This window comes from Solea solea, chromosome 15 (genome assembly GCF_958295425.1).
Source record: "Solea solea chromosome 15, fSolSol10.1, whole genome shotgun sequence".
NCBI classification, from domain to species: Eukaryota; Metazoa; Chordata; class Actinopteri; order Pleuronectiformes; family Soleidae; genus Solea; species Solea solea.
In genome coordinates, this window is record NC_081148.1 from 12669941 (window position 1) to 12727650 (window position 57710).

Genomic DNA, 57710 nt, shown 5'->3' on the forward strand with positions numbered 1-57710 from the left:
GCAGAAAGTCTGCAGGTCATCTCCTGTTCTGTTTTTCATGGCTCAAAATGATGAATGCACAGGTGCACTGTTCATGACCGGATGACTTGGTCTGACCAAACACAAGGTGTTTCCAAACTAGCAACAGACTTTTGCAAACACATGGTGAAAATGCATTATCTCTATCTATGCATTAGTAAATAATCTAATAACTGTGTAAATAAATAAATAAAACAGTTTTCGCTGCCCAGTTATGATTGTGTTCATCTCACAAAACTATAACACATAGCTACAAAGTAAGATCTCATAAAAGTAATTGTAAACTTTTTGTAACACAAGGGTTGTGGGTGTAGAATAATATTCACTATGAAGTCATTTTTGATAAAGGCAAACGCTATCCAAGTTTTCCCGGTCAAAAAACAATATCACTATGTACAACATTAAAAAATCCTCTTACCTTTAGGAATTGCCCTCTTTCTCGGTATAGCAGTGTTTCCATCCTGTGTCACCAAGCGACATTGCGGCACTGCACACAGGAAGTGAGAAGTTGTATGTTAAGACAGACGGAGGCAACAGCAACACTGCAATAGTGAAGCAAACGGCTGCAAACAGGTTGGAATGCAACTGGAAACATAAATAACTGTCCGTGAAAAGTTCCAGAAATTAATTCTACTGCAATTCAGCAATTTGACTGGACAAATGTATCTTGCCATCACCCTCCCCTGCGCTGTTGCTGTATACCCACAAACACTCCCTCAGTTAGGTCTGATGGATTTACTAATGATCACAGATAAAAAAAATATATAAATATTAATGGCACGCTACTAAATTTTCAGTAGCATCTCTCTTTGTTAGGTGTTAAAGGGCCTTCTGGGCCATTGAGGCATATTTGCACCATCACTCCATTGTTTAAGACTCAAATCCACATTTAAATCCTCTCATCTTTGTCCTCTCCCAAGTCACATGGCTAACTCCCACTCTGAAAACTAGATAAATACGAAAAGACTGCAAGCATCTACATTTATTTCACATGTAAAACATCATAGCTGGCTATGTTCAATTATCCTAAATTTAGAAAAGCCTTTCATTGTTGACAACATTTGCTGGGAAAAAAGCTGAGAATAAAACTAGTGAGTGGTTAATTAAAACCCGCACATAAAACTTACGAGACAAAACAAACATTAAGGCGTAGTTGCAGGGTTTCTATTCACATCAATGAGTGTGCTCAATCCTCATGCTGCTAATAATGTCAGTCACATCTACTCACTTACATTTTATTGAGGCTTTTAAGTGCTTCTCTTTAATGCTCAATTTAACACAATCACTGTATAAATGAATCACCTTAGCCACCTTCCTCCAGGAGAACACCAGGATCAAACTATTGACCCTGGTAACACAAATTGTTTTGCCCACTTCCACATCAATCTGATTTGCATGCTTACTTAGCATATCACATTTCCTTGGTCATTTAATTGTTTCTGTAGCGCGCAGTTGACTTGCTACCAAAGCTAGTGCTCCCTCTGTCCTTGTACAAAAGCATGAATTCACATGTCTAAACAGTTTCTGACAGGAAAACATGAGAAAAGATCGAGGCATGACCAAAGAGAGTATGAAACATAAAATAAACTGTTTGGATAAATGTAATTGAACACAGCATCTGTAGTTCAGTAATCACAAAAGTATGTCATAGTTGCAGAAAGAAAAACCGAATGAACGAGGCCAAACATTATTGCCCCCAAGAGAAAGGAAAAATATTTCCCCTTTGGTATTTGTTTGTGTTTATATGCGTGACTGTTTTTCTCTCAGTTATGTCAACCCGGAACCAAAGCGCTTTCTAGAAAACAGACAATCTTCATGTTATCTATAAATCCCACATAATATGGAATGAGTTTGAAAAAAAAAAAAAAAAAAAGATGAAAAAGAGACACAGGGCTTAAAATCAAATAAATCACACCTGGATCCTTGGTAAAACTGGCAGAGTGCTCCTTATATTGCGCTCAAATTACTCCATTTGTTCCCTAAGATATTTTAATCCTAGCTGACCTCAAACTTCCCATGAACCAGAGCCTGAACAAAAGGCCGCCCACTGTCCATGCAGTAAATCTGTTGTCTCCCTTCTAGGCCCTCAACAGGGGATCATAGATCAGCACTGCTCTGCAGCTTGCTTCAATTTACTCAATTAACTCTGGTGAAGCACTTGTAAGTTCTGCAGATGTTGGTTTATTATTAGGGCCTAAAATGTACAAGTGGGTTCAGGAGCCCGGGGTTGTGGCAGGGTTCACACAAGGGTAGGGGGTGGGGAGCAAACTAATTTCAACCCGCGGTTTTAGCACAGAGCATAGATTATGATAAATAATGGTGTATGTGAATCTGGACAGCTTCTTCTGACTGTTACACCCTGTCGTCTTTTTTGTTCGGTGTGTCCGTCGCTTTAGTGAGAGACACTGTTACGGTGTTTTTAACTTAGATATAAAAACTATTAGGAGTAAAGTGTTGAACTGAGCAACTGCAATGATAGAGAAAGCCACTAAAGATGAGCACAAACAGTGTATATTACTTCCGCCGTTGCAGCTGTTTTTCTTTCAACCAACCTCTCTGAATAACTTAGCCACATGAAATGGCTTAGTCCTTCGGCCTGAATCATTTGCAGATGACAAATCTCAAGGGACTAGCCATAAGTTATGATCGCAGCATTATTGCAATGCCTACAGTTATCTCAGAAATGACCTCGCACCTAAATAATCAGTAAAAATGTTTTACATATTTATCACTCTTTAGTTATCGGAAAGATCTCTGATTTGCTTAAACAGAAAAGTGTATTTTTTATCTACTTCTAACCTCTCTTGGATAAATCAAACTGAAGCTGACAGGAGGAATGTAAAGTATACAGTAAGGAGGATGCTAATATTTAACAGGTGTGGTTACCATCACCATAAAACATCCTGCCAACACCCTCAATGTGTGACCATATATTTCCTTGCTTGGCCATCTACATTTCAATTAAGAGCGGCAACACAGGATGACATTCATGGTGCTTTAAAATAAGGTTTTGACAAATTAGGCTGCTCTGTCAAGCTAATGTGCTAACTGCAGGACTTGGCTCTATAGAGCAAGGGCTTATCTTTCTGCTTTAGGTGAGTCACGGTCCGAGTCAAAGGTGGGAGACTGCACCAGTTTAATAGCTTGCCAGCTGATTTTAATGTGAAAGGTATTGCTCGTACACAGGTACAGCAGCTTCAGGCACAGCACATACTTCTCATAACCTCACTCCTCATAAACACATCAAACCTAAACCTCAGCAATGACGTGCGCTCTCAGTAGTTCTGGCTGTTCTTTCAGGAGGAACCAACGTTCTCAGGTGATTAATGAATCTTTAGTGGATTTCTGATTTAGCTGAACATCATTTGTGAACAGACCTTTGACAGAATGGTCAAAGTTTTACATTACAAGATAAAACTGTGATGTAAGTTATGATGATGCGTACCTGGCTGAAAATCCAACTAATTTAACACGTTATGTTATGAAAACATGAGTAATGGACGTACTATTGTGAAATGTTTTGTCATGTGAATTTATGTGCAGTGAGGCCATTTTGGAAAAATAATTTCTATAAGTATGTGATTAAGTTTAATGTTGAACAGACACAGAGAATTCAGCAGAGCCTCTCAGTCACATACATATGCTACAATATCAGTGATACCTGTTATTAACAGTTTATCACTACATTTTAATGACATGTGTTAAAGGTCTAGTGTGTAAAGTTAAGGTGAATTAATTTTTATTTTAAAGAAATTGAAGATACAATAATTATATCTAAATTTATTTTAATGTGTACAAATGTGTACAAGAGCTACATATGCTGCCATTTTAGACCACCATATGTGTATAATAGCTGAACATCTTTTGAGTTTGGACGGTAACTGAAGGTGAGGTGAGTCAACATTTGTTTTCTGGTATAACTACATTATCATTATTATTTTCCTTATTTTTAAGTTATCAGCAAGTTGCATATAACAAACCCTTTAAACTATAAACTACAGATGTTATTATAGCTGTGAAAGATGGTTCAGTGACCTTTGTTATATTTTATTTGGATGTAGCTCCTGCAAACACAGGGTTATGGCTCCAGAACATTAACTGTTAAACAGATTAACACTACACAAACACAAACTATGCGGTGGAAGGCAGCATGAAAGAGATGACACATACTGCAGACGTTTGCCTCCATTTAAAAAGATGAAGAGTGAAACAAAGTCTTTTGGGAGGCTATAAAAAGGAATCCCCTGCTAATGATATTCCCTGTGGGAAGAATGTAATTTATTCAAGTTAATGCGACTTATTTTCTGTTCAAGGTGTATTCCATGGAATTATCAAACAAATTTAATTGTTAATCCATCTGCTGAAAAACAACCAAGATCTCGTTCAATAAGCTTGAGTCAGCTTGATCCAATTACGCTAGAACGGAGACATTTGTAATCATTTGCCATCACACCACCCCTGCAACCTACACGGATACATGCACAAAACCAGCTTATGCTGTTGGGGAGAATGCATGAAACTTGGTGCTCGGTGAGCACCAGAGTAACACAAACTGTTTGAAATGAAGTAGTGACCCCAGAGAGTCTGAGGTCAAGGGTCTCTGGGTAAGAATTGCAAATGACATGTTCACCCTAGGGCTTCTCCTAATAACTTTTTTGAGCAGAGGATGAAGCCTGCTCATTTCTCCACTGTCCTTATTGACAAGCCTCTGGGGAGTGATATGCAAGCATGGAATTGTAATGAACTTGTTTTCCTTCTATAAACCTCCTTGCTGTCTCTTAAATCACTGGTGCAGCACATGAGCCACCATCCTCTCTCCCACAGCTGCACTTGCTCTGAAGCCATGAACTACACTAAGTGGTGTTGATTATAAGCAGATACAGCCCTTCTGTCTGGTTCACAACTGATTTATTGACCTTTTTTCCACTTTTCTTTAATTGTGAGCTTTGCACATCTAAAATGATCTAAAGTATATGAAGACAGAGTTTGTCCAACCCTGTATCAGTACTGTCAAACAAATAACATGGACATTGTTATAGCTTGTCATACAAAATGTAATCTAAACCCTGATTATGTCTGACAAGTGAAAGTAGTCCCATCTTGTATTATAAATTCTTATATTTTTGTTGCTAAATACAACCTATTACATGATAGGAAACTAAGAATGGAACATTAATGTGTGCTTTCTTCTTAAACTATATGTTTTTCTTTGATTTTCTCTGCACTAAATCAACCACCTAAGAAAGTCTTATCTTGTTCCCTATTTTTACCAACTACTTTGGGGGGGGGGGGGGGGGTTGTTACTGACTCCACTGGTCCATGTGTACTTTCTGTAATCAATAATGCATTGACATTCAGTCACTTTTTTTTCCAAACAAGCCACTGTGTAACCACTTTCCACTTCTCTTCCAATACCAGTAGAAATATGAGTTCCTCTGATCAGGGTTTATTTTCTTTCTCAAAGTTCAAAACAAAAGGACAATATGGTAAAAGCTCTGGAACTGCTCTGACTTCATCATCTGTGGACTCTGATGACACCTTTACAAAGCTGCTCAAGACTCGTGTTTACACTGGCTTTCTTTAAAACTTTTTTTTGTGTATGACATCTGGTCTTGAAAGTGCGATAAAAATCAAATTAACTTGCCTCACAATTTATACTTTCAACACGCATATCCTAATATGAAAGCAATTTTTTTCTCTATTGTCTGCCATCAGGATTTTTTCCCTCCACTATAGGCATCAATAACTGTAAAACATATTAAAATGACTCATGATGATTAGCAAATTGGTATTAAATATAAATTAATAAAAAATGAAAATGCAGAATGGCATATACATAGTTATTCATCATTAGTGGTGGTTAGTTGGCTCATTTTGAAGCCTGTGGAAGATGTGATGTGTTACATCCTGCACAGGTCGCAGTGGTGGGTTAGATTCAGGTCTGCTCCTGGTTAACTCAACAGATCTTAATCTTCTGGGCAGACTGAGTCCAGCATCTGTGGTATTCAAAGAGGATTGATAGGCAGCATTCCTTGATTTTTACCCCTGCCCTTCCTCATGCCCCTCCCGTGATGTAATGCATTATCAATTAGCCCCCATTAATTTCACAAAAACAAATAAGCATTTCAGTACACCTCCCTTCCAGCATGTGTTTCTGATTTGCGGAGTGTTTGTCAGTGGCCGCTGTTTGGTTAATCCTTTGGCTAAGGTGGTGTGGCCAAGAGAGGTCATGCCTTCCTCCTCCCTTGAACTCGTTTCCTCCCTGTCCTCTGAAGGATCTCTTCAGCTCTGCATCACATTAATTATTAGCTTTCCTAAGCCCCCACTTGCTTGCTTTCTCTGCAGTTGTCTATACGATACAATTTTGTTCCACATTTAACTATTACTGTGATTTAACAATGTTTATCTTACAAACAGCAACAAAAAAAATCTAAAATGATTAATTAAAATGTTATAAAAATCTGAAAAGTGTTAATTCAAAACATATTTATGATTGAGAGAAATATTCTTTGCCACTGATGTGAAGTTCAGTAGCAATTGGCCACAAACAGAAATCCACTGAAACAATGACTTTGATTAGCGGTGTGGGGTTCAGTTAAAACTGATTATATTGTTTTCTATCCCTAAAAACTCAATAGCCCTTGGGCTTCTTTATGTAATATCCCCACCAATATGTGATGGGAAAATTTCTCCAGATGAGAAGAGTTGGATAGTTGATAAGTCAAATGTAAAGCAAAAAAAATATGAAGAACAACCAAACCTTGTGCGATGGAAAGTCCTTCTCATATTTTAAATAAGTGAGGAAGAGGAAAATTATGTCATGCATAGTTAAAAAATGCATTTTCAAGCTATTTTTCAAGCAACAAAATAATGTACACTCTTATTGTTGTAATTATATCATCTTGACATCACCATGAGGTCACAGTGAGAAGATTTTGTATCCAAGAAGGTTAGAGATATGAACTGCAGCTTATTTTGATTAACCAATCCTCCACCATCTTACAGTATAAAATAAACAACCTAGAGACGATACCATTGTTACAAAATGGTATTATTACTGTATAGAAAAGTTAGTTTTGCTTAATGTGCATGGTATGCATTGCCCCTCTGATGCTTTTAACTTACTGTTGAAACACCTTAACCCCTCTGATTGTATTCTTCTTTAAGCAACAGAGTGGCACCTCAAATAAACCCTTTTTATGTAACTTACTACTGTTGAGGTAGAAGTAGTAGAATAACGGAAACAGAAGCATTACTGTTATATAATGTAATCTATAATTAGTCACAGTAATCTGAGCCGAAACAAATAACACAGCCAACACAGTCACACTCTCTGCATAAACAATCCTGTAGCTTCTTTGTGATTTCTATTTAAACAGTGCACAATACAGTAGCTTACTGACAAACTTAAACAGCAAGGAAAGATAAACTTCTGTTACTGAAGTGTCCAGGATTTGGGGAAGTCAAATATGGCTCACCTACAGTAGATTTTTCAAAATCTAGTCCTTCCAGCTAACTTCAATATGACTTTATTTACATTTTTAGGCAATAGCAGCATGTGATTCTTTTAATTTGCCGATTGTGGTTTAGTACAAAGATTAATTCTATCCCCAGAAACCAATGTAGGCTACAAAAAAAAATCAGTTTTTCTTTTTCTGAATGAGCCAGTTACTAATGGTCTCTGTGAATAGTTTCACCCATTGTCAGGGCAATATACAAACAAACCACTAAGGAACATAAACCAACATCAAACATTATTAATACATACAATATACTGTAGATTTATGTTATGTACAAGGAATTAAAGAGAAAACACATCAAAATGATTCTAAGGAAAAGTAAACGACCTCTACTGTGATCCCCCGTTTCCCAGAGGAGCAGTTCATACATTAATACTCCACCCCTGCAGGAAATTGAGCCTCTCCCCCTGTATCTCTGTAAAACATATTGTATTGCAACAAAGGCTATGGAAAGTAGCCCACATTTTTTATATTAATAATGAGTTTAAAACTGACACTCACAGATTAGGCCACAATGTCTGGCTGTATGGCTGCACAAAGATGAGAAGTTCTGGCTGTGAAGAGGCAGAGAGGGAAAAAATAAAGTTATGGTTCATACAGTTAATACAGTTACAGCGGCTGCTAAAATAACTGCTCTCTTTGGAACATTTGACCATGGCTTAAAGTCTTTCACTGCCAAATAGAAGATTGTTAATCACAGTCACACAATCAACTGAAACACAAAAGACAGTAGTAATGAAGGGGTTTTAAGTGACTGTGATCACTGAGGACAGTTTACACAGGAATGTATTAATTTCTTTTTTATTTTCCAATCTATTCCACCAAATCAAAATTATAATGTTGATCATAGATTTTTGACTGACAGCTGGTCTACAATGGGACAAAAGTATATGTTTAACATTATAATCAGTAAATAAAAGTAGTAGTAGTAACAAGTAAAAGTAGTACAATAGTAAAAAGTAACTACTCATCTTAGCAATATGTTGTTAAAGCTGGACTTATTTTATACTAAAAACCAGTAGGTATACAAGAGTTTATTTTAAATACAGGTAAACGTGCTGAAAAAAATTGCCAGTAGTTTTTCTTTTCTTTTTTAAACAAAATCATAATAGATGTCATGGACATTGCAGAAACCAACACACTGGTTGCGAGAAATGCAAAGAAAAAAGCACCATGGAGATCAGTGGACCAGACTAGATTTGTATATCTTTCAAACTCAGTGGTGACTGAATTACTTTAGATCAATTCAGTCATAATGTCACCAGAAAAAAACTGGCACTTTCACCGTGATGTTTCCATTACCATCAGTCAAAGTCGATAAAAACTTGTTTCTCTTACAGTCATTTCAACCTGGGAGTGAATGCAGATTGTATCCATTCTCACTGTAGACAAAAGCCAGATGTTGGTGGGTTTGTAAAAAAAAAAAGGACTGATGTGTTATTTAAAAAAAAAAAAAAAAAAACAGTTAGTATTTGGCATTAAATACTAAACAACTTGCTCCTGGATCAGTGAATCTGTATTATACATACACAACTCTCCTTTCATTGAGTTAATGTTGTCACATTGGTGCTTCTCTGTGCCACACACACTCATGGCTCATTTACTAAAGATTGTATTGTTTCCGCAGACCACTTTTCAAAAGTGGTGAACGCTCAATTGGCCTTGATTGAACTGGAGCTTGAACCCATCATTCCAATCTATCAGTAAATGGAACTTGTTAGAGCTTATCTGTCCATAGAATTAAACAGTGATGAGTCAGGTTATGACACAATCTTCATTGGGACTACTGTGTTTTCTTGTGTGGTTATGCAATTGCTTTCCCCTGACTATCCTATTTACTACAAACTGAAGCAAGCACATCTACAGCTGGTCCTCCTGGTTGCTACAAAGAAATTCCTGAAGAGAAATCTTGGACCTTGAAGTGTGTTAATGCTCATCTATTTAAGTCTTACAGCACGGTTAAGATACAGTACCAATGAGGGGGCACAGATAAGCTGTGGACAGAGGCGTGAAGTTTCTTGCAGGACGTTTTTGTAATATTCCTTTAACACTTTAAAGATGATGTAACTCATCTGTGGAGTTTGTGCATGACTTGTGCTTAACCCTGTAAGAAATGTGAATACTTATCCCACAATCAACTCTTGATTAGGTGGTTTTCTAAAGAGCACTCTGGAGGGCATTTCTGCATCAGATTTGGACATTTTGGGAGGAAATTTCAGCTTGCAATGTTTTACAGGGCAGATTTTCATATAAAGTTAACTCTTTCTACCTCTACTTCCTGCTTAATCTTTACTTTCCGTGATAAAATCTTGATTACCACATTAATTTATGCAAGGAAAATGGTTACCATACACTTAAAAAGATGGACATTAACAAGAACTATAACAACTTACTAACTAGAGAAAGCACTCAGTGTCAATACACTTCCCTATCTTAGAAGGATAACTTCCTTGGAAGAGCGGATCTTTTAATTTCTTCCTTGGGCCATAATGTGCATCACCAGAAATGTTCATCACAATTGTGTTTACTTTTTAAGATATGCTGGTCCCAGACAGACAGACAAACAAACAAATCCAGCCAAAAACAAGTTTTTAAATGCATGATGTAGCCGCTTACAGTATCTACGAGCCATTTGCTGGGACTCAGCCGTTATTATTGTAATCTTGATGATAAAGGCATTTGACCTTTGGAGAAAATGTATTTTAGTCTAGATCATGATCGCAGTTATTGTGCCTATAAACTTCAGCAAACTGTTTCATAAGCGTAATCACATGTTTATTAATATAACCACTTTTTGTCTATGAGTATTAACACAATATATTTACTAGTAACATTAAGTACCATTTTACAGTTTCTGTGTATGGTGATGATTGAAGCACTCCAAAAGTCACTGTCATCATTTGACCCATGTCACAGGATCACTCTCTAAGGAATGCTGCAATAAAGCAACAGCTTCCTTTTTTGTTCCTCTCACATATCCACAGCTGCAGTTATGTATGACGCACTGGCTGGGGAACAAGAGGGAATGGAATTTATCCTTTGATTTATATGATGGACCTGGTTTTGACCCATTCCTACTGCTGGATGCTTGCCATTACCCCATTCAGATATCAGTACGCACTTGAAAGTGACCAGGCAACATTTTACACCACATTTGGGTCCTTTGGTGCAGGCTGGGCGTTTAAGGGGGTGTCTTGTCAGGTGCATGAGTTAATATGTCACCCATGTACTTGCAGCTTTGTTTTTTAAGACAGGGTGGCTGGGGAGCTAAATTCATGAAAGGCTCCACCTAGTGAAATAGTTATATTTGGCAGTCGTGACAAGTTTACAAACTATACAGTTATAGAAAGAAGTAAAAGTAAAAGTCATCCCCACTGTGTATATTTTTTTATACAGTATTTGATGCAATGGTTATCTTACCATTGGTAGCAAAGTTGATGGAGACTTAGAAGAAGTACAGTACTCTAGTTCATCCTGTGATTTATCTCCAGAGGAGCTATGTTAAAACCTTCCAATGAGCACTTGTAAAATGCCTGCTGGTAAGATGTGTAGTATATAAATACAGGGGATTATGTCCAGTGAAAGCTGCATCTTTGTCCTACAGCCGACTGGGTACCTCTCCTATCTGCATGATAATGCTTCTTCTGTCACCCAGTTGGTACAAAGTAGGAAATTACGTCATTTACAAATATGCTTTTATTCCATGATATTGTATAATTGTACAAATGAAATGAGATTATCTCTCTAGTCCTCCACCAACAGCAATGCAGCTTTATAGGGGGGATTGGAAAAGACTGATAATTTGCCAAAAAAAAAACCTGGCGTGGAAGCATGTACTCAACCTTGGACCCAGGTTATTTAAAGGAAAGCCAATCTTTGATCAGCCAAGCTGAAATGGCTAAGATAAGTGGGACCTACATCTCGCGGCAGGACCGCACACCAGTCTGATATTGCTATTTCCTCCCTGGTTTCTCAAGAGTGGTAAATAGCTGCCGCCTCCACCACTCCCCCCACTGCACCTCTATGCCTCCCCCTTATCTACTCCCCACTTTCTTCTGGAGATCTCTGTCACTTTAATCCAAAGAGTCTGCCGCTGGTTAACAAGGAAATCCTGTGTCAATTATCACCAACCACTTCCTGCTGGGACAGCAGCGGGGAATCAAAGGGGCCTGAGAGTCTTTCACACCAGAGAGGAGCAGTGGGCCTAATTAAATGGCCCTTGTGTCCCACTGGCTGCCGGTGTCCGGGTGACAAATAGCCCAGCCCAATGATAACTTCCTTCGGTTGATGATTGTTTTGATAGGGGGAGCTAGTAAGCACGCTGGGTACCTGGATGTTGGCAGATTGCGATCCAGGAGTCCAAATTAACTCATAACAGGATGGAAAGGTTTATGGTGAAAAATGAGGGATCAGAGCTTTCAAATGTATGTATCATAAGGTAAGGTGGGAATAACAGATATTCATATTGAAATGAGATCCAAGCTGTTACAGCTTTTTAGTACAACATGTATTTTTAAGAAGGCACAATAAGCTTTTTAAAAAAGTAGGAAAAAATTCAGTCATTAAAATTCAGCTTTCATAAATCTGCTACTGTGAACCTGCGATGCATCATTTGCACACTAGTGGGTAAAGCGTGCATATTAAGATTTGATATGCCATATTTTATCTCGATTCTCAAAACCCAGCGTATGGGGGAAAAGGGAGGTTATTGAAGCCCAAATATGCAACGCTCAAAATTACAATTCCCCGACCACTTTCAGGTGGAGGTCTGTGAAGGCACAACTTCAGGTTCAAACTGCTTTATATCAAGTTTATGCATCATATGAGGTCAGCAAATCACTAGCCCGCCTGCCTTGTAGTTGTCATTTCACTCTTAACTGTCACTTACAGGTATCTTGTGTCGCCTGCATAATGTCAGATTAAGCTATCATCCACAGTCACTGGCAAAGTAGCTTTTCCTCTTCATTAAAAAAGTTAGCTTCTAAAAACTCACACAAAAATTATCATTTCAAATAGTGTTTGTATGAAATATGTTTCCCAGGGATTGGCTATGGATTGTGCAAGACTGATAGAACAGACAATTTAAGGGTAGGGATGAAGTGAATATGAATGAATGTGTGCTCAACCTGCACACAGTCAAACTTCACAGAACATTTAACATTTAAATAGGCTAAATATAGTGCTCAAGTTTTACATAGTAGCCAACCATTAGGAACAAAAACCTGCATCTGAATATGGTTCATCACAATGTCCTCCCCTCTTCGTCTTCCAACCTCAACCCCCACTGCCTTGTCCACCTTTAAATTTTCATATGGAGGAAAGGGGCTGCAGAAAAACCAATTTACTAACAGAGCGACATCATCTGTTTGGCCGTTTATCTCTGACACACCACCCCTCAGTCCAGTGTTGACAGTACATGATATTCCATTAATCTGCCTAATGAAAATTTAACCAGTGTTATAAACAAATAATTGGCCATTATCCTCTCAAAGATCCCGAATAAATTACTTGGGCGTTTTTCATGGCTTCTGAAAGACGAAGAAGCCGGCCCCTCCTGATTGATGTTGGAATAAATGCAGGGCCGGCTCCGACGCAGCGAGTGGGTCTCGGCTAAGCCTGTGATTGACTTAATGAGAGTCTTTGGGGTGAGTAAATGTTCCAAATTGCTCAGTCATTAGCTTTTGCTCGGCTGTCTGAAGATACCCCCGGATCTGCAGCGCGGGTCTCTCCTCTTGTACCATTCCGCCTGCAATTACATTTTCATTTAGAGCAAACCTCTGAAGTCCGATAGGCAGGCCCCTTTTCATTATGCTGGCCTCCTTTTTCTTTTTTATCTAAATGGTGTGAAATGTCTCTTCATTTAGACCAATTAAAGTTGAAAAAGACTGCGCTGTAATGAATTATCATACAAATTATTTACTTAAAGCCACAATCTCTCTCCCTCTCTCCCTCTCCTCCTCTCTCATCCTCCTCTCTCCAACATCAGGGATGCACAGAGTCAGGCAGGCAGGGAATACTGTGAGAGAGAAGACATGGCGAGAGTCCACAATGGACCCTCTTTGAAAATGAAACTTTCTTCAAAATGATATACATTTTTCTGAGGTTACATCTCTAACTCTCTCTCTCTGGCGTTTATCTGCATCCTGCATGAGCTGAGCCCTGTGCATGGACCATCTTGACTAATCGAGGACGGGGAAGCCAACATCTGAACAATGGGGAACAGTATGTCGTCAATATAGCTCATTTCAGATATTTCATTACAGGAGATGTCTAAGCTCTTCTTAATTAAGGACAAGCTTATGGTTTCAAATTAACTCATTTAATTGAGGGGACCAGTTCTTGTCTGCAAGACAGTATGGAGAATGTCTCCAGTCTCCTTCTGGTGGCTGTTGGCTGACACATAAACACAGGGACAGTTCACAACTATCACAGCAGCCCCATGCGTACCTCTGGGACTGCCTCTCACTCTCTCTCCCTCCTCAATGAGACACACACTGCCAAATACTTCCTCCATTCGCTTTTCAACATTAGCAATGCAATTCAGTGCTATATTCTCTCACCATTATTCATGTTACCAGTCACGGCACCATATTAGGGTTGTTTTTCACAGGCAAACATAATGGATAGAGGAATGAAATGGTTTATTTTCTCTCAATGTTTTGTTTAATGCTGGTCAATTCTAAGGCTGATCGTGCTGGGTAAAGCTGGTAGAGCTGAAGTGACTTGTCACCATGGAGACAACAGCTTCTACTTCATGCCAGAGCAGTTCTGCTAATGCTCCAGGCTGAGGGGGGCAGCAGAAAGGGGCTGTTAGTTTGTCCCCAGCCCAGCCACCTTTCCCTTACAACAAATGAGGGGGACTGGGCCTGACCTTAGATGGAAGCCAGATTTGTCACCGGAGGCCATATTTTTAAAAAAACAGCCGAGCTGCTGAAATGAAAAGTCCCAGCCTGGATAAATTACTTTTACGTCCCACAAAGAAGTTTGAAATCTGGGGGAAAAATAAACTCAAGAGGGGTCAGTTTCAGAGGAGGTGTCAAAGTGTTGTTAAACTCACCGGGCAATAATCTTAAGTACTCCATGATTTGCGCTAATTGGTATGAAATCACCCACAGTGCTTAAGTGCAGCTACTGCTTCGGTTTGCTGCATCTGCGCTATGTCAGGGCCAATTCTTTTTGACAGCCTGGAAACCGAAATACAAAACTGCCAAATGAATCTCCCACCTTTCAGCTTTCAGGTCCCTGGTACAAAGAGAAAAACGACTGTTACCGGAAAATGTTTGTTGCCTTTTGCTTTCTTATCAGCAATTAAATTTACATTAACTATTTACTGTCATTACCAATGAACACATAAACCTGCTGATATTTAAACTATTGAGCGAAGAAAGCTTTTCAAAATATTATGACATGAAATGATTTAAACAAAAAAGCAGGATGGATGGCTGTTTGGCAGCTTGGACAAGCAGTCGTAAAGCAGATATATATACGGAACATAATATTTCCAGATATGTTCAGTAATACAAAGAAATATTTTTGCCTGCCAGCAGGAGACAAGTGATTATGACAGTAATAAATTACTGCTGTGAAATTATACTGTTGGAGTTCAATGTCCAAAACACTTCACTTGGATCTGTCACAGATTAACCATAGCATATGCACTAACCACATTCTGCTAAATGACGCCATTTACTATCTCAAAAATCAAGCTGTGGCAATAATCATACCTCATTATTTGTGGCATATGCCCTGATGCATACTAATTGCTGTTTATTAAACTAATACTTCAATTAATTGAGGTTGTTTTAAAGCAACAAACAATATGGAACAAATGTTGAAAATATTTCCAAGGACAGTCGGAAAACCCTCCCCCTATAATCCAGATTTAAAAGTAGTTCAATTCCTGTCTGCATGAATATACAGTACTTCAAATGTTTGTGGCTTGTGTTTACATAAATAAAAAATAAGGACAGGTTAATCCCATGTGCTTATGCAAGCACATAGCTACATAGTCATAGTCATAGATGAACAAACCTGATCTCAAGTGAAAGGAATAGCCAACTGTCATGAAATGTTACAGTCTTGGAGCAGTGTCAGGAGTTTTGTTAAGTAGATTGGTGATATGGCACAAATTCCTCATAAACCTGAAGGCTAACTTTACCACCCTGTTACATAACACAAGGGGGTTGTTACTTCAGCATTTAAAATCAAGCCTCACCTAAAAAAATTAATTTGAAACTATGCATACACTCCTGAATAGGAGAGGGTATTAATTAAAAGTGGAACAGGTTCTTATTTTAGTGGAAAGTGGAAAAATTAGGGGCCTTTGTTGAGGAAGGCCCAGGAGCAAAGCTTTCATTAGCCTACATGCATGGCAAAAGCAATTCATCAACTGTAATTTTGCCTCAATGGGCAAAAAAAGAGGGATCAACCTCAGCATGCTATTTATGGAGATTTACAGAAGTCTGGGAAATACTAATGTGATTAACATTTATCTACAGCATGTTTCAAAATGGCAAAATGGCCCTGTGTCCATATTTTGCCTTCAATAGATAGATAGATAGATAGATAGATAGATGTATAGATGTATGGATAGATAGATAGATAGATAGATAGATAGACAGTGCAAGAGCAAAATTATTATTATTAATTTATTTTTTGAGAATTCGGTGTCAAATTAATGGAGGATCCCTGCTTCCCAATCCCCTCCTCTTTGTCCAAATATCTCTCTTTATGTGTGTCTGTCCCCAGATGATGGCGCGGCGAGCAGAGCCACGCTTTTGTCCTACCGGAGTGTCTCTCTCAAAAATGTGAAATGTTCCACGGATTAGCTGAGCAGAGATTTATTTAATGCATCCTCGTAGAGTATTGTTGAAATCTATTTTGGGATATGGAGCTTGCCAAGCTCTAAGCCTGGTAATATATGCCTGCTACAGTTTAAGAGAGAGGGTTCACAGACCCTCTTTATGTTGGGATCATATGGATCATAGAGTCATTGAATATGAAAATATTTAGGTCTGGTTGCTCAGTTATTGTTTTCGCTCAGGACCGACAAAAGGCTTGTTTCCATGCCCCCCTCCAGTCTCGTGTTTGTATGGCCTGTTTAAATATTTGATTTGTGAGGGAATGATTGTGATAGTCACCAGATAAGATAGTGCACATGCATATGCCATGAGAGGCCCCTGTGTAAGATACCAGCTTAAGGTTCCTGATAGGCCAACAAAGCCATGGATGGAAAAGACTGAAGCGCATCTGCATTTGAGCTGTGGATTTAGGAATAGCCAGAGCAGAATGAATACTAATAATGTAGCTAATTTAAAATGCTAAGTATTTACCTTTGAATTCATCCAACCATTTAAACCTTACAAATTAAATCAAAACACTCTTTTGTGTACAGCATCTATGGCAGTGTGGTCACAGTCAATGGTCTTTACATTTTAAAATTATATCACCGTTTTTAACTCTTTTATCTGAAATATAACCTCCAATAAACCACTGGTCAATTTCAAGTCCTAAATGAATGCCATAAACACCCCGGACTACACTACCCAGCATGCCTGGAGGGGGGGGGTAAGGTTTGGATGGCTTCTCCTCAAAGTGAACGGGTAGCAATGTGACTGAGGGTGACACAAAAGACGAAAGCCAGGGGGTGTGCAGGAGTGGGGGCGAGGGAGCCGGACAAAAGAGAAGACATGGGCTTTGCACGGAGGACATGATAAAGCCAGGAGCATTATCGTCAGTGTGAAAGACGGGGGCCATACTTCAAACGGGATTTTCTCTCCATGACAGGATACTCCGCTGACGCAGAGCAAATAGCTCTCTGCAGCAGTATATAGCTTCAGGGCTTCTTTGTAAATTCAACACACTATGATACAATGATAGGATCTCATACAGAGCAGCCACAATGCTCAGTATGAACATTATACATAAGCAAATACAATGGTGAAGAGGAGATTTTTTATTTTTTTTTCTTATTTATTTTTTAACACAGGAAAAAGTATGAGACTCACTTGGAAGCCACACTAGCAACTGATGCATTACTTCAGCTGCTATAGAGGAGGCATTAAGCTTTACAAATATGACTCTTGAAAAAAAGCCACAGGGTTCAATCAATTAGTCTGTGATTATTATTACTTCTGTTGTTATTACTAGTCCCAGCAGTCGGGCTGTTATGGTAACCCTAGACGCTGTCCATACTACTAATCCTTGCCCCTTCCCTAACCTTAACCTTTACTCTCTTAATCAACATCATATTCGGAGCAAGTGGGCAAAATATTTACATGTTATCTCTTGCAGCGTTCACTGAGAATTTGCTTTCACTCTGGGACTTCTCAGCTTTAGTTGTTTGCCTGCTTGCGTACATCACAGTGCATATAATGTATGTGTGTATAGTACATGTATGCGTGAGTACGCATGTTATTCTGTCAGGAGGCCATTGTTGGCTTTTCATCTTTTGTCTGGGTTAAAAGTCACAAGGACATTAGGGTCCCAATAAATTAGTGGAAGAAAGGCTTCCATTGTAAATGGGCTGTTGTGGGTGGTGTACTTCTGCCTTTATTTAGCTCTGTCTTGCACATTATGGTGTAGCTGGCAAATAAGTGTTTAGGCCTAGCCTTAGATGTTCTGGTAAAAATACGAGATATTTTGAGTTAATTAAGGCAAAAACACACTAGTACAGCAACCACAGCTAGACGAGTTTATGTGCCAGACTGTTGGTAAAGCTCTTCTTTTATTTTGTTCAATATTTAACCCATCTGTACTCAGTTTCAGAAAGTGACTATTGAGAAGTTTGATCCATTTGCAAATATAAAGTGGACAGCAAGATAAAGGAAAAGCACGAAAACACTGAAGCAAGCAAACACCACAGTGAGACAAAGATATTTCTTATGCAAAGCTCACACACAATGTCATGTGTGATAGCGATGAATCCTGTCCAAGTCACACGCAGGGGGGTTGGTGGGGAAACAGAAACGAGGTCGGCTGCCTGCATCTACCAATGGCTCCCCCTCTTAGCTTTGATTCCGCTGATCCAGTATCTCGCCATATAGCCCGGGACACAAAGCAGATTTGAGCTTTGGGCTAATCTCATTAAGAAACTCTAACCACCCCTATGAGTAGTGGGGGAAAAAGCAACTCATTTTGCCCTATGCCAAAGCCAAGGCTCAGGGAGGCAGGTGTAATGTTACATAATTAGCCTCTAAACAGTAAAAAGGAGATTATTGCAAATGGCCTACTAGCCAGCACATGCAGTGGACCTGGTCCCTGAAGACTTGCCAGTCTAGTGAAGCTGAAAACATCCCCGGGGAATTGATGTGTGAAGAAGGAAAAACAGGTTATTTGCAGTAAGTGTGTGGTATAAAGTTGTCAAGACCCTTTGTAATTTGGTTCCCTTTAACCAATCAACATGAGTTTGATTATGGTGTAAATACTGAGAGTTGAAGGAAATAGTATATGTCCAGTTTGGGGGCAACACCCACTACTGCAGGAGCACAGCAGGAACATGAATTGACATGTTGCTTAGCTTTCTTCCATCTTACTTCTCTTCCTCCTCATAAGTGAAAATGTTACTTTCAAGTAGAAAAAAACTACATGAGGGGAGGTTAGTGAGGCCCGACTTTGTACTAGTGCTGAGATGTCCTGTCAAACACCAGCAGGGGCTTACCCCTGCAGAAGGATGACTAACAGAGGAATTGATGGAGTCAGTCTGATCCAGGGAAACCACACCTAGGCACTCGTAACCTCAAGACTAGATTACCATGTCAGATTGTTGCCATATGTGGCACGGCGCACCGCTCTGGCAGTGACAGTGATCGACTACTATCGTTCACCATAACCATCCAACAAATATTACTGTCAGAGTTCAAATGCTGAAGGCACTTAAATAAAGGATTTGTGCACCATGATAAAATACAATAGCCCACACTGTCCAGCAAACCTGCTAATTAGGGAAACAGATGATCTGAAGGTTTCTCTGGGCAGAGCCGGTCAGGACGGAGAAAGAATGACGGCGTCCCTTTGTTGCCTCTTCAGACACGCTAAAGCATCGGCTCATTGTTACATAAAGTTGTATAACAAATGAGCCTGGACTCTTTGAACTAGCTGACCACACAGGCCTGGAAGAGTCACTAGGAGCCCCACATGTGGCAGCAATAAGATGGCCCCGTCCTCTGCAAGACATGTGGGAGACACTGCATTCCAGAGGAGCTCATTAAAGCTAAGAAACAAATCCAACAAACACTGTCTCATAGGAAGACTATGAAATATTTGGCCACAGCAAATGACAACTAGTGTTGTTTGGATTTATCTATCAAATGTGAACTATTGTTATTATTATTGTTTTTAATATTATTATTATTATTATTATTATTGTTGTTGTTGTTATTAACAGTGTGTTCCACACAACATCAAGAAGGGAGACAATTCTTATAATCCTTTATGTTGTATTCTAGAAACTTCACTGAGTCACTGTGATTGACAGCTAATCTCTAGACATGTGTTAGAGACAATGACATTCAGTGGGTTTTATTAAGTGGTCAGATGTGGTTTAGCATTTAAACCTATCACTGAATTTGGCGTATTTATAACACTGTTTGTTCCACCAGTCTGTCCAGTTGTGTTCCCTGTTTAACTTGGCTATAAACAGACTATTGCTCACTGTTTGAACTCCTCCTCATACAAGAGCAAAGGGTGTGTTTGTTTTTTTAATGTGATTGTAAAATGTGACATGATATTCAGTTTGTGTACATGACTTCACATCATGAGGTCGTGTATCATGAGGACACTGGAGTGTATTTGCTTCAAATTGATAAAGAAAAAAAAAAGAAAAACTCAATAAAATCAAATGCCCACCGGGGAGGCAGTTTTCTCAGTGTCGCAGACATCTGGTATGATTATTTTCAGCTCTTCAGCTAATCCTCTCTAAATGTAAACTGAAGAAAAATTGTGCCAAATGGCTTTAGAGCAAGACTGTATTTTGGACTTGTGGAAGATTTAAATGAGTTTTATAGAAATGTTAAAGGCATTATTGGAAAACACAGTGAGACAATTGTAATTAGTTTTCAGCCTGTCACATTTATAATCATTATCCCACTTTTTAGACATGCCAATTTTTGACTCCTGTTAACCGTTGCAGCTGTAGCGAAGCCACATAACATACAGCAGTGTTTTTTCATGTTTTGATGTGCTTTCATCTGTGTTGCTGGGCGTTAGATGCTTGATATGTAGCATTATGACTGGAAACGCTTGAGTCGTGTGCATGGCATTCAGAGGTGGCCCAGTAAGAGCTAATCTACTTGTCAGGGTTGACTGCCAAGCATATCAGCCCACACACTTCACAATATGACTTTATTCATACTGTAGATCTGGGACATTGACTGTCTCTGCCCGCCAGAACACAACACTTACGCCCACCCCTCCCAATGAAAGAAACCTACATTATGAGCCTGTGCAAGTGATAAAAACTGATCCACCTCACATCTACAACCCCCGACACCCAGAGATTATAACCTCAGCCTTGTTGAGACATATGCTTTACTCAAGATTTCACTTAAACAGCACCACTTGTGTTTTTATGTGGGGTACAGCAGCTCTCTATATTTTTGATGTTAAGAAGACTGCCAGTAGAGTGTTTGGACAAAAGCTCTACTTTACAATAATTCATTTCATAGCCACATTTGAAATAAAAAAGACTGTAGGGGCTATGATGTTCCATTAAGGACTTCTCAGACAGCTACCAGCATCGTAAGCACAAAAGATTGAGGAAAACAATAATTATCTATGATTATTAGATGAGTCAAACCAAAACATGAACTCCACGATGACTATCCTCTAACATAATGTGGTGATAGCCTCTCATCTGACCTCAAATCATCCTAAATAGAAAAACTATAAATGCTTTTGACTTGCAACCAAGATGTGTATTTGATCAGGCTTATGGTGCTTTGTACTGTAATAAAAGTGGCTGGCATGATTTATTGAGCCTAAAAAAATAGTGCCTCGTATGCATTTCATAAATCTCTAATAGGGCGGTGACCTCAGTCGCCAGCACTTCATAAATCTATATCAACAAAATTGGACCTTCAAAACACACATAATACAACATATACATTTAATTTGACTGCTTCAATTACAGAACTTTAGCACAGGTCAAATATACGGGGTGCACATTATACATTAAGAGTAACCCATAGAACAATTATTTATAAAGTAATAACTCCTTGACAAAGAAGAAAGGACACACAGACATCTGCAGTCAATTAAAGCCTCACAATTTTACAATGAGGCGTAAGAGGGACGTCAACCTTTCACACAAGTGTAATATAGGATCTTCTGACCCAGCTATTATGACAAGAATACCTTTGCATAACATATTGTAAAGATATTTTTAACTGTAGACCATAAAGTGTCAGAAAATGTGCCGTTGTCAGAAGGAAGAAATATCACCCTGGACTGTACTGCAGTGAGACAAAACAAAAATAAAAACCTATCCAAAATTCACAATAGCAAAGCCATTCAAATAAACCAATAAATAAATGAGTGTACAAATGTGTAAGCTTTAGGGCAAAGAGAGGATCTTGCTGCCAAATCACAATCTCAATCTCAGCCTGTAGCACGCCACAAGGGGCAGTGTGCAGTACATGACAAATAAGGTCTGCAGTGCGGTGCCATATTGGATTCACTGCAGGGGAAGGCTCACAACAGACAGTTAAGATTATCAAGTGTTTATGTCTCCATATTTCCATAACTGCACAAAGTGGGAAAACACGAGGAGGCGCTATCATTTAATTCTCTTACACTTAGATATTTCATCCTTAAGTGATTTTTTTAAAATGTCCATATTTCCCTGTTTTAAAGGAGTCAGTGTAGAAAGTGTAGCAGGGGCTTTCATATATGTATGCCTTTCAGAATAATTTTACCCTGATAATATACTGTAACACAATGTACTGCGCTGCAATTATCAGCTATAGCTCTTTAATGCCAACATTCTCCATATGCCATCAAAATAAGATGACAGATAATATTTGAATATTTGAAATAACAAACCATTCCATTTCCCAAATTAAATCGTTTAAAAAGACATGAATTACATGTTCACAAGTACAGTACTGACAATAACAATGTGTGTGAACATAACAGTCACATAAGAATAAACAGTTACAATTATAGTTACACTATAGAATATTGTTATTTACTTCTATACTTGTCATTTTAACTTTTGGTTCCTTTTTAATTTTCAATTGTAATAGGATAATATATTTCCAGGCAATTTAAAGCTGTACACTGTACATTAGATTATACTCTTTGCACCTCAGCTCTCACTTGAGACTAATTCTTAAAAGACTCTAAAACCACAGTGGACTGAGGATGAATAAAACTATAATTCACATGATTTATGGGAGATGTTGACAGAAGGAGATTTGTTCATTTTTATCAGGGAGATAGTTCAATGGGAGCACCTCCCTGTCCTTGCACAACATCAACCAAAATGCATGTGTAAAATATAATTTCATTCAGATCTGGTTAGTTTTTAGTTTTTATAGAACTGTACATTAATGTAACAGTAAAATCACACCTCTAAATGTTATGTAGTGAACTGTATTATCACGGCAGGGATTTCAATACAACAAGCAGAGCCATTATTTCTCTCACATTAAATTCTGACACAATGAACACTGGGTAAAATGGAAAGAGAAAATAGGCTTAAGTAGTCAGTTAAAGTGTTAGGAAAACCCGCCTGAAATAACAAATACAGTGGAATATATGAATAAGAACAAGAATATTTGATAGACTGGTTTACCCTGCCTCTTGTTCACTGTCAGCTGGGACTGGCTTCAGCTCCTGACCCCTGACCATAATAAGTGTTGTTATTATTAATTATTTAGGGCTGTGACTAACGATTACGTTCATAACCATCATGATCATTTATCGATTATTTTTGCGATTAATGAAGTACTTGTTTGGTCCAGAAGTGTTGAAATATGTTTATCAGTGTTTACCAAACCTTGAAACTATGATGTCCTCAAATATCTTTTTTCGTCCACAAACCAAAATTTTGTCAATTAATAGCCTTTGTCATTGTTATTATTGTTATTATCATTATTATTGAGTGAGCCATGTATAATGCATTTTTGATTGAGGTATTTAAAGAATACATACCTGCTATATAACATTTCAATTTGATTTTAATGTATAACATATTAACTTTACGTTGCTGCAATGAAGTAAATATTTATTTTGGAACGTTTGGTTTGTAACAATATAAATGTCATAATACTTTTCAGAATTAACAAAGATTCTCTTTGTGAGGGCAGCCATTTTGGAAAGGGCATTCAAAGGCCTGCTTGTGCCTGTAGTCAGGAGATAATCCACCAAAGAGCAGATGATAAGTGTCACATTCTATGCATTTGTCAGTACTTTGGTATAATATTTATGCTTAAACAGCTCTGATGTGATTAGGTGGCCTAAATTGATTAATGATGCTTTCGTTAATTCAGGAAAAAACAAATAAGGCAATGAGCAAAACAACTGGGAGTGATTATACAGTCTGTGTTTTTCCACGTTTTTCACATGTAGGCACTAATATATTTGTTGACTAACCGCACGGATACAACTTTTAAATTTTCTGAATTTTTAATCTGGTTTAATAATTCCACCCATTTTATGCAAATTACAGCTCATTAGCATAATCTCATTGGAGAATACGTCTCTTTAAAGTAAGAGATTATAACCTATTTTTTTAAACACATATAAATCAAATGTTGCATTGAAATGGTAATGTTTTAAAGTCTGTCAGCAAAGCAATGCATTTACATATATACTTTTTTTTTGCATTAGTGGCTCAACACGACATGAAAAGATCTCAAAAGATGCTAAAACCTTCATGAGGGAACCCATCCAAACAGCTTAGATGTCTTGGCAAACATGAAACCAGCTCCAATAAATAGTCTCTTTGTGTTATTTTACCCAACATGTCTGTACATACCATCTTGCTTTTACTTTCCTGATATCAATACTGTCGCTGACGAGATTAAATACATTTTCCTAGAGGAGAGGAGAGGAGAGGAGAGGAGAGGAGAGGAGAGGAGAGAAGAGGAGAGGAGGACATTACCTAGGTATTTAAGTGGAAACAGGGTCTGTAAAAGCAAGCGGGCGAGATACTGAGGTGGATAAAGATGTAAGAAAGACCCATTATGCTGCTGAGTTGGGATTGGGGTGAGGTGGGGGGAGAGGGGGCTCTATCTCTCTGCATTCCCTCCTCCTTCCCTCTTTACGTCTGCCTTGAACTTGTAAGGAGTTCAGCGGGTCTGAGCCGACAGTCCAGACAGGCCTCTGGAATGCAAGCGCGTCCACTCAAGCCCGTCTGACCTGCCACCGTACCAGCTCCATTTCACCGGGCTAACTTACCTATTCATTTACAACAGGACTTCAACTTTATCTTCCCTTGTAACACAACATTAACTGCCAAAGAGCTGGAAATGCATTATCAGCCCGCCCCAAAGCTTGGATTGCTTCCCTCATAAATAAGATCATTATACGAGTGGTAATCCCATTAAATAGATCATTTTGCAAATATCTAAATCCAATTAATAAAGTGTTTTCAGAGGGGGAGCAGCAAACACTGCCTTTTAGAGAGCTGACATGCTGTGACTCCAGTTCTTTGTTCTGCTCTCCCTTAGTAGCAAGAGTGATATTAATAAACACAACCCTAAGCCTGCATCACTCTTTGAAAGAAAATCGGGATTCTGCTTTAGCTTTTTATGTTTGAATAAATTAAAAAGTGATAAAAGTTGAGTTCTGTTGATCAACGGAAAAGATTTGTTTAAATTTGATTTAATTTACTGCAGACATAGCCACTTCCCTTGCTTTTCTCTCTGGTATGTATTGCACTTGCTTGCATAATGTGCTCTATAAGATGTCCTTATGCTGTAATCCTATAAATCCCTCTCCGGACTGGGCCACACGAGCTAAAAACTTTTAAATTATTGCCAGATGGTTTAAAAATGTTAACAAAAAAGCAATTTATGGGATTATTCCAAACTTGTTTTCTCAATTATTACCATAACTCATTAGTGGAAGTGCCCTCTGAGTGCCCTTTAACTTTTCGACATGTATTCCTAGACCATGGGACTTCCTTTGAACCATTAGCCAGAATATTAGAAAGACAGAAAACTACTGATTAATTGCCCTCACATAAACCAAACATCTGTAGTCAAAGAGGCATTATAATCCTAGAGTAGATGCCCCTCAAGTGCTAGTGTTTGTTCCAGTGAGGTAATAATGTACATAATCCGATAAAGGATATCCTCAGCTTCGATTGCGCCTGAAGTGGTTGTTTTACCTTTGTGGAAAGTGAGACTGGCATGGTAAGAATGTTTTTGTATCTTTTCATGGTTTTTAATTGCCATCTGAAGCTGTTAGGAAAACATGACTGTGGTTAAATGAATTAAAAAACCATGCCCCTGGGTGATGTTAACACATTGCACTCTCTCTCATCCACGGTGTACGTAAAGGAAGCTGCCAGTGAATCATCTGTGTCGTTTATATGGGTGTTTATGGTACAGAGCAAAGAAGACCACAGCTCTAATTATGACAGTGAATGTGTCTTTCACCATCTCTATATTTCTTGTGGGTTAATTTTGATAACTAGATTTATAGTTATCAATTATAGTGAAAACTTTAAAAAAAAAAACATGACATCAGACCACAACTCAGCATCCTAATGACAGCATCATTAGACGTAAACCACAGCAGTAATTATTCTCCTCATTTGAGGGCAACTGAGGGGCTGCCGAAAAAGATGGCTGATGGCTAAGTTTGAGACCACTCTCCCCCTCTTCCAGTCAGCTTTTCCCTGTCTAATCTGTCTTTTTCTAATGAAAAGAAGGAAAGTGAGAACATTGGAAAGAAAGAGATGTCAAGATTGAGGTCGTCCACCCCCCTCGCTGGGTCAAACTCGAGGGGTTAATACCTGGTGTCCGACACTGCACATAAACTCCGCTGAGCTCATCACACTAATTAAACAGACACACATCCTCTCAGAGCTCCGATGGCCAATCGCTGCCAGCTAAAAAAGCAGTCCATTCATGAGGGTTGGCAGGGTGTGCATGTGGGGTGGGCCAGGGAAATGCTACCTGCCCTTCCTCAGTTTGATTAATGTGAAGAACAATGGCGCTCTTGTGGCCCGCAAGCCTCACTCCACTTGGTTCTGGTTCATCGCCCGAAGAAAGGGGGCTGCATGTTCCAAAGTCGTACCCCCAGACGAAACACCACCTAGGCTAACAACTTCTCCATGACTGCTGTCGCCTTAAAACACCCATCTCCTCGTGCTCGCCCTATTCATGTGAAATACAGCCGGAACAAAAGCAGAATTCTTAAGCATATATGTTGAAATAAAGTTGAAACTAGTGGTTGAGTTTCATTTTATATGAATTAAGTCATTATTGGCTGAGTACTCGTCCAGTTAAATGCAAGGAAACAGTGAAAAAAATGTATGTAACAATATAAATTCTTGGTCAAAATCAGTTGGAACAAAACTTCCGCACCTGTACAGGCAAGACAAAATTAAACAAAGCAAAGAGCCTCTGTGGTAGCTTCCACTACAGGTGATTACATTTTACCAATACACACACAGACACACAAACTCAACGTGAAAGCAATATCCATCGCTTCTGTCATGGCTGGTGAGTAGCTGACTTTTTCAGTGCTAATGCAAACTGCTCCAGTTATTTTACTTTCTACCTTTGCTACCTTTTTTTCTAAGGTTCAAACACTTCACTCAAATGCAAAGATGTGACCTGTTGCTTGAAGTTGCGTCATGGTTTTGTTTTGGGATTTGTGTCTGAGAGCAACAAAACAGACATGTATTTATATAAAAAAGCCATGGATTTTTAACTTCAGTGTCTCATTTGCTTGTCTTTCCACATACTTAACAACCCTTAAGTGGGTGAAACACTTTCATGTTTGGAGAAATCAGGTCCCACTTGTTTTACATTACAAGTTGGTGCTTAGCTTCAGTCTGTAAATTTAAAACCACAAACCAAGCCAGATTTCTTGGTGTAGTCATGGACAAAATTGATCGGACAGCTCCATCTGATTCAGATGGCTGCTGCTGCTGCTGCTCAGGTCCTCACCGAGACCAGGAACCATATCAGTCCAGTTCTCAGATGTCAAAGACTTAATTTCAAAATATCTTGGTTTATAAAACACTAAATGATTAAGGGACTAAATAACATTTCTAATCGCTACATTACGAACCATACTCGCCTCTCTGCTGTCTGTACCTAGAGTGAAACTTATCTCAGAGATGTAATGTTCAGTTTATCTGAAACAAACTTACACAGAATTGCAGGTATGCTGCAAATCTGTTCTTTTAAATTGCTGATTTTTATTAACATTTCTGTTAATAAAATAAAATACACTAATTTCTTACACTGCACTGTAAGTTATTTTCTATTTGAATCTAAATGTTTTTGTTGTGTTTACACTTTGTAAATTAAATTTTCTTGCTGTTAAACATGCTGTACAAATAAACTTGCTTTTCCTCTGAGATTTATCAAGTGTGTGTTTGACCACCTTTCTCTTGGTTGGTGTGAAAAGTAACAGACACCCAGTAATTAAGGAATATAGAATAATAAAGAAATCAACTTCATCTCACGAGTGACAGCATAATGTTATGTGTGTCAAAACTTAGGAGGTATAATTAATTGCAGCACTCCCTGAACTCACAGAGACTAGAGAGCTTTACCTACACATTGCCAGTACTCTGTGCCTGGGCCAGCCATGTCACAGGGAAGACAAATTGAGCCACCTGCACGTCTCCAAAACCTTGACATCTCATCTCACTTGCAAATTGCAAGTGTGTTACCCCCCTACAAAGAAGTCTGTAGAGACTAGCAAGCTTCTCACCAGCCAAGGCGCGATGGGTCTTCATGCAGCTACATGACACTTTGAAAACAGTGGAGACATGCCATAATACTGGAGGCTGGAAAAAGCATGAAACATGCTGATGATGATAGTCCATATGGCTGAGAGCAGCACTATTTTTCACACACTCAGAGCTGTTTGACCAATTGTTTCGCCATTATTTGCTGTAATTTATATTTAAAAAACAAACTGTGAACAGTGCGGAGGGGTTATGAACTCTGGCATGTTGGCCTGCTTTGCCATGTGGATTATGTATGACTTTTTTTAAACTAATGCTTTGTATGCTGGTGGAAAGCACATTAATAATATAGCCTGAGGAATTTTATTCACCATCTGAAAAAGGATTTTGGAGTAAAATGAATAAAAACAGGTGTCGATACATCTGTTTACACAATACTGAGACATCTTGAGACATTCTTAGCATTTACATTACTTTTAAATTACAGACACCATTATCATGAGTAGGTCACTTTATATTTGAATATAGACTTAATGCTGATGTTAATGGAAATGACGTTTCTGGATGTGCATATGAACTATGCACTAGGGGTGCAAAAATGTACTGGTAAGAATTGATAATTGTAAATCAATCAAGTACAAATTACAAATAAAGTGAAATGCGGACCACTGCATAGATCTATGAAACCAATCAATGTCCCATCTTTTAATGTTACAAATCATTTTCAAGCTGCTTCCTTCCTCTGTCATGTTACCTTCTCAAAACCAAATCATTTGGCTGAATCACTTCACTTTATATCTACTAAGTCAAAATGTGTGTTTACTTGTTTTTATTTATTTTTTTGTCATTGTATGCTCTTGTAACACACAATGGCACATGTAGTTTTGAAAAAAAACTACATTCTGTATATTCTCTAGTGGTGAAAAATGAAAGATCTATTTGTTTTACTCTAATCTGTAACTGGAAATGAATGCCTAAATACATTAATCAAATAAATATATTGCATCGAGGAGAAGAGAGCGATGCACACCACTACTGTGCACATGTGTTCACACAGCAAATGGTTATAACAAGGAACTGTGTTGCTGGTGAAGACCATAAAAAAAGGGAAAAGGACATATTTCAATTTGTTTCATTAAAACTTACTTCTTTGTATTTGATTGTATTGTAATCCTCTCTATGAGCAATTTTGTAATAGCACAAACCATTATTTATATCAGATTAATTAGATGAAAGACCTCTTAAATCTTGTCTTGTGCCGAAAGCCTGTGGAGCTTCTCTTTTCACAGCAAAAAAAACACCAGTAGATCTTTCTTGCTGATCACTTTTGTAGATTAGAGGATTGTTAGTAATTGGTCAATTGGCTAATTCTTCTTTTTTTAATTATTCACCACTGAAGAATAACAGGCTTTGTTCAGTGACCCTAATTTACAGTAATGTGCTTGTCAAGTTGTATTGGAGGATTCACACACATAGACTGCATCTGTGCTGAAATAAATAGTAAAATATACTTCAGATTGAGATTAATTGTCATTCAAATATGTTAAAAACATGAAGATGTGACATCCAGGTCCAGTGGCGTACAGAGAAATATCACTTCAAAACTAAGATACTAAAATTGCTAAAAAAAAAAAAAAAATACTATATGGGAAAACAAAGCCAAAAAAGATTGCTGTGTTTGTGTTTATGTCCCAAATGTACCGCTAAATGACTCACATACTGCACTGAGCAACAAGCAGACAAAAAGACTGAAGCCATTAAATCCTTAGCAGAAGCAGTAAACATAAGCTTATATTGTTTCTCCTCTATGAAATTATGCATTAACACACAATGTCTCTTTAGGAAACTGGAGTCTTTCCCACTGGAGAAATTTATAGATCACTCTGAAATGTCATCTGACAGCATTTAACACATTAGCAGCAATTTGTAAATGAAGAGAAATCTTTTAATTTGTAACTGCCGCTGTGCGTTGCATGTTAACACAGTATTTTGAAAAATAATCACCCGGGTTGTGAATAAATATGAAATTAAAAAAGGATATGTATTTTAAGGAAGTAAAACACTGCCAACAAACCCGTTTCAATGATAGTGTTGGTTTGCAATGAACTCAGTCATACATACTATATTATACAATACGATGCAATTTAAACACAAAATAAAAATCTGCTTACTGCTATCTGTAAGTTATTCTATTTAGCACTTATTGCTGGCTTAGCACAACTCCATCAAATAATGATCCTTTTATATATATATTTTAGTTTCCATTTCAAATATTATTTTAAATGAGTTGTTTGCATTGAGATGACATAACTGCAATGACATCCAACTAAAGAGAAGCTGGTGGCAGACAAAAAAATAATGTTAAATGCCTGGAATCTTAAACTAGGCCCAAGAACAGCAAGCAGAGTGAACACTGATTAACATACAGTAAGTAACATGTTAAAACGTTTTCCATTAGTACAGCATGTAGATATGTCACATCCTCCAAGCTGTGCCTTCTTCTCGTCCTCTGCCATCATTTGTAAGATGACCAGAGAGTGCAGCTTAACAAGGAGCTCTGTATGAAGCCAGACACTCAAAGACATTGGCAGACTGATGAGCTCAGTTCAAATATACAACACTCGCCGCTCAAACCTGGGCTTGTTTAGCTGCTGGCACCTGAAGGCATCAGTCTGATGTATGCCAGCTGAGCTGAAGTGTGCCCACAGAGTACATATTGCAGCACCACTACCAGCACTCGTGCCCTCACCTAGTGTCTACATTGGCACTTTTTGAGTTGAATGGAAAAAATGTCCCATTGAAAATGACAAGTCAAGTGCCAGGCGGCATATTTATACATCTTAATTAACAATAATGTAACATGGCAACCGCCAACAATCTGATGCCAGTGGCTACCGCACTGAACAGACTGTCTGTTGTTTGCCTGGTATTAACATGAGAAATGTACTATTAAAATGAGTAAAAGGATCCTGTGTTTCACTAGATCTGATAACAGACATGTAACACTGTTAGCTCTTTAAATGTAAGTAATACTTTATGATGAAATATAATATTTTGGGCTATAGGATTCTCTTACAGGGCAAGGATGGCATGGCAGTGTGGCAGCAAGCACTGGTTCAAGAAGGGTGAAGATTCAAATTTTTATTACATTAACAAGACTGATACATAGAGACTCAGGTCACCGTGCTCAGTGCAATAATAATAATGAATAAATAATTAAACGTTTAAAATGTATTGCATGTTCTCTGTGGGTAGTCCGGCTTCCCTGTGGGTGTCACTATAAATGGTTGCTTTTTTGTATGTGGGTGCATTGATAGATTGGCAACCTGTCCAGCCTATATCCTGCATCGCACCCAGTGTCAGCTAGGATTGGCTCAACCTCCCCCACAACCCTCAAGTATAAGTGCTACAGATAATAGTTGGATGGATGGATTCTGTTACACCACTTAGTGAGAACTACGCTCATATCTCTAAAAGGATAAACCCACAGGCAGCAACATGCCTCAGGTTTACAAAATGTTATGACTGAGCAGAACATGATTATTTGTTGCTTTCACAGTTTGTCATGTCACAGGTCATTCATTTTAAAGGACCTGTCAGGGCATGGAGAATGACTACAGCAGATTCTCATGATGTTTTGTTTTAAGCCCCAGTGATCTGAGGCCGTGTTTGGATGCAAACATGTTGAGATCTGTCGGCAGTGATAAGTTTGAGCTGTGCACAGCAAGACATTCTTTATGGAGGTAATGAAAACAAGTTGCATGGGTTTTTACCGTGAAATAGGCTACAGGCATCCTCTTGACATCTGGATTTATGGCCTGGTAATTCCCCTCTGGAATAATTTGGCTGGTACATCTGCAGCTTAGTAGCATTTCAGCAGAGCTCTCCTGTGCTAGGAAGTCAGGAGATGACTGATTGATTGGTTGTATTACTCTAGGTTTTACATGGCTTTACTGAGCTATTGCAGTAAAGTTCTAATGTGATCTATCCACTGCAAACTACAACTGTGCTTGACATAAGCAGTGCATGACCCGCCTTAGCCTACTGTGATAATCACAATCAGAGTTAAAAAGTGAACTTAACAAAATAACCCACAACATTTCAAGACTGACAGATTTTTTGGGGGAATTTTAACCTCACATGAATGAACTGAACAACAATACCTACTAACTAAATATAGTGTCCAAAGGTTACTGTTTTCGCCTCTTGTTTAACATATCTATGCACTAGGATTGCCAACCATTCTGTAAAATAAGGATTTGTTCCGTATTTCAAAGATAAAAGATGTGTTCCATATTGAACAGATAAGGAACACACTTTGTTCCTTATTTTTGATAATCAAGTCAGTGCAAAACCATGACAGAAAAATTAAAGATTAGCACGATGTATGAGGGAAAATAAAGTCCTCCTCCTGCTGTCAGGCCCTCTCGGCCTGTCTGTCATTCATTACTATCCAACAGAGAATGGGCACTTTTAAGTGGTTGTCTGATTTACTGTGAGTCCTGTGTCTTGTAATAACAGAGGCACGGTGAGAAATAAAGGTAAAATGGCTAAAGGAGGATAGTGCTCAGGTGAAAAAAAGATCGCAAAAATAATATTATATTATTGTAATAGTAATAATTATAATAATAATAATAATAATGATAATATTATACATTTATTGTATCAATTTTTAAACTTATATATGGTTGATAGAAAGTTACATACATAGAAATACTATTGCACAAAAGCATATTTTACAGTATAAGTGAGTAGAGAATGGGATTTTATTTATTATAAACACCCTTTCCTTATTTTCTTATCAGGAGGTTGACAACCCTAAGCTGACCCAATAACAGTTGAAGCAAAACTCTACTACTCTACCTCAGCTATGTGGTGTTATGAACAAACAATTTAATTTACCGTGTTTTAACGTAGTTTTAAAAAAGCTGACGCAACTCCAGTTAATTATTTGTTTGTTTATATCCATTTAGCTTGATAGCAAGATATGCTAATCAGCTACAAGTCAAGCTAGCGAGCCATGCTATGATGAGTAGCGTTAGCTCAACAGCTAAAAAGATAAAGTAAAGTAAGGTTAAATTACAGTTACATTACCTTTGTCATACTGGTAGATATTGTATCTTACAATATATAATTAGCACAAGGTCACTTAGTGGAACACAACTAAGGTTAGTAGCAATAATGACAATGTACAATAATTATAAAGCTATCTTCTAGCCCGTTGTAATGCAGCTAGTCGCTAACTGCTAGTCGCTAACAGTGATTTTAATGACAGTAAACTAGCTATTTACATTAGCTAAAAATGAATTATGTTTAATTTATCACCAAAAGATACTTACGAATCACTAACAGACTTTGTCTTTTCTCTGTAATTGCGATTTGTTTTATGTATGAGCAACATGCATGAGCGCAGGTGTCACACACCGTTGACATTTTTTTGGTTTAAGCTTCATTTATACAGGTACTCTCATTGAGACACGAGGTCTCATTCTCAAGAGGTACCTGTTTCAAACAAACAATATAACAACACAACTAATTACGGACAGACAGAAATACAGTAAAAATCAATACAGCAGAATACAGCACCACAATACAACATTTTGTGGTGCATCTGTGCTGTTAGTTGTTGACTTTTATTTTCATAAGTGATAGTGATTTGTGTGAAAAAAGCTGAATTTCAGGTTTAGGAAATAAAAAATAAATTTGTTTCACACATTTGAGAAAACATTTAGTAAAAATGCTTGTATAAGTATACAGTCTTACGCAAACAATGTACTGTATACTAACGCCATTAAATTAACTTACAAACACCACACTTTTGATTTTAATTATTCAGTGACCTGACAGTTGTCCTTGAATTTTTTTTAGCTTTTAATTAAGTATGTTAACAGTGTGTTCAAGCAAATAAAAAGTAAGGGTTAATTTTTCTTATGTTAGTGATGATAGTGTACAAGGTTTATTTTCATTATTCAATGTCAGCATCTAAGAATAGAGGATGCTACTTGCTGTAAAGACTTTAAAGCCTTCAAGACAAAATATGTTGTGATATTGGGCTATATATATAAAATTGACTTGACTTGATTACTGTAGGATTTGAATACATGTACACTTTGGTGTTGTTTACAGCAAGTGTGACATAATAAAATATACATTTACAGTATGTTGTAGTTAAATGAGTCTACCATGGCCTTCTCCCTTGTTTGGTGCTCAGTGTTGACACATGCCTCTTTCCTCTGGTTGTCATATGGCTTTCTTCACCTGATACCAGACGCGTGGCGGCTATCAGAGGAAGACAATACCAACAATACAATGCACAACGCTAGGATCTGCAGCACGTTTGACACCTGATTTATCTCAAGCACCTATTCAGATTAGTCAACCATCCAACAAAGAGTCCTGCATTTGATGAGTGGGTGGGGTCTGATACTCTGGGGAATTTAAGGGGTTAACCTTGACATCTGGCCCCCGATCATCCAACAAGTTCAGCCCAGCTGCCCAAATAGGTCTGGGTTTTCCCTTAAAACACCTCATCCATCTGCTGAACTTCTCCTCATAAAAGTTTCTCCATGATTGCCCGAGGCACTTCTATTCACAGACGCGTGCAGGATGACATTGATCCCTGCCATGACGCCCATCCATATTTAAAGGGGAGTACAGGTGACCTGTGGGTGGCCCTTTCTGGCACGCATGTGCTCTTCTGCACCCACAGAATCTTACGTAACATGTTTGTTGGAAATTTCCTCAAATTACCGCAATATGATATAATGCACAATGCACTAATGGGCTTCAGTCTAGGAGGCACTCAAATGGCACGTGCCTCTGCCGTACAAAAGCTGGGATCTGTGAAATTCAATATGCTGATGAACGTGTAAGGATGACAATAGGTATGCCAATTAGCTTATAAATACAACAGGTGACACATACATAAAGGCCAATTACACACTTATTTGTGTTCCCTGTCTCCCAAGATGCACAAGTTAACACAGACATACATATATTTAAATTAAATTCATGAGCATGATTTAATCTAAAACTACTGTTAATGAAACATTAATTTGTTGTTGTGGAAAAAACTAAAAACCTTCAAGTGGTTTTGTCATTGTTTCAGTCACCTATATCCGTCAACGTTTATTTGATTAAGCTGTAAGTAATTTTGTATTTTGCCAGTATCCATGGTTACCACTGCTATTCAACTTCCATCAGGAGATCTAACATGATGCTGTGGTGAGCAGTGGCAGCTGCTGCGCTGTTGAGGCACACCTCTTCAGGGACTACAACACTGAGGTGACAGGAGAGAGGTCATGTTTTAACCTGCTATGTGGCAGGGTGACAGGGAAGCAAACCAATCCACAAAAGCATCAGGTGGTAAACAAGACAAGTGTTTCTTGTCCCAAAAGATTTCACAGTCTTGTAGCACACACAGGCAAATTAGAGTGGCATTTTAACAAGCAATCTTGCTACTCAGTTGTCAAACGATGCCACTTCTCTCTTTTGCCAGTAAGGCATGGGAATTTTCCCAGAACAAAAGGAAGAGTGTCTCTGAGCAGGGACAAAACAAATGCCTGACACCAATCAGCACAATAACAAACACTAATCATGGTTCAACTGCCAGTGAGATCAGAGTTAATTAAGACCGGTGTATAATTTATCCTTCAGGAACTATGCTTTGCACATTTGAATCAGAGTGATCATTTTTGATCTGTAATAAAAAAGTAATACTTGTTATTAAACTCTTGTCATTTTGTTTATAAAACGTTTCCACAATTTTAATCAGTTTTCTTTTATAGTGAGGGTATGCAATAGAAACATACAAAACTTTCAATCTTCAAAAAACATTGGAATTTAATCATGACAGCGATGACATTATTTAAAATGTAATGCTCCAAAATGTAGTACATTGAAAGTGAATCAGAATTAGGAATGCATCACCATTTCCTTTGAATTAGGTTGGCACTTTACAATCACCACTAACAGCATTACACTGTTGTCATAAAACAGCATCAAGACTCTAGAGTGTTCCCAGAATTACAAAATAAAAGCCATACATTCATGCCCCCCAGAACATCCTTGTATGAAAGTCTTGCATATTGGTAATTAATTACAGGGGAATATTAAATATTAAAATTACATTTTTTACAGTGCATTCTATGACATCATTATTTAACTGACTCAGACACGGAACTCTGAATTCTAACATTTCAACAAGGTTGTGTGATTTAATGGTTTCTGAAGCAGAAAAATGCTATACAATTTTGGCAACATTGTGTGATACATAGTAAAAAAAAATGTGATTCACATGCAGAAACACATTTACGAGTTACATTACGAGGCAGGAACCTGAATGTTCCTCGTTCATTCATCTTAACGAAGAACCAAACCCAGCACATATATTCAACTGTGTTGGCCTCTGTGCACCAGCCTCTATACACCGTTAACTCAATTAAGCTTTGCTGACTGGCAAGATCTTCTATAAACACAGTCATCATTTTCTTCCAAACTATGAGCCACATTACGAGCACCATCAGGGGATTTAGCTGGAGCTTATGTCTTACTGCCTGGCAGCTGCTTGTGGCCTATGGCAAGCAGCATCATATTATCAGCAGAGGACTTACGACTGCCAGAGAATTGTGAGATCAGTGCATGCATGCATCGTCAACATGGAGGGGGGGGAAAAAAGTCATACATTAGTTTGGCAAACAATGTCCTACAACTCTTACTTACTTAACGGATGTCCAGGATGTATAAACTTACATTATGACACAAGCCATGGCCAGACTCTATAGGAAATGTTGCCTCTGAGCCTGAAGAGTGCTTTGCATATTTAGAGACTGCCATTAATTGAATGACAACTTTTATCTAAAAAGACAAGGAAGAACTCTTTAATGATGCAGGCTTTATAAAAAACAAACAAACAAAAAACATATTACTGTGCTGAAAATTATATTAAAAAACTCTTTTCATTTAGATTTGTGTTATAGACTATCTAACAAAGCAATAAATGATTTTAAAGCATGAAGCCGATGTAAGAATCAAGCTAAGAGAAAGAGAGTGGCAAGCGAAATTAATTAAGTAAACCCCTCATTTTTCATTTGAACTAAATAACCTTGAGGCCCAAACATTAAATGTTCTCAGACCTTATCTGTTCATTGAGGCAAAGCAACCAAGCTTTCAGAATCTTTGCAGACGTGGGTGTAAATCACCTGCTCTCTTTTAAAACACAATATGACCTAAACTAAAATGTCACTTCCATAAATACATGCACGAGAAATGATCTAAAGTGGCAGAAGGGTAAAACTAAAATAAAGCCAGAGTATCACAATTAAGCCAGAGTTTGTAAATGTCAGATTTTTGACTAATTTGCGAATAGTCACTCTTCAGTTTACACTTTTATTCCCACTTTTAAAATTTCAGATAAATGAACTGTGAATGTTCAGAATAAATCCGCAGGAAGCACAATTTCCAAAGGTCGAGACAGGTGAAGTGATGTTACAAAGTGTCTAAGCACTACATTATATGTAGTTTGTGTGTAATGTCTAGTAAGGTCCATGAACAACTGGCTAACTATGAATACAGACTAGTCAAAGCAGTTGTTGCAGCCTGTAATGAGTAGATGAGAGTTTATACAGTACTTTAACATAATATGTAGGAAGGCATTCATTAAAGTTTTTCATAATGGAAAGCAGATACTTGTCCACATATCTTCTTCATTAGTATCATAACATGTTTTGGCTTTAGAAAATATATGCAGATCAAATCATCCCTTTCAAATACAAAGGGATTTTCACAACACTTGTGTCACATCATCACACACACAATGCTAACAATAACTTCCTGTCCATGATAAAGACGAGCTGAATTTTGTCCAAATAACCACAGAGAATAAAGTGTAGAACAGGACAAAAAAAACAATTGCATCTGAAATGACCTCTTTGGATACACCAAATACTTTAAAGGCAATCAAGGGTTGAATGGCCTTGTTAATGTACTGTATATCATTATACATTTCAAAACTCTGCATATCCAAAGCCAACCAGAATACATTCAGCATCAAGATTTAGGCTTCAAATCCAAAAAGAGATGACAAACCTACAGAAGAAAGAAGTCCTTTCACAGCAGCAGAAAACAATTATGAACAGCATAAGACTAAATGTGTTTCAGAGTGGTGCGACGTACATGAAACCATTTAAAGTGTTTTGGACTGTTGACATTTCATAGGTACAGTATCGCAGCACCTGCAGTTTGGTATCATACAGTGTAGAGGTCAAATGTTCTGAAGACTTGGGATAGAACAGTTGTTACAAAACAGATGTAAAAAAAAGAAGAAAAAAATCGGAATTTATATCAGCAACCAGACAAAGTGGATCATCACTTTAAAAGGACCTCCATTAAAAATGGTGTGCAACTTTGAGTGAAAGATATTGATAATACAAAGCATATTCAACACTGTTCATGAAACTCCTTTCCATTAAGTAAGACCAAACAAAGTAGCAATGTAAACCTTAACATCAGTAAGTAACTATACAACAAGCACAGGTTCAGGAAAAGGCCTCTGTCCGAGACCAGAACCTAAAAAGTAGTCATTTCATTCATTTTAGTACCAGTGGTGAAATCAGGCAGCTTCTCCAAAGCTTGTCATGTTGCTAATAAAATAAAACTATGGCGTAGTGTTTAACATGGAAATAAGGTGTGCTGCTATGGTTTCAGCATCACAGATTGAAGTGACATTTGAGATGACACTAAAACTGTGAAATGAGGACAGGAAACATCCGACACAAGCCGTCAGTGACCTAAATTATGTCCACTGGTCATTTACCTCAAACAATTATTAATGAATCGTCAGTAACCAAGTGAACTGGAGCAACACACATTCTATCCTCTTACAATTTTGATCATGAAACATCAAATACAGTGAAATATACTGAGCCACAATACACAATGGAGGTCACCAGTAAACATATAAATGCCAATATGAATTACATATATGAACTGTATCAGCAAAGCCTTAGTGCGTGAAAGTGTTTGCTAAGATTTCATAACTTTTAAGTGTTATTACAACAAAACCATTTGCAAGAGAGGTGGTATTGGGGTCACTGTGACATTTTAGCATGTTTAACTGTTAAACTGAAAATATCCACATGTGCAGCTTACCTGTACCCTCAGCAAAATCCTTCAAAAAAACTGTAGTGGTAAGAAATGAAGGCAGGTCAATTCATGTAGGCCTTAACAAAGAAATTCAATCAATATTTAGTCAAAGATTCAAAACAAAAGATGTCATTAAATTGTAAACAAGAACATTATCAGCATCATACAACCCCAAAACGATTAAGTTGCGATTATTGCACAAAAAGTATAACCTTCAGTGAATGAATACAAGATCCTTGGTGCAAGACATTTACATGATAATCACCATAAATAAAATAAAGAGAGTAAAGAGTCAGCACCAAATAAAAGGGATGTAAGTTTGTTCGTAAAAATGACTCGGAGAGAAACCAGACTCCTATTTACCGTCCAGCAACTTCTTCTTACAACAACTCTCTTCCAGTTTTTCTAAGAATACCTATAAATCACTCAGTCTATTGGATAAAAGCAGAGTTCATCCACATCTGCAGCAATGACTAGAGGAGACTATAAGCAAAGCTTATACCGTCTCTGCTTCACATGCATCACATTTTAGATGCCAAGTTTAAAAACAGTACCAACAGTTTGGTCTTATCTTGTCAATCCAATTGACCAATCTTTCAGCAAACAACACACTATTGCGACTTCATCATCTGGTAAACACGACTTTTCCCGCACTTTCAACTGAAGGGCTTCCAGCTGTACGAGTAACAGACCTGTGCTGTTCACAAGTGCATTCAATAGTAGCTAAACCCAATCCTGATTTGAATTAAGTGATGAATACTATGTGTGTGTTTAAGTACCTCAACATTAACCACGAGTAACTAGAGAGGAATTAAAAAAAAAAGGATGTTTAGGAATGCCAAACAAAGAACTAGGATAACCAAAACAATAAAAATGTATAAGAACTACATTCATTGAATTAAACTGTTCTAACAATATAGCTCAATCATAAATTTAGCATATGATAATGATACACAAGCTAAGGCTAAACCTTAATTTGTAACCTTTCTTGTTTCTTTGCCGCCTTTTATTTCTTGCTAAGTTTACCGGCCTTCTTTTTTGGCTCATAGGGTGTCCGTAGAATGCTTGGTGTTTCCTCCATGACGCGCACAAGTAGGTCGTCGATGTAGTCTTCCAGCTCCCTGATCTGAGCATCTTTCTTTTTCACTACTTCTTTCTGCTTGATGAGTTCCTGCACAACCTCCTCAAATGATAAGTTGCTATAGGCAGCCACACTTTCCTTCGTCACCTCCTGAAAAAAGAAAAAAAAATCATTAAGTACCATACCACAAAATTGTTCATATGTTTTATAAAAGTTGATGAAATGGTGTAAATATGTAATTAATAGATGTAAGACGGGTTAAAATAAGAGATAATAAGTGGAAACCAAACAAGTGTCCCTTTTTAAAACCAGGGTTACTATTTACGACAGGACCGCAAACACATCACACTGGTTATTGAGGCCATTAACCCACAGTGGATGCTATGCTTTTCCTCCACAACTCAAAATATACCAAGGCTGTTTTATGTTAATATTTATCAGTGGTTCAATTTCAACATGAGTTAATTATGAAGAACTGATGGATGTTAAAGGTGAGTCTGAAATTGTATACATACTGGTGATGGCTCTTACGGTGTGTGAAAATAAAGATAACTTTTGTCATTTGTCATTGTGATGCAGTGACTCGTTACTGACTGGGGCACACGCACACCAATAGCACATACCCACACTTTTCCCCTCTCCCTGTCTTCCTCCTTTCCCATTGCCAGACACAGTTATAGTACACTTCAGCAACTGTGTATGGCTCTAACAAAAAAACATATGTACATGTACAGTATGTCAAGATTGGTTCCAGCTCAGTCAAAATTCTCTCAGGAACAGTCGAGTTCGGACAGAAAAATGCAGCCCGAGCTGCATTCTCTTCCCCAGCGATGGAGCACTGATTTTCTGTGGCAGATGTTGTGATCTAAAACTGTCTAACAGTGTTTGTATCAAATCAACAGCAGTTTAACGGCTCCAATGGGACTTTACTTTGACACCACCATACAGAGAAAGTTTTTCCTTTTAACTTTCTAATATGATCTCCCTAAACAGGGATGGTTAAGGCAAAAACGACTGCAAGCCTGCCTGTAGTGAACAATAAAACATTTACCACAAAAATGACATCTTTGTTTTAAGGGAAAGCGCCAGGCTGCATATTTCTTCAATTAAAGGTCAGACCAAAATACTAAAAAAAAAAGGATGCAACCCAAGCCCAGCTTTGCTCTTTGAGGACAATCTTTTTGGACAGAGCAGTGTGGTACAGTATGTGCAGATCATATTGCGCGGGTACGCGAGGAGCTGTAATCGTTTTTAATGAGGTACCACTTTATCGCTTCAGTGCTGGGCATCCTCCCCCGAACGGAGAGAGCAGCAAAGCCTTCACCCTGTTTAAAATACCACACTTATCAGCTTCCACTCCCATGCACCATTCAAGCTTCTACTGCTGGCTAAAGACAATGCTGAAAGACCTGGAGCGAGACCGCTTACCAGGTATCTTATCGCTTAAAACAGCACAGAGGCTACTGTGGGGCTACACAAACCAAAATGAAATATTTTCAATAGAGATTAAATGTCCAGTGTAAGGAAGATTTCAAGAGTAGAGCTCAGTAACCTATTCCTCACACACAAAACACAAAAAGGCATCTGATTGAAAGATACTGCACCTAAGCCAACTACAGAGGCAATAAGAGAACTGACAGCCATACTGTACGGAACATACAAGCATTTGTGTATGTGCACACGCTCTTTCTTACCCACGCATGTGCACACACAGCATAATAATCAGGAGCTTTAGTGGCTGGTGACAAAGGCCTAGAAATGACCATACACTGGCAAAGTAATGATGGCCATTTTTCTGCGATCAGTAGTGAGGAGAAGATAAGGCACACACTTGGCATTCTCCAGTTGTTTCATTACAGTTTCTAATGAGCTCAGCTTAGAGAATCTAAAAGCTCAGTCCTTTGAAATCTCTCACTGCCCTCCCTCCCCCCGCATGTGGTTAATTAGGGCCTTGGAACAGAGGAAATGGGAGCCTGCCATTTCGGCAAGGCACTGCAGCATGCACAGGGGCACGTGTGGATACCGACAGCCCTCAACACCCACACAGAAAGGTGAGGAAAGCCATTATCCGCATTCTCTTTGTCGTTTAGGCTCCACTTAAGCAACCATTCCCACTGCTCCCTCATGAATACCAATTTTGCTATGTAATAGTCTGTACATTTTTGTGCCATTTAAATCTGAAACTGCAGGATTTCACAGAAAACAACAGGATAAGAAGCCACTTACACATAATGTAATAATCATTAAAAAAGATAAACAAAACATGTCTTTGCCTTTTTCTCGACAACAAAACTCCAATTACAGAGCCAGTGCTATACACCACTTTGACTGACCTTATATAGACTGAAACTTCACACCACTACAAATCATGATTGGATCAGACACGATGACCGATGTGTGCAGCTGCTAATTAGTTGAATGGCACATCTGAATTTTCAGAGGTCTCAGAGATCAGTGTCACCAGCTGCTTTGTCAAATGAAACTTAGACTTCTCAACTAAAAATATGTCTGACACTGAACATGAAGTAATAACACAGTTGCAAATGTGAAGGTCATTCCTCCTATTTTCTTTTCTATCTCAGTCACTGTCAAGTAAAAGTGACAATGTGTGACAATGTGCAACAACATCCATCACCTGGCAAACAATTTTACCAGACAAGGTTGTGTTTCCATTCTTACATTTTTCTTTCCAAAGATGTCCTTCTTCTTGTGGCCAAAGGTGAAGTCTTCTTTTCCTGTTGACTTTCTGTCACTGCAAAGCAATCAAACAGCAAGTCAGTGGTGTATATTTCGAATACAACAATGTATACAGAGTCTCTGATGCAATTTTGGATATTTAAGTTGAACACAAAGTGTTCTTTTGCTGCAGCTGTGAATAAGTTCATCCAATAAAACAGTACTTTGAGGCCCCTCTTTATGTTCATGCACCACATTATAAATGACCACTGAGCTACTGCATGACAAAGACAGCAGTAAAGATGATGGACTAGTGCCTCCAGAGATAAGTGGTTAATTGGGTGGTCTATCTCAGCATAGGATCTCATTACTATAGCTCAGAGGGCTCTCTTATCAAGCCCAGGCTCTCTAAAGAGCCACTAATGACACCTTCTCGTCGGATAAACCAGAACTTAGCCACAGTGCTTACCAACTCTTAGTGCAACATAAGAAACAGATGAGGATAAAGTGGTAGAAAATGGATGGATGGAAAATGACTTTCAACAACAAAACTTGAAAACAGTGGAGGGCAGGGAGATGGGGGTGTATCGAAAAGTAGATTTCAATCGACAAGGTATTCAAAACTACACAAGCCACTACATGTAACCAACACCCCCCAGGGTAGCGGTTGTTCCACGTGAGGTATTTCTGGAAAAATACAATGGTAATATGCTGCAAATATATAATAGCCACATGAATAAAGGCTACAATCAAGAAATTCAGTGGAAATTAGGATGTTATTTTTGTTTCCTAGTTGCCTAAACATTGCTCTGAACTAGTTTGATATCAGCTGGTGATTGTTAAGATGCACCATTAAACTAAAATGGAAGGTGGTGGGATATATAGTGAAGAGAATAAAGAGATTTTTGATGGTTGACAGAAGACCATTCGTATTGACATATTTTTTAACAAATTATTGGATTAAGCTTGTATTTTCTATTTTATATAGTAGGTCTGCAAGTAATAATTATTTTCATGATCAATTCATCTTTTAATTATTTTCTACATTCATTGATTAGTTGTTTGGTCCATAAAATGTTGATTTGTGTTTACCAAACCTCAAGTGTCTTGTTTTGCCCACAAACCAAAGTTATTCAGTTTGAATGCTTTCTTTGTTATGTGGAGAAAAGAAACCAGAAAATATGCAGATTTAAGAAGATGAAAAATCAGAGAGCAAGTTGAAATTATACATTAAAGAAAAAATAAATGAATAAATAAATAACAACACTAAAACTGAATTTTATGAAGTGAATGAAACATGGTGACTGGAGGAAAGCTGTGTTGTGTGTTTTAATTATAATTTTGGTGAACCACAAAGCACAACTGAAAAAGAGAACTACCTTTTGTAGTTGGAGCTGAATGGATTAGTATCTGCTTTTGAGTCTCCACTAAAGGGGTTGGGGGAACGCAGGTCTCCAGGGCTGCCTGATCGGGCCCCGTTGCTGGGCTTGCGGGCTTCCTTCTTTCCTGTCACACGTTCCAGTAGGCTGACCTTCTCCTTTTTTTCCTTCCGCTCTGCACGGTCCCACAGCTGTGCGCGGTCCTCCTCAAATGGGTTGTGATTGCGTGGGAGCGTGGCATACTTCTGTGGCAGGGTGTCACTGATATCAGTAAAAGGGTCACTGTGTGCCTCGCCATCCTGATAGTCTGGCACCTCGCTCTGGGAACGCCTATGAGGTCCACCTGTGCTCCCTGAAATCAGGGAGAAACCAAATTCATTACATCACCTAATGATGGAGAAAGACCTAATCTCATTCTTAAAAGGACAGAAAATACTATGGAATTATTAGGGACAGACCATAACTGATTCAATTCAGTCATATAACTGGCTCAGATGGATGTATGGTCAGAAAAGTGTGTGAAGGTGGACAGTTTTGGCTTTTCTTTTCTTTTCTTTTCACATATCATTAAACAAAATGTGGGTAATGAATAACAGACTAGTCAGATAACTTTCAGAGTGCGTGGCACATTATCTGGGAAAAAGGACTTCAAAACTGCTTACAGAATGTTCTAGACAATACCCAACCACAACATTGACACCAGCAGATATTGATTTTTAAGACATTCAGTACGTGCAAAACAGTATCAGCTAGAGGAGCAGTCCAGGCCACTGTTAAGCTACATATATTTCCTTTATCAGTTAATATCCCTTATTGTTAAATATACAGTGTATCTCTGTAGCTCTGTGACTAGACTCAGCCCCAACACCATGACCTACAATGATGGGTATGTGGCAAACCACGATAATAATGTAACACCAAACTGGCAAACATAACATGAAGTCAAACAAACAAAATGAGAAAGCAAAAGCTTTGGTGCTCACCAGTCTCTCCTATGGAGTTCATGGAGTCCAGTTTGGGTCGAAAGTGGGTCCCAATGAGATCTGACATGGAATGGGCTGCAGAGAGTTTATGAGCCCCAGCGAGTAATTGTCTCTTCACCTTTGGATCAGGCTGGGGTTGTGGGTCTGGGCCAGAAGACTCACGGCTGGGCTCCAAGTCACATACAGTAGAGCGAGGCAGGATGGCTGAAGATGTGTCACTAAAGCCACTGTCATGTTTGCGACCTTTCATTTTGTCCTTAAGCTTGGAAAAAGGAGAGCGGGGCTTTTCCTTCATGGAGAGGTCGAACATGCTGGCTGTCATGTTATTTCTCATGAACTGGACGCCGACTTGGATGCGGCCTCGTTCTTTCCTCTTCTTTCCTGGCTTGGACTGCAAGGAATACCAGCTAGAATGAGAGTGGAGGAAGCTTAGGATTAGTAAATTCAAAAAGACAATTTATATAAAATGAGTGAATAATTGTTATTTGATTAGCCACAATTCAAGAACACAGGTATACAAAGTCAGTAAATGCCCCTACACTATCAAACAAAATGACAAATGGAAATGTGCTCTACCTACTTCTTTGTGGACACCAGTGAAAAGGCTAATTTGAGCAGACTAATCCAAAAGCTAAACACAAATGCAGGAGCTTAAATCATTTGAACTTTTTCCTGACACAAGTGAGAATGCAATTTATCATTCAGTGGATAAACATTATTCTTTGCAAACTGAATGTAAGAAACAGCCAACTGCAGAATAATATAGGCCATTTCAGGCTGCTTTTGAGATTCTATTTGTTTAACCTCCCTGCTTCTTCAACTGGAAGTAATGGGATTTATGCTTTCACTGTGAGCGAAATGACGTGGCATTTGCACAAATCTGGCCTTTGTTCAGAAATGCAACAACAAGCAACTGGGAAATTGCAAAGCCAAGTTGCAGGGCAACCCACCAGTCAATATATGCTAACGAGACATATCGTCCGTGTTCTAGGGCTTGTCACAATGTCCTATAGGAAACCCGACAAAGTAAATCTTAGAATGCGTGTGTGGGCTCCACTGTAGTACAGTCCCATTAATATAATAAATGTTTTAAAATAATAGACAACCCTTGAACTGAAAATATATTTGCATAATGTATTTCTTTTAATAAGACTCCTGATAGTACTCTCTGGATTTAAGTGGGGGTTGGTCGTATCCCTTGAATTCCAGCATGAAATATCAGCTAATATCTTCAATCCAAAGAAGTGTTGCTATTGGCTTTTTTAAAAACCGCAGCTGTTGAGGGCTATTCTAAACCGTCTCGTGGCCCAGGAGCCCATTCATGAAAGGCCTTACTGGGTCTAATTCCCAGGCTGTGCACCATGCTCAGTATGATCAGCGGCCACAGCATGCTGCTGCCGTGGGGCCAGGGCTGCACCTCACGTGTGTCTCAAGGCCAAGATAAACCTCCGTGTGCTTGGAACCACAATCCTCCCACTTGGGCCAGGACCTCTGGGAAACTCCTCACAATCAACAAACACAGGTGTGCGATAATTATGGGCTGCCTACTCAGATATCAAGACAGGTTTTTCCTCCCCAATATGTCAGTTCAAAAACACTGCGCGAAGGGCCACAGCGAACACAGGCGTACTATCGAGTGTGGCTATAGCATGGAGGGTCCCGGCATCATTGTCAAGTGTGCCTGCAGTGTAGGATTAGGCAAGCAAGCAATGCGAGCATATCCATTACTGAACCACTGCTGAAAAAGGGCACAACCTCAAGCTGCATCAGCTCAGACACCTAAAACAAATAAAACCCATTCAAGCTGATTATAATATATTGTGATTCTGCCACCTGATGGGCAAAAGGGAAGTGTCTTTCCATTTTAAAACATGCACTGAGCTAATTAGCAGCAGATTCAGTTTGGTTATTCTGTTTCTGTAGGGTTTGATGGACTTGTAAGGATCAACACCCTTTGGCCAAGTATAATAGTACTTCATAGAGATGTGATGGCATATGTTAGATTCTCTGCTGAAGTCAGGGCCAATCCTTATTTCAGAAGGAACATAAGGCAGATAAACAGCACAGATAAGTCACCTGTTACTCAGTTAGACCAACACCCAGTACTGACCAGAAAAGTCACACCTATAATCAACCTAAAGTGTCTCCACTTCATGACTTACATTCTTTGTGCACAAAAAAGCACACAGGAACATGTGAAACCAACAAAACAAGATGAGATTTAAACCCAGTTTCATTTCAACTGGCACAAGTAGAAACAACTGTATGAACAGGAGTGACTAACAAGACATGTTTAGCCAGCTCCACTAGTTTCAATTAGGCCAACTACACCACACCAGTGATTAAGCTAAAAACAATCTCTTAACAATGTAGGGAAATTGAGAACAAAGCACAAAATATAACACACACAACTCTGCACACTGTCCACATATGTAGCCTAATGTGGAAATAAAATGTGACGTAAATGAATGTGACTGTGTGTAACAACTAATATACTGTACCAGGAGCTGTAATCCACTTATGACTGGAATAGCTCTGCAAATATTTTCCACTTCCTCTAAAGAAAAGCTGTTCCTCTACACTGCTTCATGACCATGAGCTACAATAACACTTAAAATGCTGGAGAAATCTTGCATAAAATAACAGCTCAAACTCTTTGAAGCTAAAATCTCGGTAAGAAATATACTGTATCAAAGATTCTAATTCAAATAAGACAAGTGGCAAGTTAATATTTAATGGGTGGATTAAGTAATGGCACTGCAATGACAGTACAGAAAACATGATTAATGGTAGTTCACTTGTTGCTTTAACTTCAATATTTCATTTCCAATGATTGATAATCAAATCAGGGCAGCATTACATGTTTGGCAAATTTCCCAAGAAAGGTTTTCTAATGCAACAATGCATGGTTAGAGTTCTGCTGAGGACAATCTTCTAATATTTGGTTGGTTTAGCTGTGTGCTTTGTTTGGCAGCTATGTTGACTGAAGTGAAATGTGGGACCTTACTGTTACGGTATGTGATGCAGTACTTACTCAGTTTTCTTTCGCTCCTTGTTATCAAAGATTTCATTAAGATTGATGGACCTCTGACCCAGGAACTTGTCCATCCCAACCAACGATCGATGCATCACAATAAGGCAGAGTTCATATACTTCTGGGTTGCCCTCCAAAAGCAGACCAGGTAATTCAAAGGAGGCTTCTTCTCGCCAGACTGGACTGACAGTCTTCTCTGCCACTGATGTCGAGTACTTTTCCTTGCCCAGCTGAATAATAGTGTAGGCATCATTGGTGCCATTTTTGCCCTTGGGCTGTAAATGGCTTGCTTGAAAAACAGTGGCTTGGACATGGGTTGGAAACCACTTTTGAGACTGCTCCCCCAGTGACATTGTCAGCACTGGTTGTTAACTTAGAACCATTCAATACAAATTAAATGGTAAAATGCATGAAGTTAGTTTTTTAGAGAGAGTGATGTGCAAAAAGCAACACTCATGATTCATGATAGTGTGTTGTTCATGTCAGTGTGATTTGTGCCTAGAGTAGCAATCACAATGACAAATCTAACAAACAGAGCAAGTCTCATGTTCTGTCAAATCAGATGTCCAAGCCACTGGTGAGTCATCTAAAAAAAAAGAAGAAAGAAGCAGAAGAGCATCAGTATCTTTTCCAGAACCAAGACATGACTCATGTGGACACATGGAGAGCATCAATATTAAGCCAGCTAATGGTTACAGCCAGATTTGTTGAGACACATGTGATTTTAATTATTCGAGAAATTCCAGGAAATGTGAAGATTAAAACAATGTGAATTTGCATACAAGTTGGTACAGTATCTATATACAGGTCTGAATCTCTTTGTGCTACAGCATGACCACAGACAGTGATGATCTCATGCAGTGACACACTTTGGTCTTGGTGCACAGTCACCTAATTGGCGACAGGCTCAGAAGGGAAGACGTCATTTTAATTAAATGTATTTAGTCCAAAATAATTTCACTTGGATTCAATGTATATGCCTTTTTCTGCTGCCTAATAGTGTCTATGAGCACTCTGTATGTATATTGCTGCTGTTGAGCTCAAAGAAAGAACAGTGTCAATAGAAAAACTAAAAGACAACCCTAAAAATGGCTTTCTAAAATTCACTTTTATCAAAATGCCTTTCCTGATTTTAGACTTAATTCTGTATTTCTGCCTCCATACACCATATTGATTTTATGTATCAAATACTTTAACCTCTTCCTTTAAAAACAAAACAAAAACAAACCCTGATGACTTTATTCATTTGACAGATTTCTATGACATGTATGTTGATGTTGTGAATTTTGAAACATGCTCTATAAATAAATATTGTTTAAAGTTATTAATACATTCCTGAAGCTGCATGAATTCTCCAAAATTGTAATTCCCCCTAAGTGAGCCTCTTTCCACTGGTTTCACGACTGGTGTCACGACCTAGTAGTCTTTAATTCAGCTCAGTGCCACTGGTTTAATCATTCGGTGAAGCGACTCATAATTATGAGGTTTACACTGAGCTTTGTCTGCAGGTTCACGACAGCTACAGGCAGCTAGCTACTAAGCTAACAGGCACAGTGAGCGTGACACAGACACAGAGTATCTTACCTTGGTGTCATTTTCAGTAACTGTAGACGCACATTCAGCACCTCATCACGCTCAAAAAGTAAACAAAAACCACATTCATGCGCCGACTTATGAGACGAACGCCAGCTGATGTTTCTGTGGCTGATCACTGCTGGTGTCGGCTAGTGGCGAGCTTCATTTCCTTGTTGACGTCACTTCCTGTCCTACGCGGGTGAAAGTTTAAAGATCCAAATATTCATTAAAAACAAATAATAATAATAATTATAACAATAAAGTTAAATAATTACAATAAAACTAATTACATAAAATAATAATAATAAAAAAATAAAGTCCCACACGTTCACACATACAATCCGTGCAGGTTTATTAAAAAAAAAAAAAAAAAAAAAATCACAAATACATGTATAAAAAAATAAACACGACACAGTGAAATGTTGGCTCACAGCTGTGGACTAAGCAGTAATGAGAGGCAATATAAATTATTTTAGCCAACAGATTTCACTCTGTGTATGATTATGGATGTGAGTGCATGTGTGTGTGTGTGGGGATGGGTGCACATCACTTGAAGTAAATCATACAAACATGGGAAGTGCTTTTGTCTCATGAGTGGGACATGGAGGTGCAGATAAGGGGTTCACTTGAATGAACACAGACATGCTTGTCACCCCACTTGACAAGTGCATCTTAACCAAACACACCTGCCCGTGTTGGTTTTATCATTCTGCAACAACCATTGCAGTGTGTACACACACCGCTGGCCTGAGGCTCCGGCTGGGCCATCCATCAAACTGAGATTATTGCACTTATCTAGAGTACATCTCTGAATGAAATGCTAAGGCTTAGTGAAATATTAGGCTGTACAAAAAATGTGAGTCAGATAGCATTTAATGCATCTGTGGATCTCTCACCCTTGTATTTTATATTTACTGTAGGAATAAGCACTCGACGAGTATTGACCCTGCAAAATGATGCAGATGCTGCAAAAGAATTACATTATTTATATCAATTAGTGTTGTTGATTGGCTTTTGGCTCATACATGGACATATATTTATATACATTTATGGCACAATATAAAGTCCAATCCATCATTTCAGATAGATGGTGTTTGCATTTATGTAAAATCTGAGCCTTTGTGCTTCCAAAGCTGTTCCTTTTTTATGTACAACATATTTGTTATTTTTGGATATGTTGGATACATGAGGATATTGTATATATATTTACAAATGTGTGTTTTACACCTCAAAGTGTGACATCACAATAAAAATGATTTCAATATACAGTACATGTATACATCATTTGTTATAATGCTACTGAAGAAAATTATTTGTCAATTGTACGTATAGTTCATTATTTGTATTGTGTTGTTTTGTAGCCTTTTTTAATGTATTTTCTTATATCAGTGTTTGATTGATACTTGAATAGGGTTTCTCAAATATTAACTTAATTTAGAAAAAATTTGATATTGGAACAAACCATGACATCTACACCTGACCATGACAACTACTGTTATTAATGTCCAAAATGTTGAGCCAGGACGCAGCCTCTAAGACTTGAGTAGCTCTTGCTGTTGAGTGCATCATGGGAAAGGGACAAAATAGGAAGACAAGCAAACTCTGTTTCAAGTGCAGTGAATTTTGATTGCATTTCAAGACAACACAAGATAAGATTTCTCCACAGTGGAATATGCTCAAAGTGTAAGTAAAAGTATTCACACAGCACAGCTCCCTTTGTGATTTATCTGGTACCATCACTTCTCACATTCCTCTTCAGTTACATTTTATGATCTGTTGTGGTTAGCAGTGTCAGGTTGAGCTGAATGAAATAATGACCCATTGCATGCATATAGCCCAAGAGGGTCATGACACTCTTCCTTAATTTGACTATAAGTCAAACATTTTCATATATAACCCCCTATAGGAACATTCTGCCGCTGCACAGCTCCTTTTTTGAGATAAAACATGAAAGACACTGCATTCCAACATCACCTGTATCCTTTTATTACTCTCCTGCTGTAGAGAATATTTAGGTGTATATAAAAACAAAACATCACATTATAAATTAGAGTGCAGCATCATAAGCACCCACTCTGTGTTCTGAGAGAACTGCACTGAAGGTCATAAACTGCCAACATGTAAGTGAACTTGCCTGCATGACCTGGTCCACATGTTGAACTGTATTAGCCGTGGCCCCTAACTGCAGGCACATGGTTCTGATTTCGTCCCCTTTCTTCAACACTATAAAGGTTGTATTACATTTATTAAACACTTTAAAAAATTTCTTGCTGCAAGCTCGTCCATCTGTAAGGGACAAGAAAAATTATATGAAAGAAGCGTGAGGCTCGGCAGGGACAGGGGAAACAGTCGTGATGTCAGTGCTGGTCTTAATATAGTGCAGATCTCACTTGTGGACGGATGACTGATTTAAAAGGTATAGCTTTTAGCCGAGCGAACAGTTAGATCACAGATGAATTTTAATAAAAAAAAGGAGAAAGGCACACAAATCACCACTGCTTTGCTCTCAGGAATGTTTTTGTGCACTGCTTTGATATATAGGTGCAGATGTGCGACTACAGCGTGACGAGCTAAGCTAAAGGGGCTGCTAAGCTGGGGCTACATGTCAGGCCGGTGACTCCTTAAAGACTGTGATTTCTACCTCGTAACCACAGTATGAGTGAGTGAAACGAACAGCACAAGAACTACAACATTCATAACTCGCTAAACTTGACATGCTTGTGTTGTTTACTTGCTTTCAAAACAAGAAAATTGGAAAATCTGGAGCGGCAGTTGGCAAATCTACTTTGATTTTTTTTTCACCACATTCCCTACAAATATTGCCAGTAAATGAAGTAAATGAAAACATATTAAAAAACCTGACTAAAAACACTATTCTTAGTCCAACCATCCAATTAGCACAGGCTTGTTTGTCCAGGAGGTGTTTCTCCCTGCATGTCAATCATGCTATGTGCACAGCACTCCACTCTGTAATCGGTAATTACACTAGATGTCCTCTTGCTTGGTTTAACATATTTGACTGTGTTCCTGAGGCAAAACTGTGCTACGAAGAGAAGGTGCATTCAAGGTGCATTTGTGAGCTGCTGCTGCTAAAAATCATCTGGTTAGTAGTGTGCACAGATATTTCAGGGGGCAGGGACTCAAGTGAATAAAGGGGCACCCCCTAATAATTATCAACTGAACAAAGAAAACAAATCCTGCACAACTTAAATGATATTTTGGGTATTATTACACACTTTTAAATGATAAGAAAGGCAACGGGCCACATAATAAAATAAAATAAAATATACAATTTAAAAATAAAAATGGGGCCATTGTTTGGTCACCACATGGGGTCATGTCTAAGCATATGTGTAACAGCAATTGATGTCCTAGTATTGTTACCACTGACTACACCCTCTTATTGTTTATTTGTTAGTCTCTGTTAGAATGACCCTTTAAGCAGCTGTATGGTACAGTGAAAAATGATGAACAGCAATGGTAAGATGGTAATGGTAAGGATTAAAATGTTTCTTTACAAAAAAAAAAATCATAGCAGTATAAACTAAATGGGAGCAATAATCCTGAGTTCTGACCAGCAACACAAACAAATGTAAAATGCTGCCTTTTTAGTCACTGTCCCTGATTGTCAGCTCTGGCACTACCATTAGCAGGTGACCTAACAACATAATTTCTATAAATACTTATAAATACCTAACCCTAACCCCTTTTTTTTTATCAAAATAACCTAAATCACACAATTTATTTTATATCTACCCTTCTACTTTAATCCCCCCTCTCCTATCCCCCACTTGGTCCGTCCCAGAACCATAAATAGGTGCCTGCTCGCTTAGGGACGCCTTTAACCGAACACCCTGCTGCAAACAGAGGAAGAAAAGGTGAGTGTCTTGCCAAAGTTTTAAGATTTGTTAACACAGCAGCATTATAGCACATATTCACACAATATTCACAGAACATAATCAATTATAAATCTTCACACACATTGTTTTATTGTTCTAATACACCTTTCCTTTTCAGGAGGAGATGAGTGGCCACCACAGCACCTGCCACAAGACCATCATAAAAAGAAAAACCAAAAGAAAGGTTTTCTACATATAATGTTTTATATAAAAAAGAATCTGAATGTAAATATGTTCTGTGCAAACCTGCAATAAAGTGCAACTTAATGTTAAAGTGTCTAGTGCAATGTTAAGCAAAGAATGCAATCAAACCAAAACCCAAATAATGCAAAGTCACCCATTTCTTACAGCCACAAACTATACTGAAAACTTGATTGCCTCTTTGGTATAGGGATAAGTTGGTAACCTGAATGAAAAAGGAATGTGAGAATCTCAAGAGTCCAAGATGATTCAACAGTGAACCTTAAAAATGTTGTGTTCACAGGATCACAATCTATCATGGAGCTCTGTCTTTTATTAAACATTAAAAGACCATATTTCCCCATGTAGTGCATGTGTTAGACTTGTGTTAATAACATCCACCAATAACTTTATAGTGGAAAAAAACGGTAAAAGTTGTATTCTGGTATTACTAAGACATTATTAGGCTCACTTTGTCCCCACAGGCTTCCAAATTAGTACATGCACCGTTTAATGTCAGCAGCACACTCCGGGGTCATGTTCAGTGGGGCAGGCGAACAGGTGTTCGCCCTGTATCAGTATGAAAAGACTCGACCCTGGCCAGAGGAAGCGCCCACATGTGTATGCCCTGCAGTCAGCCCTGCACAGGATGAAATAATTCATGTGAACTGTTCAGAAGAGACAGTGCGAGGCAAGGTTCAGAGGCATGCTAATGACAAGAATATGTATGCAGAGAAAAAGGAAAACTGTCAGCCCTGAATGAATTGGGAATGACAGAACGGAGGTTAGGCCATTTCAAACTCCTTATACAGTATCTTTGTATAATCCATGCAGAGGGCTCGCAAATGTCCAAAAAGAAATTGGTGGTTTTGTAGCACATGGTGCATGTTCTATGTCGTCCTCTCTTGGTTTATGGGGATTTCTTCGTCAGTCCACTTTTCCTTCAGCGCACTTGTTGGATATAATACTGGAGAAAGTATGTTGCCTATTTAAAACTCCTGTCAATGCTGTTTTATCAGCTGAAAATATAACACATGGACTACTTTATGAAATCCTGCTGCCGGGCCTGAGCTTTTCAAAGCAGAAATAAAAAGGCAACTGGAATAATTTGAAGAATTTAAGGTAATGTATGTAAAACATGCTCTAAACGAGTTTCTGTAGATTACCATTTTCCGCCAGGACGGCGGAATATACGGTGCACAGGTATTTGCATAGTCAATAGGATATGCAGCATGTGTGTATATATATTAACTGTAACCAGGAGTAAAACATTTGAACATTTAAATGTAAAACAAATACTGCACGTGGAGAGAGTGTGTATTATAAAGACAAAAATAAGAAGTATTACCTTAGTCCCACAGAAAACATAAGTGGGCTGTATCATTATGTTTACCAGTCTTCAAAGCGAAAAGTAGAATGGAATCAGCTTATTACCAGTTTCTACAAGGGTGATCATCCCACACAGCTACTCAGTCTTCACAGTTTTATAGCAATTTGCGTATATTAAGTATCAAATTAACATTTCCTCCTAACACATTAACACGTTGAACACCACATTGCAAAGTCATTTTTACATATTGATGAGATGAAACTTCACACACACACACACACACACATGTTTCGGGAAACTGGGTCAGTGCATGTGGAGGAAAATAATATACTGAACAAATAACAACTGGATTAGTATAAATAATAGTTAGATACATTACATACATATTTATCTAATAATACAACATGTTGAGAGAGCCCACGTTATATTGTCGATGGTAAAAAATGTTTAGACACCTAAAATATAATGTAATATAAAATGTTTATCATTTAAATTTGATCTAATTTAATATTTTTCTGTATAAATTGAAATCTAGTGACGAGTGTTTCCTGCAACAATATGAATGGTCTTGCTGTGGATCATCCCACCGGCCCTCTGCACCAGTATCACAATGCATGTGAATGAATCATCAATCATGTGAATAATGGATAGATTATTTTGGTGTTTTAATCCAAAGTCAATCTCACTATACTTGTTTGCAGTGAGACTGAGACAGAGAAAGTGCCGCTGCTTGATTACGTCGCAAGTGATGGAATAAATAGCACCAAGAAGCTGAATTGTTGGCCTAAATGTTTCCCCGTGTCAGGAAGGTCATGAATAAAAAGATAACGTCACTCCATCTTTGGGTAACAAACGCTTAAACAGATGACCTTTGCGTTTGGTCGACTAAAGGCCAAGAATGTGTGAGCATCCACAACCCTGAATGACATATTTTGCAGGTTACAGATAACAGCTGATAACGACTGATCGGCCATCGTGGATGTCAGTACAAGTGCACTATCTTCCCGACAGAGAGACACATATTAATCTTTCTTTTTTCTTTTTTTTTTTGGTATATCTCGATGTCACGATACCAAAAAACAGTCGAATACCGCCAGTGTCTGTTAGAAGTATCTGGTTCCCTGGAGTGGTTTCTCGCTCAGGTCAGACACACTGTTGCTCTCTCGTCATCCCCCCGCGCGCTTCTTTTTTTCTCCAGGAAACATCACTGACACTCTCTAATCTGCACACATCACATCCTCATGTGGGCTATAACGTGACTTCCAGATGTCATGATTACAGCAGCTTTAGCATGTTCACCTGCACAGTGGTTTGTTTTTAGTTAACGCAACGCAACAACGGATAGAAAGGAAAGTGTGTATTAATTGATATATTGCCCTCGTTTTTTTCCCCCGTGAGGCGATGGCATATTGATAAAAGGAAAAATCATTCATGACTTTGTCAACGTGACAACAAAGGTCAAGGTCTGTGATGGAGAAATGGTGAAATATTTCTCTTTTTTTTTTCGGTAATCAAAAGGTTACCCAGATGACATTAAACTGAGCTGACATCTCTGATTGGCAATATGAGACTCATGACCTTTTGTGATGTACACAGCCTGAACTGTACTTTGACATCTTAATATCACAATGACTGGTTTTAATATGTTTACGTTTTTTTTTTAGTTTTTTGTTTTTTTAAGCGTAAAGATTTTCCAACTGTTCAACACGCGCTGCACACAGTCCACAGTGACTGCAACATCAGTTAGAAAACAGGGACGTGTAATTGGCGCTCACGCAAACACACACCATCCCATACACAGTTGTTTCTTGAAGAATAAACTTAAAATCACTATGATGCTGCTGTGTTTGTTTATTTCATATTCTATTACAGAGTCAGATTTTTACCAGTATTTTTTTAAATTGATATTATTTATTTGATGTTTTCTTTTACTCATAAAACTTAAGTTGGGCTTTTATTTTCTTTGAAGCAAGTGCTTTGACGTACATTTATTTTGTTCAATCCCAACTTCCTCT

The 57710-nt window shown here is 38.3% G+C and overlaps 1 protein-coding gene and 1 long non-coding RNA gene across 2 annotated transcripts; both read right to left on the reverse strand.

Moving 5' to 3' along the window:
* Positions 1 to 433: 433 nt before the first annotated feature.
* LOC131474502 (uncharacterized) lies at positions 434 to 33885 on the reverse strand. Its single transcript, XR_009242295.1, has 4 exons — positions 33756 to 33885; positions 32190 to 32308; positions 8040 to 8092; positions 434 to 505 (listed from the first exon to the last, which is right to left on the reverse strand). It is a non-coding gene; the product is annotated as an uncharacterized LOC131474502 (long non-coding RNA).
* A 2355-nt stretch (positions 33886 to 36240) lies between these two features.
* LOC131474251 (rab11 family-interacting protein 2) lies at positions 36241 to 50472 on the reverse strand. Its single transcript, XM_058652019.1, has 6 exons — positions 50296 to 50472; positions 48712 to 49297; positions 45678 to 46084; positions 44695 to 45046; positions 43319 to 43391; positions 36241 to 40789 (listed from the first exon to the last, which is right to left on the reverse strand). Exons 2-6 carry the CDS (start codon positions 49062 to 49064, stop codon positions 40565 to 40567), a joined length of 1410 nt encoding a protein of 469 aa, XP_058508002.1. The 5' UTR covers positions 49065 to 49297; positions 50296 to 50472; the 3' UTR covers positions 36241 to 40564.
* Between the last annotated feature and the right edge of the window lie 7238 nt (positions 50473 to 57710).

Bases quoted from the DNA above. Each gene is read 5' to 3' on its own strand.
- LOC131474251 (XM_058652019.1), bottom strand. From the start codon at position 49,064: ATGTCACTGGGGGAGCAGTCTCAAAAGTGGTTTCCAACCCATGTCCAA. The intron at 45,047-45,677 runs GTGAGCACCAAA...CCCTGATTTCAG, and splicing joins GAACTCCATAGGAGAGACTG to GGAGCACAGGTGGACCTCAT. The intron at 40,790-43,318 runs GTAAGAATGGAA...TTCTTTTTTCAG, and splicing joins ACATCTTTGGAAAGAAAAAT to GAGGTGACGAAGGAAAGTGT.